Below are 52,804 nucleotides of genomic sequence, written 5' to 3' on the forward strand. Positions count from 1 at the left end.
CAAGACTGGTATCATTCATACCAGGAAGAGTTGTGTATTTCTCCAGTCTATCCAGTGAATTGTACTTCCAAGTATGGACTGTTGCTAAATCATATCACTTCCTATTAATCAACATTTAAACTTGCAATCAAGCTGCAGACAATCAGGTAACACTGAGAGTGAGAGTGCATGACTAATTGTCAGCCTATGCATTTCTTACCATTAGCTATTGACAATGAATTGCAAAAATGCAAAATTCCCTTTCCAATTTTTTTTTCTATGCTAACTAAAGCTGGCAGGCTCATAAAAACACTGCCCAGCTGTGAATCTATGCAAAGAAACAGAATGTAAACAGAAAACTACCCAAGGGGAAAAAAAACCCTGATCAAAGGGTAAACAAGGGCAAAACAAAGCCTGTCCTTGAAATCCCTGCAAGAAGCTCTTAATTATTTTAATGGCAACCCTATGCATTGCACTGCAACACTGAACTATTTGGGAAATGCATGCAGAATAGAGATGATACTGCAAATGGCAGTGACAAATATTTAGCAAATGACAGTGCAGACTACCCAGAAATAGAGGAAAGAGATGGGAGCAAAAGTAAAGGATTATGTTTTGACCCATTGAGGTGTTCCGTTTTTAGTCATAAACCGGAAAAGTTCTGAAGCACATACTCATCTTAAAAGATGTCAGTGTTCAATCACACATATTTAATTTGTGCATATAAAGTCATGTGTACACTTAAATGCTTTTCTAGACTGGATGCTCAGTACCTTCCAAAGTCAAGCTCTTTCCTGGATCTTGAATGTTAACATTTAATAAGGAGATTTATCATTTCTTAATGTCCTTTAATATTTTGTAGTAAAACTAAAATATACGAGTAACATACTAATGAAGAAATGTTGTATGAGAGAGAAATCAATCTTTTCAAAGAATGGGTTTAAAGTGGTGCTGTTCAATAGTAGGTAGTTTAATAACAATTGGTGTATCTTTTTATCTGCGAGTTGAAGAGGCTAACCTCCCTAGTAGTCCATTGCCCTCTGTCAGCAGAGGCTTCAGTGCTCCCAGATAGAGCGTGTCCAAAGGAACTCTTGATTTAGCATGACGAAGGGAAGCAAAAACCTCTGGCAGGGGAGGGAAATTCCTAAAATGGATCTGCCACTGACAGAACAGACTCATTCTGGAAATCTCTGCTCTCAGCTGCCAATTCCCATGCCCCAGCTGGAGATTCCCACTCTCCTGCTGCGTGACAAATGCCAAGTCAACTGTCATGGAGCCACTGTGACTGCATGGGTGGTGTCCCTAGCATGCAGCAGGACATCTTTCATACTGTCACTTTCATATCGATTATCATTTGTTCCTACAAGAAAATATGAATCGTCTTAGTTCAAAGTCTTTATGGGTTTCTCAGATAGTTAATTCCATGACATGTAAAGTCAAATGCTTACATTTATACAATGAAATGAAGGAATGGTACCACTGAACAGGGTGCTTATTTGCACTGTCCAGAAAACAACAACAAAATATTTCAGGCAGGCAGGTGTGTACACCTGACAGCTCAAAAAGAGTCTTCTACCTAAGGAGAGTCAACTTCACAAAAATCTGCCTCACCTCCCATCTTAGCAAATCTTGGCCCCAAATAATTCTCAAATGTCTTTTTTCCTTAAGGCTTCACACATTTCTCTGTGAATAGGGGAACGCTGCAGCTGCAGCTACCGCCACTGAGGCGCCTGCTGCCTGTGACTCATCACCCAGCTAAACTACTGTCCCTCTGCCCTGCTCACAGTGCCAGGCAGGGAGGAGAGGGAGGACAAGAGCAAAGCATCTCTTTTAGCTATCAATTGCCAGCTTCCTTGCAGGGTCACAGAGTGACTTCTCTCCAGGAGAAGTTGCAGCAAGGATTTTACTGAGCCGAGTGTTTAAAAAAACCTGAGGCTCTTACTGCTCCTCACCTTTTAGGCAGCTAAAAGTGAAAGAAAGACACAGATTGCTTTGCACAGTAGGAGCTTTCAGTCAGAGACAGAAAATATGTCCCACTGCAACCACAGCTCTGCTGTGCATTCAGTCTACCTGAAATTTCACAGAGCCTTCTCTACTTGGGCTAGGCTTCCTTTTATGGCACTATAAATGTATTTCATTTATGACTGAGAAAACAGCACTATGTTGTTATGCTTGGAAACAAGCTGTGGACCAATCCATCCTGGTACTGCATTTCTGTGTATGTTTGATGGGCCTCTGAAAATATGCGACATCGTGCTTACGGGAAAATCAAGAAGAAAGTAATCCAAAAGAGATATATTTATTAAAAGGCTGAGAAGCCATTTAAACCCTTCTCTTGCCCAGTACCTGCAGGAGTGATCTGAGTTACCAGCATTACCCGCGTTCGGCCAATGGCATTGACTGCTATGTACAAGAATTAGGCAGGGCAGTGCTGCGCTGGGAGCCGCAGGGCATTCACAAGGCACAGCATTTTCAAAATCGGGATCTGTAGCCAAGAATACTGCATCCTTTTTGCATACCTGCCCTGGGGAAAACGTTAAGAGATAGTAGCATCTATTAGCAAACCAAATAGAGTTCAGTTCCATTCATATCATTCCTGTATTATTTAAGTGTACTTAAAAGAAAAAAGCAACATCAGAGGCCAGACCTCGTATTTGAAAGAAAAAATCTTAAACTGCATTCAAAATAATACAAAGCCTGTCTAGAGACTTTTAAAAAAATATTGATCGTTCTTATAAGAAAGAAGGGTAGACTGAAATAAAAAGACGAGAAAATCGGTTTTCTGGTACTATGTAGAACCACTTACACGCACCGTTAAATTTTCAAGACATACTGGAGACGCTCTTTCAACAAAGCGAGCTGCTCCCGCGTGGCTGTGCGCGCAGCAGGATGCTTGCTGCCCGTGCCCATTTCTACTTCACTCTTACAGAGGCTGGGACTTCAGCTCCCGCAAACACCAGCTCTGGAGACCTGTGGGCAAGCGGCCGGCGGGGCTGGGGAGGGCCTGCGGCAGCCAGGAGTTCGCTCGCACCTTTCCCAGCGTTGCTTGGAGAGGATGAGAGAGGGTATAATTACCTTGTATCAAGAGGTGCTCTTTTCTGTATAAATACTTAAAATCACCACGAGCCCTGTGCTGCGGTGTGGAGATTTCCTTCCACCGCTAGCTGATACGCTGTGCCAGCTCCTGCTTCCACGAGTTACTAAAGTCGCTCCCTCTTGGGAGAAGCCGAAAGAGCTCGGGGGATGCAGGCTGGGTTGCTGCCACTTCGTCTGCGGTGGCTGGCTACAACCTCCCGCGGCTCCGCGGCCGGTGCTGCTGCGGGGGCCCGGCATCCCATCCCGGCACCAACAGCCGGCCAGCGCGGCCCGGGGACAGCCGCGGCCACCCCGCGACCAGGCCGGGCCGCCCTCGCCCCGGGCGGGAGAGCGTCGCGGAGGGGCGGCGCCGGCGCTGAGGGGAGGGCGCACGCCCCGCCGTCAGCCCCAGCCGGCCCCGGCTCCGGCCCCGGGGGCTGTGGCCGCTCATCCCGCCGCGGCGGGCACAGCCTCCCGCTGCCCGCCGGGCCTCCCCCCCCCCGCGCTGTGGGGCTGTCCTGAGGGGTGTGCGAGGCACGGGCGGGCGGGAGCGGGAGCCCCGCCCCCTCGCGCTCCGCAAGCCCCGCCCAGCGCCGCGCCGCGCCTTTAAGCGCGCGGCCAGGGGCTGACGGGCAGTGTCACGTGCGGCGGCGGGGCCGGAACCCGAGCTCGCGCCCGGCCGGCTGAGGAACGCGCTCGCGCGCGCCCCCGCCTTCGGCTTGGGAGCGCGCCCCGGCCCGGCCCTCCCGCTTCCGCCCGGTGTGCGCGCGGGAGCCGCGCGGCTGCGGAGCGGCGGGAGCGCTGCGCTCGCCCTGCCCGCCCGCCCTCCTCTCCCTCCCGGCGGCGGCGGGGATGGAGCTGTTCCAGGCCAAGGACCACTACATCCTGCAGCGCGGGGAGCGGGCGCTGTGGTGCAGCCGGAGGGACGGCAGCCTGCGGCTGAGAGCGGGTGAGACCCCGCCGCGCCCGTTGCCTCTGAGGGGAGGGGCGGGCCGGGACCCTCCAGCCCGGGGGTTGCCCTCGCCCAGGGTGAGGGGGGGGACGGCTGGCGATGGCCGGGCGGAGGGCGGCTGAGGGGAAGGGGCGGTGGCGGAGCTGCCCGCCGAGGCGGAGGGCGAAGCCCGGCTGCCGGGGCGGGGGGTCACGCGTGGCCCCGCCGGCATCGCCCCGGCTGCGGGGCTGTCTGATCCGGCGCGGTGCGTTGGTTTCTCCGCGGGATGAAGCCGGGCTTGCCCCTGCCGGCTCCCCGGGCGTAACCTGGGTGGTTTCGGAGGTGGAAACGCGTGTGGTCACCCGGACCGCGGCACCCCCGGAGAGGAGCGGGCCGTCTCGGGCCGGGGTCAGCCCTGCGTGAGGGATGCTCGCCGGTGGACGGTGACCGCGCCTTGGAGCAAGCGCCTTCCGTGGCTTGGAACCAGATGATCTGTAAGGTCGCTTCCGACTCTTACCATTCTATGGTTCTAACAAGTGTCTGCGCTTGTAAAGGGCTCTGAAATGTCTTCTGGTGACTTGAGGTAGCGTAAGTGACCGTTGCAGAGAGGGGCTGTGTGTGTTAGCCTCAGGACACAGGCCATGGGAACAGACATGGTAGACGGTGAGTTGTGTTTAACGGAAGTTTTGGAGCAGTGGTAATTCGAATATGCAGTCTGGGAGGTCAGTCAGTAAAGGCGTCTATAAAATGAAATACCATCCTTGGAAATGAGCTTGCTTTGAGGAATACATGTAGGTTAGATGTAAAGGACCATAACGTACCTGCTTGTAAGTTAAAAAATACTCTGCTCAGCTGGGTGTTTCACCAAGTGAGGGGCAGACTGCAGAGATGCTACTTGCAGCTTTCCAGAGTGGGGATCCATGTTAAAAAGCCACTTAAGTGTGCATATGAACTAGGATGGCTATCTGAGTACAGTTCCTGAGCTTTTTTTTTTTAAAAGGCTGGAAAAATGTTATGCGTAAACATCAAATACCATTGTTATCTGTGTTTATCCAAAGAACTGGTTTTTGTACTGGGCTTTCTTATATTTTCCTACTTCAGTCATGTCTCGTCAGTGCAATTTGGTTGCATCTCTTAGATAAAATTGCAGCCTATCTCAAATTAATGTGACTTGCTCTTGTACAGCAGCTTCACTTATGGTTGAAAGTCCAGTAATACTTTGATTTATAAATCAACTTATGAAATACTTGATGTTAAGCTGGCAACCAATACTGCTAGTCAATGAAATGCGTGTTTTCATGGGGAGGGGAGCCCCTCAGTTTTAGATTTGCAGTAGTTATAATCATCTGCACAGGCATAAAAGCTTACCTGACACAGAATAATAAAAACACAAAGTAGTGAACTGTAGTTCTGGAGGTTGGTGTTTGAAATCTTTAATTTTAAAAGCATCAATCACTTGTTTTCTTGCAACCATTGCTGTGATTCTTTTTTCTTTTTCTTTTTTTTTTTTTCTTTCCTTCCTTGAAGTCTGTTACTTCATGAAGGCTTTGCCAGTGCCCGGCCATTTGTCTGCCTGCCGTTCAGCCACATTTTGTCCTTAGCCTACCTTTAAATTTTCAGCCAGTATACATGTGATCCCTATTGTGTGTGACCTACAGATTAATGAAAGGTAATGCGATATTGGAGTCTCTTAGTCTGCCTGAAACTCTTGATTGAGTCATGCTTTCCCATTTCAATGTGTTTGTAGTTTTGTTTTTCCAACCCTGCCTGTGGATCGTCTCATTGAAAGTGGGCTGTAGGGCTGTGAAACCTCAGCATGTTGAAAATAAGCCCAAGAAAGAAATGATTCACTTGCAAGAAGTATTTTTTTGATCAATAGATCTTGCTTGTATTCAGAGAAAGCTGGATATCCTCAAGTTCACAATTTGATTACATTTGACCTTTTATAAACAAGGCTGCTGACCGGAAATGAGCAAATGGATTACTGTCTGATGAGTCACTGCCATGGTAAAAAACACAAAGTCTTAACCTGTGTTTGTTGACATATTTAATAGTCTGTCAAAAGGCTGTAATCTAACTATGTGTCTTTACTTGTTTTTTGGAGGCATTGGTTTTGTTCTGTCCCACAGAGGCTGCTCCGAATTAATCTTTATACATTCATGGACTGAAATAGATAATACTGGCAAACCTTGCCAACCATTGCTTTGTGTGATGGGTCTGAATCTGAAGAGCTGGTGCGTTTTATAATACTCTCCTCCCTCAACTATGAAGGCATGTTCAGATTTTTGTTAATCTTGAAAGCTGTATTTCTGACCTCTTTGAATCATGGAGAGAACAACTTGAATTAAAAAAGGCAGAAAAACTCGGTAAATATTTGCTGTAAGCAAAGACTGAGGTTGGCCCTAGTCTGAAGGATGTCTGCCTATGTTTATAAGATGTTTCTGGTGTTTTTTTTCTCTGAAGTGAAAGCACTAATGAGTCACCTGCATGAAATCCATGAATCACTTTGGCATCATAGATTTTGTTGGGAATTTAGCTCTCAACAGTGTACTTTTTTCAGTGTAGTGAAAATGTGTTGTTCAGCCATGCTTTAAATACCTTGCATTAGGTCTTGATCGGGATTTCACTGTTGTTTTACTCTATTTACGATCTGCTTGGCTGCTCCTGATTGGTAGTTCTACACAGATTACAAACATTGTTTTATTGCTGTTGTTGGTATAAATCATGTATTTATATATACGTGTATACACATGCAGAAAAGAGCAACAGTACTGAAGACACTGAATTTTTCTCACCATTTTCTTATCAGCAGAAAAAGGAATGAGACTATTTTGTGGGGTGAAACTTATATTATCATTGTGTTGGCCTTGGTAACACTCCGGGCATTAATGCCAGACTAAACAAGATTGGCAATAGTTATTACTGAAACTATTACTAGTAGTAATGCTGGTTCTTACCACCCTGGGAAAAAAAACCTACAAGGTGTTTTGAGTGATACACAGATTGGAATTATTGTAACACAACTTCTGGGGACTTCATGCTCAATGACTCCATCACCTCTGTTTATAAGTGTAAAGTGGTGTTAAGATATATTTTACCTCTGGAGCTTTAACTAGAGACAAATGAGCATTTGTTTGTTTTAAACACTTTAGGAAGTTAATGTTACAGTACTGATTTTCATCTGTTGAAAGTGGTTGTGAATCAGCAACTGACGCAGTGCCTCTTAAATATTTGTCCTTTAACAAGGGACATGTTACCAAACAGTATTTTCAGAGTATCAGGGGACAGATTTCAGGTTAGATGTCTTAGCCTGATGGTGTGAAATCTTCTCTGAATCGCAAATCATAAGGCCATCTCATATTCTAGGTATGTGTGCTTGCTCACTCCCCAGAGACATTACAGGAGTCATGTAGAAATCGCTTGTCAAAATCCCTGAGCTGTTCTTCATGGTTGTAGACTGGGAGAGGAATAGTTCCGTTGTTTGAAGTCTAATGCCTGTAAATGCTGAAGTGAAGGCCTTGATCTAATGAAACATGTAAGGAGCAATGCCACTGATACCAACAGTTTTATTAGTAGGTTGAAGGCTACAGAATATTCCTAGGCACAGCTCTGAGGAAATGGTGGCCCGAGTGTTAACTCATGCTACTGAATTAAGTATTTCATACAAAACTGACTTCCTGCATTTCAGTAGTATGTCTTGGAAACTGCCTATCTATTCTGCAAAATGAATTCCAGAGGAGGTAGTTGTAGCTTTAGATAAAATTCTCTCCATATTTGAAATTACTTCATAAGGAACCTCAGGCTGGTTTTTGACATTTTTTTTTAGCTGCAGTTGTTGCTGAACTGTTTCTCACCCTTGCCTGCTCATTCTGTTCCCTCTTCTCTGTACCTTTTCTTAGTTGTCAGCACAACATACTTGTGGCGTATGTGACAAACCAGATGTCAGAACTGAATTAGCTGCAACCCAGCAAGAATGTATGCTTAAAAAATCTTGAGCAGTTAGTTCCCTGTTGCTGCTTGCTACTCCTCACAAAAGAGAACAGAGAGGACTAGGGGAGAGGGGTGAGCTGCTGTATGTCCTTTGTCTGAGTGAATATTACATGCATTAATCAATTCTGTAGCTTCTGACTGTGAGGTGACATCTTCAGATGTATTTACCAGAGAGAAATTATTTTCTGCTTTCATTAAATAAGATCTTTGTAATTCTATCCATGATTCTTTTTACAGAGCATAGTAAACCTACAAATGAGACTTAAATGGGTTGATAGTATGCTACATCCTAACCTGGTGAGAATTAGATAAATCTTGAGTGAGATGTTTCTTGTTAGGTTTCCTGTTGAGTCTTAGTAGCAGATGACAAGATGAATATAACAAGGGTGCTTCTGTCTCTTTTCCACTTTTACTTATATGAAGAGATCTGGAAATGCCTAACTTGTTCTAGCTCAGGTGCATGGGTGTCTTGGTATTCTTGCCCACACTGAAATGAATTTAGGTTTTAAATAAATAAATACATGAAAAACTACAAATCGACTAAATACTGCCCTCAAACTGTGAGGCTTCGTAGATGGTGGTTTAAAATCTTCTTTTAGAAGCAAATTCTTCAGTGCAATATCAAACTGGTCTCAAATACAGCCTCATTAAATATTGAATGTGTGTTTCAGAAACTCATTCTTTTAGGCTTGTGTGTTGAGAGTCAGGGCCAGAGTTTGTCAGAGTGCACTTTTTTCCTCGGTGTCTCAAGGATGAAGACTACTGGCCAAAGCTGCTTTTTGTCAGTGTTTAAAGGTTTCAGGATTCATGTTCATTGTTATAGAGAACATGAATTGTTAATATACATAGAGGTTTTTAGAGAATGAGATACAAATTAGGTAACTCAAAATTTGATTGTCCTTAAGTGTTAAACTTGCTATAAACTTGTGATTTTTAAAAAGTGGTTCTATCCATTGAATGCTCTGGATTTATTACAAAATGCATATAGTTATTTTAACTGAGAGATTCGCATGCACAACTAAGTCTGTATTTGTTGAAAAACTACTATCCTGGTATGGTAATCTAACTTGATCTAGGATGGTTTAACTCTTCTCTTTTTTTAAACAAACAACAACAAAAATTTTCCAGTTTATTTTCAGCTGTAATTTAGCCATATCACTTACTCTTGCAAGAATCATTTGCAAAAATCTTAACCAGTAAATAACACTTGTTGCAAGATAGAATATGAGAACAGAGTCCACTGGGGAGGAGTGTGCCTGTGGGTGTGCGCAGGTGTTTCTTCTCCCTCTGTCTGTTTAAACCTTTTGTGAAGTGCTCTAGTTCCTGTCTGTGGAGTTAACACTTCTAGCTGATGGTCATCAGTTCTATCAGCTGATCATGTTCTAATTATATCCTTATTTGTTAAGATCATTGCATTTTGCATGCCTTCACAGGAAACGAAGTAATAGGAACCGAGTATCAAGAAGAGAAGGAATTGTTGGACAGACTTCTAGAGAAGGAGTTTGGAAATAGTAGAAAAAACATAATTTTTTTTTTTATGGGAGCTCTGCTTTAGTAAACAGAAATATTAATATCAGTGACTAGTTGTATATTCTTGTTTCAAACATCTCTTAATTCCTCCCCCAAAAATAACTGGGAGAGGATTTTTTTTTTTTCCTGAAAAGCCAAACTGAAGTGAATGGAATTCCACTTGAACACTTAGGTTTTCCTTTTAAGGAAGAAATCTTACTTGAATAGAAGCCCTGAAACAGTGTTCGTTGTGTCTTTGGAAAACTGAAAACAAGGCACTTGGACATACTTTGAGCTTGAAAGCTTATGCTCTATTTTGAGTAATATAGTACGTCTTTATCTGTGATATAATGTTAGGAATAGTAGGCAAGATCATACTGAGATGCTGAAGTAGATTGTGTAAGATGCCAGCATTATGCAAAACAGAATTTAGAGCCAAATTTGAAAGTGTGTGACCTTGCCCAAGAGGTAGTTGCAAAATGTAAATGGCAAATGTTCTGGTCTGTCGTTAATTGTTAACTTGCAGTTTGCTTTATCCTTGTCTGCTGCTCAGTTTAGGAAAACCAGCAACTTTCCCACATATGGCTGATGCTTAAGTTTTTCCTAACACTGACATGTCTTCTGGTAATGATTAAATGATATATTGCTTGTTGTCACTTGACAACATGGCCAATTTCTCCCGAACAGTTTAAAAAAAAACAAAAGAGTGTGTGTATGATGTGAAGTTTTTTACTTTCTGTTCCTGAAACACGTGCCAAATTTTTGAGTACAACTCCTTTATTTAGTGTTTGAAATGGTTGTTCCTAATCCATAATTATTTTTCTGCTGTGAGTTTGATTAGTTGGGCAGCCAGAGAGGAAAGTTAATTATGGAGTGGAAGAAAAGGTAACAGTGAGGGGAAAACCTTACCTTGCTTAGACTTAGCTCACCACAGCTATACCAGGATTTCTCTCATGGGTCTTAAGAAGCATTAACATAAGTCAGTTCAGTAATAAATAAACCACTATTTTTCATAATTGTGAAATCCTTCTGCTCAATTAATGTTTATATTTTAATCTTCTGAGGATGGGATAGCTTTCTTGCATTCTCTTTTGAGTATAGCTGTAACTGTTGAGCAAACTTTTCAAAACAGCATGTCTTCAGAATGAGTGAACGTAGTGTTTAAACTGTCAGTTTTGCGAGTAGGTTTGAATAAAATCTGTCTCCTGCCTTTCTGTTAATTCCGCTCTTACAAAGTAAATGGGATAAAAAATAAAATGCAGACAACCTACTGCTTTCCTAGCTTTAAGGATATACCCACAAAGAACTTGGGCTTCATTGAAATACCAGTGAAACTGGGAGTGTATGTTGGTCTGTAATAATATTAATTACTACACTGTTGTTAGTTTTGGAAGGATAAAATATATTATTTGCTCACCTGTATCACTTCAGAGAAAGTATGTGTTTACTAGCAGAGTTCAGCAGTGTAGCAGAAGAATAAAAGGAAATTCTAAAGTAAAATAAAAAACCCAAACCCCACAGGCTTCAGTGGCTTAGTGCCTATTCGCATTTCAAGAGAGTCACTGCTGGTCACTTATCTGAGTGATATTTACAGGTGTGTGGAGGGGGCGAGGAGGTGATTCCAGTTTCAAGCGGCTGAAACGCATCTAACAGGTTGTTGCATACATTTAGTCACCTACAGCAGTGGTCTCTAAAGTGGGGTGCACGCATCTCGGAGGTGCACAGGACAATCTGTTGGGAAGAAAAGATTTTGTACCATTTAATTTTTGTACCATTAATACAATAACTTAAAGACTATTTTTATATCATCCATTTAAAACTTCTATTTTTGTGTATGTTTTAGAATATATGTAATATTAGTAGAGTAGAAGATGTGTGTAACTTATAAGTAAATATACATGTATTTGGGCTGCATGCTGAAACATTGTTTACTGATGTGGTGTATGGTAAAAAAGTTTGGGGACCACTGATCTACAGGGCCAAATTCTGTTTGGAGGGAAGATGTTTGGCCTGGTAACAGCAGTTTGTTACCGCTTCTAGAACAGGAATTCCTTGTGCAATTACTTGTAATACTGGATACTCTCCAGACAACTGAACATTTTCCGTAGGTTTTTAAGTTTCCTGAGCAATGCCTGATGACTCGGGGGATTTTATAACTGCAACAGAGTACAAAGAAGTGTTCTCTATCAAAATGAGTGGCAAGGATTATTTTTTGTTAAATCCAGAACACAGCAGCTACTGGGAGGAAAATTAACTCTATCCCAACTCTATCTATAGTTCTCCATCTATAGATGGAGCTCTGTCTATTACTGGAGGATAAGTAGGCTTTCTAGCAAGGCTGTAAGATGTAGTAGCAATGAGAAGGCTAACTGGGATTTTTTTAAATCCTCCAAGTGTAGCCTAGCTGTAGGCTTCTGAAGGGAGGGGGAGTAGATTGGAAGTAGTGGTGATTTCATTACTCAAAGCAAAGCATTTCAATTCTGTGTAATTGAGGGCTCTCAAGACTATAACACAGACAGCGCAAGCTGTATAAATCATACAATGCTTTGGGTTGGAAGGGAACTTTAGAGGTCATCTAGCCCAACCCCCCTGCAGTGAGCAGGGACATCTTCAACTGGATCAGGTTGCTCAGAGCCCTGTCCAACCTGGCCTTGAATATTTCCATGGATGGGGCCTCCACTACCTCTCTGGGCAACCCGTTCCAGTGTATTGCCACCCTTATGGTGAAAAATTTCTTGCTTATATCCAGTCTAAATCTACCCTCCCTTAGTTTAAAGCCATTACCCCTTGTCCTATTGCAACAAGCCCTGCTGAAAGGATTTTCCCCATCTTTCCCGTAGGTCCCCTCTAAGTACTGGAAGGCTGCTATAAGGTCTCCCCACAGCCTTCCCTTCTTTAGGCTGAGCAAATTAATTATAAATTAAAGACAATTAAAACAAATGATTAGCTGAAGGGATAACTTGTTTAAAGTTCGGGGGAGAATAGGCAAGTAAATTAATACTTTGACAATTAAGAGCTTGTACTTGTAATATGAAATGTCTTAATACTCTTCCACCTTTCTGCAATTGTAGTATCTTAAATACAAGTTTAGAGATCTGTGCTGAAAGGAGAACTTAATTAGCCTAAGTTTGTTTGCATAAATAGTATTTTATTTCCTACAAGAGAAAGAAGTTCAGATTTATACTCTCAAATCTTCCCAGTTAATTTGTAATCTCTTAATCCTAGGTAATATTGCAGAACACTATTCAAGGATGAACTGGAACTTGGAAGCAGACTTTCTTTGAAAAACTGCAAGAAGTCATAAGGGTCTAATAGTGCTAATAATAACGTATTGTAGTTGTCTTTGATCTAAAGCAGACACGTTTAAAAAAATGAATCTCAAATGTATTTAAAAACAGTATTGAAGTTTTTTCCTGAAAGTTACCACTTCAGGTGTCAAAAGTTACATTAGCAGAGCTGAAAGATTTACTTTGGCTGTTTAGTGAGTTACTCAGCTCTTACTTTTTATAGATAAATGGCTGTTGTTTGTGTTGAATGGTGGAAATGACTGAGAATTGCTACTCTGTCAGGCTATGGAAAGAATTTTTGAGAAATAGCATGCATTTATGTCTGTTTATACACTTAAATATAAACTGAGCTTGAAATTCAGTGACGTTTTGTATGTTTTTCTGCTGAGTACATTGACAGGAAACACTTTCTAGCGGAGGTCCAGTCCTAAAAGCCAGCGAAGTTTGAGGAAGATAAAAGGAGAATGCTCCCTGAACTACAACGAGATTGGAAGATAAACAGTTATAGCTGTTTATGGTTTGAACCAGGCAGGAGCTCCATAGTAAGGGCTGTGTTAAGTGATTACCAATGAAATCTTTTTTTTTTCTCTCTGCCTTCTCCTCAAAGGAAGCGGCTAGCCTGCTTCCTTAAACTCTTCAGACTTGTGTAGAGTCATTCAGTAAGTGGCTTAGCCCAAAGTAGTGGTTTGTTTTCTTATCAGAATTTGTGCCTGACCTTGGATCAACTCTGCTGACAGTAGACTGGAGAAAGAGCTAGAAAGCAGTTTTGGTTTTTGATGCTCTTCCAATTTGCTTTTGTATTGCCTTTTTCAGGGTTACATTTGTGTAAACACAAAGAATTAAAGAAACTTTATCTGGTATTGCGTAGCCCTGTATCACTGCTGGTAAGCTCTGAGGGATGGTGGTGGAAGTAATCACACCAAAGCTATTTTTGTTCTGAATTTGTGATGGAAATTGTATTGTGCTGCAACTACAATGCTGATACAATCACTGTAAATGGTAAATACATGGTCAGTGAGTGTTAGTCTCTGACAGGAATCTGCAAAAAGAGGCAACGCTTATTTCAGTAGCTTGAATTAAGTTACTGGGATGAGGGAAAGAATGAGCAACTTTGAACTTGGGATGGAAACTTGGTAAGCAAGTACGCACCTCGGAGTATTAAGGCCTATCAAATTCTGACAAGTGTCTTAAAAACATATTGAGGACACCAGAGAACTCCCTGGGTCAGGTAAGCTCTTCCATGGGGCTCAGATCCCTACTCGTAGTGACTTCTGTACACAGCTTCCTACTTTCTGCTTTGAAGGGTGATTACTATTTTGAAAGTGCTTGTTATCCAGCACAATACTGTAAGAAGTCTGTTTCAACAACATTATGTTGCAGTTTCAGGTTGAGAAGTCTTTATTCCTGGCTATCGGAGTTTCAAGAGATCACTAGACAACTAGCATGACATCTATAGGAAGAGAAGTTTGTGTGAGGAAACGAGTAACTGCATTGATAAAATGTATTTCATGTTGTATCTCAAAACATTCAGTCTGTTTTGGGTGTAGAGGAATATCCAATGTTTCATTTGGTAGAGCCTTGTGGTAGTTAATTCTTATAGATAAGGCAATTTAATTAAAAATCAAACTTACCATGTGTTGTTTCAACCGTCAGAAATGTGGCCTCATGTCTGTTCTATCTGTTGTCTGAAAACTTTTAACTCAGGATTTTCAGTTTAGTTTTGTACGGTTACTTTCCCTCTTGGCTTTAAAAAGGTGTAGATACATTCTGCAGCATACATCACTGTCTACCTACTTATGCTGCCTCTTAAATTCTGCTGCAATTTACAGTTAAAGAATAGTCTCCTATAGGCTTGCAGTTAACTTTCTTGGATCTCTGTATATTTAAAATTAGTACATAAGCAAAGATTAAGTAGTTGTAACTCTCATAGATACAAGAAGGTGGCTGACGGTAGCTGCTCCCAGAATTGCCAGACAGACTGAATGACTGCAAGTGAACAGTCTTGAATAATTTTACAATATTAGACAAAAGTTGGAGGAGACAGCTTCTTCCAAAACCGAGCAAATAAGACTGCACTCAACACTGAAGACTATGTTCTTTGGGGATGGGTGGAGGAATGATAGTTAAACCTTTTAATTTGGTTCATCCACCTTGCTTTTCCAGGGTATACTCTTCAAGAGCAAGAGGTTCGTATCAGTGTTTTACTGTAGTGGTATGTATTCAGCACGACTGGGTGTTGGCTCTGAGTTGAGATACGGCTGTCATTCAGGAAACTGAGCTATAGCTAGTAACAAAGTTCTAATCAGGAAGGTCAGAAACAGATGTGTTTTATTTACTTAAAACAACTTGCTTGCTTCTGGCCTGTCACACATAATCCTATAGAAAGTTCTCTGCAAATAGTGTAAAGGAAAAAAAAAATCTTGTGATACTGCTGCCAAAGTCAGTGTGATTCCACTATTAGTTTTGGTTTTTTTTCACAGCCTACAGGCATTTCTTCTGTGAGACTTCTTCGTGTCTTGATTTTCTTGGGTGCTGAAAAAATGTTGATCTGCTCAGTTGTCACTAATATGTGTCCTTTTTTTTTTCCTATGCCCTGCCTTCCACATGGAAAATTTTCTTGAAATAGTCAGCCTTCACTATTAGCAGCTTGGTAGTCATGCTTATCTCAAAAGCCAGTGCTGCCCAGCTGGTGGATCCATACTTGCTGTCTTTAAACTCTTAAAGTGTAATGTGCATTTAACTCCAAATGCGTTCTCTTTTTTTTTTTTTTTCCAAAGGTCATCTATAATTTAAGTGAGCATAGGAGTCAGATTTTGGAGCTGGTTCTCATTGTGCCTCTGTACTAGGGAGAAATATTCCTGTAGAAGTCGTGGACATTGTGTATGATTATGTCTAAGGCTACATGTGTGAGTAACCCACAAAACTAGTAGAACAGCTCCATAAGATCCACTTGTCCTACGGTCCCTGATACCAGTTTCTTTATGTCCTTTTGCAGGCAAGTCTAAACTGTTATTTCCTTATATCTGTAATTAAAATTGTTTTCTCTCTTTTTTTTTTTTTTTTTTTTGTTAATCTCTTGTAAGCTACTGGGAGAAATGCTCACTGAATGTCTGGAGCTTTCCTACTAATATCTCTTGTCATAGCAGGAAATCAGTGGTTTAAAAAGACTGAGATGGTATTCTATATTACTAGGTTTGTAGTGGCTCTGGTAAACATTCAGTGGTTTGGTTCTTTAAATTCCTCCTGTGCCTAGCTTTTTTTGGCTGCTTGATGTATCTGTCTGGTTTTTAGCTCTCACAATGGAATATGAATGCGGAAGTCAATTGCAAAGATAGCAAAAAGTAGGTGAAGTCTGAGACAATATAGCCCTAGATAATTCCCAGGGCTGAAGACAAGACTGGAATTCTGTGGGTGAACTAGGAAAGAAGGTGGAAGATTCGGGAGTGAGGAAGGCTGCCTGTGTTCCCCTTTCCCATGAGTTTGGTAGTGCACATTTTCCACTCATCATACAGATGCTCTTGCATGTCGTTTGGACTGAAACTCTGAGCTCAGCCTGTCCTAGAACTTGTTTTATATGAGCACAAGTCTTTGGCATAGAGATATGAGATGAGTTTAGGTACTTTAGCAATGTTTGAGGGTAAATAAAACTGTCCACACTGTCATAGCCACTGTTGCTTATTTCCTGGTGCTCATCTGTCTATATTAGTTCCCTTACGTTTATTTCTGGCATGATTTATGCTAGGTTCTGTACAGACTAAGTAACTGTCTGTAGCACTCTCCCAGAGGAACAAGAAGAACCAGGAGTTTCTCTGCAGATACAGTCAGTTAAGTGATACTGCCTGGTTACACACATTAGTTGTAGCTCTGTACTGCCTCCTGCAAACATGGCTTTAAATTCTGCTACCATGTGCTCTTGGTTCTTGCTTGTGTGCGTAAAAGCATGTGTGACATATCCTATTTAAATGAGTAAAATGTAGATCTGCCCTGACTTCAACTATTTCTATTGTATCTCATGCAAATGCCTGTATTTAATGATGAAATTAGCAGAGTCCAATTTACTATTAAATGTTGTGCTGAAAGCTAGGAATAAGTGCACATTCTTGGAATAGCAAAGTCTCGATTACAAATGTTTCAAGGAGGATACAGTGTTTGAAAAGAAGTACGTAAGAAGCATCAGACTGATTATCAGTTGCCACCTGCAGATCTCAGACTTCCAAGAAGAAACTAAGGTCTTGTAAAAAAAAAAAAAAAAAGTATGTAAGTGGGTGATTTATACTCTTCTATGTCTGAAGATATTGTGTGAGTTTGTTCCTTCACATGTTCATCTGCTTACACTGGGAGCTAAGGTATTTAGTTTGTCTGAATGTTGAAACTAGAGAAACTCTTTGACCTTGGAAGAATTGAGTTTTTGGTAGATAATAACAAGCTTCTTGTCCTTCTTGGTATAGAGAAACAGCCTCTTCTAATTTGCCTTTGCAAGTTTGTTCTCTCTTACATAGATATTAATTGCTCTTGAGGATTTGTTTTCACTTAGAAGATCTGACTTACGAAATTTAGTCTTTGCCACAGCTTTGAGCTCTAGAACAGTTACTAAACCGCTATTAGAAACTCTTACAGAGCGTGAACAATGCACGTCTGTGATCACAGGATGCCCTTCATCTTTATACTGTCTTACCAACTTGCATCAAGTGATGGCTTGAATGCATGTTGAGAGGAGTACCTGTCACAGATCAGAAAGTTTATAGTGTTGCCTTCCTGCTTTCTCTTCTACTTCCTTTGTGATTCACTGGAATTTCTTAACAGGAGAACTAGAAACCTAAACCCTAACTTTGGGTACTTTGATATTCCATGTAGTTGTTGAGAGTGTTTTAACAGAAGAGGAAGTGTGTGTGTGCATGTATATAGAAATAGGATATGAAACTAATAGTAAGTGGATGGATATGGGAGACAGCTGGGGCTGAAAGTTAACATCTGCTAGGTTTTTGAAGCTACATCATTAACTTAATGACCTGTACTCAATTTCACTATAGCCATGTGAAATTTCAGTTAAGTTACAAATTCCGATGGATATTAGAAGAATTAAGCCTCTGTTAAACTGAATTACTGTAGCCCAAAACAATTATGTATTTTTTTAAATATCTGGAGTAGGGCTTTAGATTGGAAACTTAGTAATTTGGTTGTAGCTACTTGGTAACAAGCGAAAAATGAACAGCATGTGTCTCTTACCCTTGTTGCAGGAATCCTGGTGTATTTTCTACCCTTTAAGGTGGGGAAAGTGGAGAGAATCACCACTACTGCATTAATTGTCTTGTTGAGTTTACTTAAAAACAGGAGCTTTGTTCTTTTTTGCAGCCACTGATCTTCTTTTGGCTTGGAATCCCATTTGTTTGGGCCTGGTAGAGGGAGTCATTGGCAAAGTTCAGCTTCATACAGGTATGTGGTTGTCTGGGTTTTGTGTGTGTTCCCTCCCCCACCCCCCCATGCACATCGTTTTATAGTTAGTGATACTCCAAATAGTACTGTGTAGCTCAAATGGACTCATGTAGTGCTCTTTGCAACATAGGAGTACTTCCCAACTGTGTGAACTTGTCAAAGTGATTATATTATAGCTGTGGATGCAAATTCTCTCTACTTCCCAGTGTATGTATTTTGGTTTGTTGTTGTCTTGTAAAAATGGAGAACTGCATTCATGAAGAGTAGGAATTTGTGTTCAAAGTTCTATCTGAATCTCCATGTGAGATGCATAAAATTATTTCACGTTTTTGAATAATCCTTTGTTGTGGTTTAGCCCCAGCTGGCAACTAAGTACCACCCAGCTGCTCACTTGCTCCCCCCAGGAGGATGGGGAGAGAATGGGAAGAGTAAAAATGAGAATTCATGGGCTGAGATAAAGACAGTTTAATAGGTAAAGCAAAAGCCATGCAAGGAAAGCAAAACAAGGGATTCATTCACTACTTCCTATTGGTGGGCAGGTGTTCAGCCAGCTCCAGGAAAGCAGGGCTTTGTCATGTGTGATGGTTACTTGGGAAGACAAATGCCGTAACTCCAAACATCCCCTCCTTTCTTCTTCCTCCAGCTTTGTATGCTGGGCATGATGTCATATAGAGTGGGACATCCCTTGGGTCTTTTGGGGTCAGCAGTCCTAGCTGTGCCCCCTCCCTGCTTCTTATGCACCCCCAGCCTTTTTGCTGGTGGGGTGGGATAAGGAGCAGAAAAGGCCTTGGTGCTGTGTAAGCACTGTTTTCAGTGGTACCTAAAACATCCCTTTGCTATCAACACTGTTTTCAGCACAAATCCAGAATATAGTCCCATACTAGCTACTCTGAAGAAAATGAACTCTCCCTCGGCCAACACAAGCACATCCTTTTAAAGCATTTTTTTATTTTTCTCCTATGGTACAGTGTGAAACCCAATGATGGAAGCCTTAAAAAATATAAGGCTTGAATTCTTAATGCTATATGAAAACCTGAAAAGTAATTGCTACCTTGGTAGATGACTATTTGAAAATAAAAGGAACACTTAAACTTACTTGTAGTTAAATGTAAGACATTGCTATAAAGTGAAATCATGCTGCATTTTACACCTGCTTTAATGTTAAGCCTGTCTCGGATTGCTATAGCTTTTTCCTGTAAAATAAGGTCAGTGCTCTTTTAGTCTTAGTCAGCTGCAAATTCCTGTTGCTGTAAGAAGTATTTGTTTTGATATATACCAGCTTTGTCTAGAAAGGTTCTTCTGCCAGTAAAGCTGTGGATATGCGTTTACTGACAGGTAGGAAAGCTGGCCATAAACTCTGCTTCACTCGCTGTGCGCTGTTCTCTTTGCGAATGCTTAGACTCTGCATTTGAAGTATTGCCTGGCAAGATGATCAATACAGGTAAAGTTTCCAGTGTGTTCCAGGATAGCAGGATGGATTAAGTGCTGAAATGGATCAGATGTTTGTGGTCCCTTGAATAGAAACAGATTAGTCAAGAGGGCAGTGGTGTACTAGCAATTGGGGAAGAAGGAAATCAGGGACTGGCACACCACTGCACGAGTGTAGGACAGATCCAGTTCTAAGAAATGCGTGGCTCCATCACTGTAACCCCAAAGTCTCGTTTCTGAGAGTAGTTCAGAGCGCACCTCTCCATCAAATCTATGATCATGTCCTCTTTCCAATTGCAATGCTTCATCTTCTTTGAATTTCACCTGATATTTTTGTCCTCATTCTACAGATCTATCCAGCCATCCTTTTTCAGATCTGATGATACGAAGTGGTTCAGACTCTGCCATCTCACTTTCTCTTCTCATCCAGGTTGTCTGTGCTGTTCAGCATGTGCTGTTCGTGATGAATGATAGCTGAACTCCAGTAATGACCTCCTTCTGTTGTGGGGAAAGTGCTCAAAGATTATTTTCAGCATTTTTTTTATGTGTGTGTTATGGGTTTCTTTTGTGGGTTTTTTTGTTTGTAGGTTTTGGTTTTTTTTAAACCAAGCACTTAGGTACACAAAGCCCCCGCCCTCCCCAGGAAGTCTCATATAAAAGCCTTGGAGGGGGAAACCTTGTCAGATGCTTTCTGGAATGTGTAGTATGTTACGGCAACTGAAGATCCTTGCATGTGTGCTTATTGTGAGGCACTTCCTCTGCTTATGAAAGCTGAGTTGGAACTTTCCCCAGCATGTGACACTTCAACAGGTGCCGGCTTGCTGTTGTCAAGTAAATGAAGATGATCAGGTAAAGAGCCTGATATCTGGTCATCTTTCCATGTGTCCTATAGAGCTACTGAATCAATTATGCTCATCCAGGCACTCCATTCAGTTGCTGCTTAGGCTAGTGGAAGCATTTTGTTTCCTCTCTGCCTTGTTCAGATGACACCGTCGCAAACGGCTCATAGACGATCCTTGTTGTCGATATTCTGGTATTTAGTGATGCAACTGTCCTGTAAACAGACATTTATTTTTCTACCATTAAATGTCTGAAGAAAGATGCAATTTCCAGCTATTTATCCTTACTGTTCTGCTGAGTGTTGCTGCTCCCTGGAATTTGCTGACAGTTGTTGAGTGTCCACCATCAAGCTGCAGTCAAAACGAGAGCTCTGACTGAGATGTCTTGCATAGGTCTCTTGAAACCTGTTATTGTCAGTGGACTCTCACTTGATCGTGTTCAAGTGTAGTTTTATGTAATCCACTAGCTGAATTACCTAGCACTCTGTAACAGTAACCTGTCTTCATTGCTTATTCTTGTATCAATCTTTGTCAGTTGGAAACTTTATCAGCAGAAGTTGTATAAATATTTAACATTGCTGGACCATTATCTCCAGGCTTAGTAAGAGTACGGTGCTGTGGAAGCTGGGTGAAAGGCACTCCTTCCAGAGTTGATCTGGAACAGGAGGACTTGTTGCTCTGATTTCTTCTCCACTGCCCCCAGACTATAAGGGTCAGAAAACTTAATGTGAAGCTCTCTTGGCTAACTGGAATCCTCTGTGGGCTTGTCCTGCTCAGAGCCTTGTTATTAGCTATTGTTGGGAAGAAGTACTGGTGTGTTTCAAAAACATTTAGCACGTACTGACTAATATTGGAAACTTTAAATGCCTTTTGAAGTATTGAAGTTGCTACCAGTGCACTCTAAAGCTGTCACTAAGCCTATATGCACTTTAATGTCTTGGGCATAGATCCTTAATGTTCTTGAAAGATTTGCTTAATGCAAGAATGCTGGAGGAGTTCTAAAATGACCTTGAAAAGTCCCTGTAGTCAGTCTTGAGCTGTCCCTAATTTAGCATTGAAATACCCTTGCCAAATTGCTGTAACTAGGGATGGGATTTAATTTACTCTTAATCTTGCTGGTTTTATTGCTGGCCTAGTACAGAAGAATTTGTAGGAAAGCTTCTGTGGCAGGGAAGCGGTCTCACAGAAACCAGCTAGCCAATATTAAGTGGTTTGTTTTTAATTCTTTTTGAAGAATTTTTTTGCCATGAGGGGATTAGATGTACAATCTTGACATATCTGTACACTCACATTGGGGATGAAAGTCTACTTAAAGTATCATTTGGTTCTTCCCCAATGCTGAATTTTCTTAAACATTAAGATGGGAGGGCGGAAAAAACCCCAACCCAAACAACAAAACCTTAATTGAATATCAGAATGCAAGGATATGGTCTCTTTTTTCTGGCCCATCTGAAGGTGACTTGTAAGAAAAAGTGGAATAAAAATAGGAATGAAGGAAAAAGATTTTTGGGATGTGTGTGGAGATAAGTTTCTGAAACAGAACATGGCACACTTTCTTCGTACAGATGCACAATTAAAATTGTCTCTGCATGATCTTCCCATATAGAGGCAAGCACATCTCTTGCATAAACAGGGTCTCCTTTAAAGAATATTATTTTGTTTTTTGGTACATATGCACACTAACTGGACAAAATATTAATATAGCCACTCAGTTTCCTTTTGTCAAAATCCCAATGTAGAACGAGTAAAACGTTGTATTATTTTTTGTTAGAATAAAAAGTAGACACTTTAGTCTACTAAAATGGTAATGGTAGCCTGAGCTGAGATATACTGATCTGCTTTAACAACATTAATTTTTCTTCACTTTGTAGAAGGACTCTGGCTCCTGATTATTGAAGTCACTGCTGGTAGTACAGTTTGCTAGTTCATACATGTTTTTTAATGGTGTAAGTTCTCATTCAGAAGCTTTTGATCAGAGACTACTGAGCAAGGTGATCAAGCATTGTAGTGCTACAATATGCTCAGAGTTAATATTGTGTATCTAACTACAACCAAAGCTGGATTCCATAACTAGTTCCAGCAACTTCCACTTAACTCCTTCATTGCCACCACATGTTTTTCTGCTACTTGGTCAAAGCACACTCCTATGTGATTTAATGACTGTACTTGTACCAATTTGGTGTGCTCCTCCAGTGCTGGTTAATTAAAGAACCAACCTAAATACTGCTGGCAAGGTTCCATAGGCTCAGTAAACAGAAGGGGAGTTCCTTCTCCTTATCACCAGCAAAGGAAAGCTTTCTTTTGTTAGTGTGCCTCTGAATCTCCACAGAAACAATGAATGTTTCAACATCTGAAATATCTTTAATGAGATGTAACTGCTGCCACTTCTAACTTCATCCTGTCAACAACTTAAAACATTCTTTTGCATGCAACTAATTTTTAAGTTATTTGAGTAACAAGAAATAAGAAAGTGGTAGCATGGAATTTCTTGGCTAAAATAAAAATACTTGCAAAAAGCAGCATTTATAGTAAGCTTATGCACCGTTTAAGAAAAGTTATTGCAAATGCACTTGGAGAAACTGTATGCTAGGTTGTTTGGGAAGCGTTAGAGAAGGTAAATGGCAGTGGTGTGCTGACAGTGTTGTAGCAAAAGAGGAGCTAAATTCCTGTTTTAGTGAGGAATGGGAGGTAATAGCTTATTTTAGATATAGTACTTTAAATTAGTTGTTGCCATCTCCTCTCCTATAGTTCATAAAACACCACAAATGAACATTGGAGATGGATGATTTAAAACATGCACTCTTCTGGAATGACATGCAGCTGTAGTGTTCTTCTGTACACACCATACCTCCCACATTGAATAGACAATAACTATTTTTTCTTAAAGCTATTCTATGGAACTGCTTTTTTTTAACTGCAGAAGCAAGTACTCTGGGGATTCAGTTATTTAGATATTGCTGGCAATTTATAATACGCTGCTTCTGTGGCTATTGAAGCTTTACTGTAGGGCATACTTTATCTGCATAATTACTTCCTGACCATTTTCTTTTTATCTGCTAGGGAATTCCTGTTTTTTGTCAATGTTCTGTGGCTCTGGCTATAATACAAACAGTTTGAAATGTACACCAAGATGAATTTGAGTACATTTTTAGGAATGATAAAAGGATACAGAACTCGGCTGTATTAAAATCTTAAGTTCTTGTTTACTGCTACCAGGATTTGTTAATATGGGGTAAACTGAAGAGCAGCCAGAGACTTTTTCTTTTTCAGTTTTCACTAAGGTGTATTTCCTTAGAAATGCCTTTATATTGTGCTTTTCCCCAATGGAATCATATTGATTATTTTGCTGGAGCTCTAGATGGTATCCTTTCTAAAGAGTCTATGTTTTCTGTGTTGACATACACTGGTGATCACAGAATCACAGAATGGTAGGGGTTGGAAGGGACCCCTGTGGGTCATCTAGTCCAACCCTCCTGCTGAAGCAGGGTCACCTACAGTAGGCTGTAGAGGACCTTGTCCAGGTGGGTCTTCAATATCTGCAGAGAAGGAGACTCCACAACCTCCCTGGGCAGCCTGTGCCAGTGCTCCGTCACCCTCAGAGGGAAGAAATTCTTCCTCATGTTCAGATGGAACTTCCTGTGCTTCAGTTTGTGCCCATTGCCCCTTGTCCTGTCTCTGGGCACCACTGAAAAGAGTCTGGCCCCGTCCTCCTGACACCCACCCTTGAGATATTTATAAGCATTTATAAGGTCCCCTGGCAGCCTTCTCTTCTTCAGGCTGAACAAGCCCAGCTCCCTCAGCCTCTCCTCGTAGGAGAGATATTCCAGTCCCCTCACCATCCTCGTAGCCCTCTGCTGGACTCTCTCCAGTAGCTCTTCATCTTTCTTGTACTGGGGAGCCCAGAACTGGACACAGTACTCCAGATGAGGCCTCCCTAGGGCAGTGTAGAGGGGAAGGAGAACCTCTCTCGACCTGCTTGCCACACTCTTCTTGATGCATCCCAGGATCCCATTAGCTTTCTTGGCAGCCAGGGCACACTGCTGGCTCATGGTCAACCTGTTGTCCACCAGCACTCCCAGGTCCCTCTCCGCAGAACTGCTCTCCAGCAGGTCCACACCAAGCCTGTACTGATGCATGGAGTTGTTCCTCCCCAGGTGCAGGACCCTGCATTTGCTTTTGTTGAACCTCATCAGGTTCCTCTCTGCCCAACTTTCCAGCCTGTCCAGGTCACACCGAATGGCAGCACAGCCTTCTGGTGTATCTATCACACCTCCCAGTTTTGTGTCATCAGCAAACATGCTGAGGGTACATTCTAACTCTTCATCCAGGTTGTTGATGAAGAAGCTGAACAAGGCTGGGCCCAGTACTGACCCCTGAAGGACACCACTAGTTACCAGCCTCCAACTAGACTCAGCGCCGCTGATGACAACCCTCTGAGTTCTGCCATTCAGCCAGATCTCAATCCACTTCACCGACCACTTATGCAGCCCGCACTTCCTCAGCTTCCCTAGGAGGATGTCATGGGAGACTGTGTCGAAAGCCTTGCTGAAGTCCGGGTAGACAACATCCACTGCTCTCCCCTCATCTACCCAGCCAGTCATGTCATCGTAGAAAGCTATCAGATTGTTCAAGCTTGATTTCCCCTTGGTGAATCCATGCTGACTACTCCTGATAACCTTCTTTTCTTCCACTTGCTTCATGATGGCCTCCAGGATAAGCTGCTCCATCACCTTTCCCGGGATGGAGGTGAGGCTGACCAGACTGTAGCTCCCTGGGTCCTCCTCCTTGCCCTTTTTGAAGATTGGAGTGACATTTGCCTTTCTCCAGTCCTCGGGCACCTCTCCTGTCCTCCAGGACCTCTCAAAAATGATGGAGAGTGGCTCAGCAATGACATCTGCCAGCTCCCTCAGCACTCGTGGGTGCATTCCATCGGGGCCCATGGATTTGTGGACATCCAGATCGCTTAAGTGATCCCTCACACAGTTGTCCTCGACCAAGGGAAAGCCGTCCTCTCTGTAGGCTTCTTCTCTTACCTCCGGGGCCTGGGATTCCTGAGGGCCAGTCTTAGCACTGAAGACTGAAGCAAAGAAGGCATTCAGTAGCTCTGCCTTCTCCGCATCCTCCATCACCAGGACACCCGCCTCATTCAGCAGCGGCCCCACATTGTCCCTAGCCTTCCTTTTGCTGCTGATGTAGTTGAAGAAGCCCTTCTTGTTGTTTTTGACATCCCTTGCCAATTTCAATTCCAGGTGGGCTTTGGCCTTCCTCTTCACATCCCTGCACACTCTGACCACATTCCTGTACTCTTCCCAAGTGGCCTGCCCCTCTTTCCACATTCCATGGACCTTTCTCTTCCACCTGATCTCCGCTAGAAGCTCCTCGTTTAACCATGCAGGTCTTCTGCCTCCTTTGCTAGATTTCTTTCTCAGGGGGATGCACCGCTCCTGAGCATGGAGGAAGTGATGTTTAAACAGCGACCAGCACTCTTGGACCCCCCTGCCTTCGAGAGCCTTGGCCCACGGGATTCCTCCCAGTAGCTCCTTGAAGAGGGCAAAGTCAGCCCTCCTGAGGTCCAAGGTTTTGATCCTGCTTATCGCCCTGCTTCCTCCACGCAGGATCCTGAACTCGACCATTTCATGGTCACTGCAGCCGAGTCTACCTCCAACCTTCGCATCCTCCACCTCCTTGTTTGTTAACACAAGGTCCAGCAGAGCGCCTTTCCTTGTTGGTTCCTCCACCACTTGCATCAGAAAGTTATCATCGATGCTCTGTAGGAACCTCCTGGATTGCGCCTGCCTAGCTGTATGGTCTTCCCAGCTGATGTCAGGGTGGTTGAAGTCCCCCATGAGAACCAGGGCCTGTGATTGTGAGGCTGCTTGCAGCTGCCTGTAGAAGGCCTCATCAACCTCCTCCTCCTGGTCAGGTGGCCTGTAGTACACACCCACCATAATGTCACCCTTATGAGCCTGTCCCTGAATTCTAACCCACAAGCTTTCAACTCGTTCCTCATTTGCCCCCAGGCCAAGCTCAATGCATTCCAGTTGCTCCCTCACATATAGAGCAACTCCCCCACCTCTCCTTGTTGGTCTGTCTTTCCTAAAGAGTCTGTAGCCATCCATGACAGCATGCCAGTCATGCGAGTTGTCCCACCACGTTTCTGTGATGGCGACCAAGTCGTAGCCGTCCTGCTGTATAATGGCTTCCAGCTCCTCCTGTTTATTGCCCATGCTACGTGCATTGGTGTAAACACACTTGCGCTGGGCTGTCAGTCTCACCCCTGACTCTGGCACACCAAGCCTAGGCTCATCCCTAGTGAGGTGGTCCATGACCCCTTCCCCCTTCGAACCTAGTTTAAAGCCCTCTCAATGAGCCCTGCCAGCTCGTGGCCAAGAATCCTTTTTCCCCTTTGAGATAGCTGCGATCCACCTGTCGCCAGCAGGCCCGGTGCTGTGTACACCTCCCCATGATCAAAGAAGCCAAAATTTGACCGATGGCACCAGTCCCTGAGCCACCTGTTAACCAGGTGAGTTTTCCTGCCCCTTTCAGTGCTGCTCCCTGCCACTGATGGGATGGAGGAAAACACCACGTGCGCCCCTGATCCCTCAACCAGTTGCCCCAGGGCCCTGACGTCCCTTTTGATGGCCTTGGGACTTCTTTCTGCTATCTCCTCCCCGCCAACCTGCATTACCAAGAGGGGGTATGATCTCCTCATAGGAGTCAGCTGTGTGGCTAACCTTCTCTAGGTGGGAGTAGATGCTGTATATTGTGTTCAAAGGCATAATGCATGACACGATCTACTGTCACAAGTGTGGAAGTGTAGTTAAGTCTGCCATGGCAGGCTTTTAATGTCTGTATACGACCTCTTCAGTCAAAGTCAGTTGGCTGCTTCTCAGTTGGGTGAAATGGTGAGTGTATATGTGTGTGTCCGAGACCTGCTGTGCCAGTTCCGTCTCTCAACAGAACTTTCACTTTTGACTCATAAAAGCCCAGCATACTACGAGCATGCTACTGATCTAACCGAGGGGTTAAAATTGAGGAAGCTGGTGTCTGGCCACTATTCAGCAGTCAGTGGGAATGTTTGTTGTTCTGTTTCCCTGTCTCTCTAAAGTATTGAAGCTATAATTGCAAATGTTGTAGATGGAATGTGTGCATGGAATGCACCTGTTACCAAGATCTTCATTAATCTTTGCCTCGTGAGTTTCTACACCACTTAGCTGCATAGACTTCAGGAATGATGTTGTGAAGCTTTAAACTTACATGAGCTGCTTTAGGATGCAGTCTGTGTTTGCTCACCAGATTTCTTTACTCATGAATCTTGTATTCAGATGTTACCCATGTCTGTCTTAAGTGCTGTTTTATATGCAACAAAAGGTACAAAGAGAAAAAAGCTTAGCTTGCTGTCTCGGCTCCAGCTATTCTTCTCAGATTGTACTGCCATTAGTGACACTGGTGGGAATGTGCACCATAGCCTAATTGCTGTATCTGAAGCAATGGTAACTTTACCTCTACTGGATAAGTCTATGAAATAACCTCCTTCTTATATTAAGAGATGGAATAAGTATTGGTTTTTAGAGTGTTTTTTTTAATTGCAATGCATAATAACAAAACATAGCAATAGTGAATCATAATTCACTGGAGTCTTCTAGTCAAATGGTTCCTGGCAGGGGTTTTACACTGGGGAGAAGCTTCCAGCGGACTAATCAAAGTAAATGCCTGACAGACAAATCAAAGCATCTACTAATCTTTCTCCAGATTTACCGTGGTGGCTACTTTTAATTCGCCAGAAAGCATTGATTGGCAAACTTCCAGGAGACCATGAGGTTTACAAAATAACAAAAATTGCAGTGATTCCACTTTCTGAAACAGAACCTCAGGATCTGGAATTAGAGGTATGACTGTCTTCAATGAATTCTGACTTTGCCCCCTCTGCTTCAGTGAAATTTAAATGTGAAATGTAGTTAAACACATGCCTCGCCTCTTTTTGCTGGTGTATGCAGACATATTGAACATTTTGTGCTTTTTACATGTGTTTGATTAATTTTTTTTTAATGGAAATCACAAGTTATGCTCAGCAGGTAAATGACAACAAAACTATACCCAAGTTTCATAAAGATCCTTGAAAATATCACACGAGTGAAATTTTCTTAGTGTAACTGAGCAACAGATCATTTGAGAACAGACCTGAAGCCACTGGAATCATCTAAATGGACAAATGTGTAGACTAGGACAGGAACCTTGGGGTTTTTTTGCAAAAAAAAAAAAAAAAACCACAAACCAACTCTCCTGATTACCTCCTGATGACTAGAATGGTAAGACGTTAGTAAATCCTGGTACTCCAAGATGATGTACACTGTCGTTAGTAGACTTTTGGGAGAACAATTCTGTCTTCAGGCTTCTTTTTTGAGTGTGTGTGGCAGAGGGGATGATGATGGGGGGACAGAATGACTTGTGGTAGTCTCTGTGGTGCCTGTATGACAGCATGAGAGTCCTTCACTGAAGAGGGAAAGAGTAACATGGAATCTCCAAAGCTTTGGTGGGACTCTGGGAGCATGAAGAGCTGCTGAAGAACTGCTTCAGATTCTAGGCATTAGAAACTCCCAGGGTCTGGGATACAAGAATATGACTGGAAATCTAGATGTAATAGCTTCCTGTTCTTAATTGTGTAGATGACAACATGGCTCATCTGCTAGGTGCTTCTGTGCCTAGAAGCCTGTACAAGAGCTCAGATGTGCAATGCCCCCTCCTGAGTACTTCGGCTCTTTTACTCCTGAGGTTATCCCTGAATATCTCTGATAGGGCTTCATGTGTGTCGTTTGGGGAAGAAGCTGTCGTATCTTTGCCCTCTGAATCAGGAGAGAGTATATTTTTTAATGGTTGCTCTTGCTTGCATCCTGTTTTGGAATCTTAAATGTATAACTTGGCTTCAAGGGAAACCCTTACCTTAAATGTTCCTGAATTTTTTCCGAAAGAGAATGGATAATGAAAAAACAGTGCAAGTGAGTAATACTAACTTACACTGTAGTTTGGGTGGGAAGTTGAGGTGGGTCTGGATGCTCAGGTCATGTCAAATTGAGGCAGACATTCTCACAATCGGAGGAGAAAATGCCTTTTATAAAAAAGAGGGAGAATTATGCTGTAGATGGAAACCTGCATGTTCCCCCTGTATTTCGGAGTGTCTCCCCTAGATTAGTGGACACTGCATTCTTGCTTTTGTAGACTTTAATTAAAATTTCCTTGAACTTTTTAAAGAGTATTTAAGTATTGTCTTTAATTCACTATCATTATTTAGCTTTGTAAAAAGCATCATTTTGGGATAAATAAGCCAGAGAAGATTACACAGTCCCCAGATGACACCAAATTTCTGCTGAAGACCCTTACTCAAATTAAATCAAATGTGTCTGCTCCAAATAAAAAGAAGGTAAAGCTTACTACTGTTCTCTTGTTTTTTTTCCAAAATGTTTAGTTAATAATTCCAAGGTTGTGGTGGATGATCAAAGGGAGTACTAAGACTTAAAAAGAACTGGTGAAAAACTGCAGAATGTGCAACTACTCTGTCTTGAAGTTCCCTTTAGTTTTTAGTTATTTAACTGTGGCTCTTCTATGATTTTTCATTCTGTAATTATATAATTATATATAATATATATATTATATATATATAATGGCAGAATTACTAATAGAGTGCCTTTAGCTTCTAGTGGGATTCTAAACTACAAATTGCTCTGCATAAGCATCTCTTATAATATAGAATTGGAGACAAAATTTGGTGCACAGTTCCTCAGAGAACACCATACAATCTTATAAAAATGCTTTTAACACAGTAATGGCTTGGATTAGAAAGTCCAAACAATATTTATTAAAATTGGAGCATATAGGTGCAATATTTCTTAGAAACTGTTGAGATTGAAACATACTACTTGAACGGAAGCTCCGAAAGTTTCAGTCTGACTGCTTTGAATGCCCTTACCGTTAAAAGTAATATTAGAAATTTTTGAGGATGCTGGACCTTCTGTTCATCTCTGCTAGGAATTTTAAGATCTTGCTACTCAGTGGCAAAATGTTTGTCCTACAAGGTTAGAAATGGCACTTAGCTAATATGGATGGAATCTTTTTCAATCAGAGAAAGACATAAGAAAGCCATTACTTTTCTTTCAGATTAAAGAAAGCAAAGAGAAAGAGAAACTGGAGAAGAGATTATTGGAGGAGTTGTTCAAAATGTTCATGGATTCAGACTCCTTTTACTACAGCCTGACCTATGACCTAACAAATTCTGTGCAGAGGCAGAGTGCGTGTGAGAAAACTAACTTACCACTGTGGCGAAAAGTAAGTGTGGGGTTGTTTTTTTTGGGGGGTGGGGTGTGCTGTTCAGTAGTGTAGGTGGTCCAAACTTGGCTGGTCCCATTCCCTGCTGGTGTAATCTACAGCGACTGAAGGTCTTGCCCTGTAGCCACCTTCAGTGCAAGGAAATGAACAAAAGTCTCCAGCAGCATATCTTGTACTGAGCTGTTATATTCAAAAGCAGTCAACAGTAGACTTGTATGTACAGTTGTAGTAAATAACACCGGTGTCTTTACCAAAGATACTGCCAAACCTTAATTAAAATATTGCAAAAACTGCCCTTTTTGTTTTAAACAGGTTGATGACAGATTCTTTTGGAACAAACACATGATTGAAGATCTCCTCAGCGCTGATGTGAGTCTTATTTGTAACAATAACATAAATTAAGAGAACTGTTCTTTAGTTTTAGTTGAAATGTTTACTTAAGGCCTCATAGCAGTTTACTTAAAAACCTGCTTGGCAGACAGGTCAGGATCAGGGCCGTGCCTTTTGAAGCTGAGCAGCTGGCGTTACCAACTTCTTCCAGCAGACTTCTAGTTAGCCTGTGACCATTGTTAGTGAATGCACATCAACTGAATTTAGAATTTTGTTACAATAAAACAATGCAGAATAATGTGATATGTGATGTTTGTGCTGATTTCTGAAGGTAAACTTCAGATGTACTCATCTGAGAAATGGTTTTATCCCTGGTCAGAGCTGAACTTGATAAGGAGGAGGAGCCAGAAAAGAAGGAAACTCCGAATTCCAAAATTTTCTGGAGAGAAGATTTTTGTCTTCCTAAATGGAGAATACTGTTTTTCTTCCTGAACAGAGTAGCTGTTCAATGTAACAATAGTGTAGAACAAGCTATTCTGAACAGCTATTCAGAACAGATAAAGCATTTACCTGGCTAATTAGCATATAAACATAGAACGACCACTCTTTTTCTTCAGTCTATCATCTCACTTCATTTTTAAATGAACCTCGTAGACAAAGGACTGAGTTACTAACCACTATACGCCAGTTTAGGCCAAGTCTTAGGTTCTTTTAAAGATGAGAGCAGACATCTTACATTATGCTCTGTGTCTGTTTCGTTAATAATTGTATGTACTCTAGTGGTTATAGTCAGAGCTGGGTAAACCTAGATGCTCTGTGAAAAGTTGTGTATAATGCAGGAGTTTAACTGGTTATATTTTTCAGGTTCTAAGATATAAATGGATAACCTTGATTTAATAGGGAATTGGATCTCAATTCTGTTTGAGAAGTTGAGGTTTTAGGATGACAAAGTACTAATGTGCAGGGCCCTGAACCAGTTGGCTTGGGTACTAAGTTGGCCCATATAAAGCTTAAGCTAATATGTTTTGCTGAAAACAGGCTAACACCACTACACACACCACTACACTTCAAAATTTTTAACTGTCTACCTGTATAAACGTAATATGGTATATGTCCACATAGAGACTGTAAAACTACCTTAAAGCAGAAACTAGGTAACAAGGTACTTCTATTTCCTGCTGTATCTGACCTGACTATCCTTGTCTTTGACTTGAGAAGTCACTACTTTAAGCTTCTAATGTGCTTAAACATCAGATGTAACATTGTATTGAAAACATTGGGGAAACTGGAAAAGAAGCTTTCCAATATTGTAGGGTTTTCTTCTGTCCCTAGGTAGCTGGGAGTAGAGGAGGGCTTTTTGCTTTGCCTTGATTCAGCTTGCTTCATCCCCATAGAAAAATCTTTGGTTGCTTTCTCTTTCTCTTCCTGATTTAAAAGCCTTATGACTAATGGAGGAAAAACGCTGATACCTCTTACAGAAACAACAAGGATGTGGCAAAAATGTCTTAAAACCTGAAAAGCATGTGAAGCAATTGTTTATAAACATGAGAAATGGCAGAAATAATTGTAGGTAATGTAGAACAAACAGGAATGTAAATGTTTTTTGTAACCTTCAGAATGCTGAAGTGGACTTCTGGATTGTACCCATCATACAAGGATTTGTGCAAATTGAAGAGCTTGTAGTAAACTATAGTGAATCTTCTGATGATGATAAGAGCAGTCCTGAAACTCCTCCTCAGGAATCAACTTGTATAGATGACATTCATCCAACATTTCTGGTGGCACTTATTTCACGCCGGAGTCGGCACAGAGCTGGTAGGCAAACATAGTTCAAGGTATTGGGATTGTTCCTGAACACTGGAGAGGGATGTAGAAGGTGAAACTTGAGTGCTATGTTGTTCAGCAGATGATCAGCTCTTGTCAAAGTATGTGCTGCAGCCTCTTCTGCTTTTAGGAGGAAAAGAAAAGGCTATAGTGCATACAGCACTACAGAGCTGTTACTTAGTGGTTGTTAATGAGCTTCATTAATCTCTTGAGCACTGAATGCATCTTTGGAGGTCACAGTTCTGAGATAAAGGTCCATCTTTGCAGAGAACACCTTCGTCAGGACCTTGCATACAGCTCTGTCCTGATATATTTCATTAGGCCTGGGTGGGAGTTAAATATTCAAAGGTATTTGAAAAAACCTTCAAAGGGCTTTGGCAGCAGCTGAATAGGGACTTGAAAAGGCACGTGTGTGTGCATGCTTGCATCCCAAGTAATGTTAATGTAGGGCCAAAGTGTGAAATAAGAACCCTGCTTTCATCTTGCACCTTATTTTACTTATTCTAATAGTAGCAAGGTGAACAAAAATTATTCCCTGTCCTTAGGAGCACAGAAAGAAAAGTGGACACTTTACACTTCAGTAGGTCCTGTTCAACTCTAAGCCCTTTCAGTCTATCCGATTTTTTTTTTTAAGGTATTCTCCGCCATGTCCAACTCGTTTCCTACACGGTTGGGTTTTAATGTGTCAAAAAATAAAAATAAAAAAAAATGGGCTTACCATTGATATGGGACTGGCCTTTGTACGACAGCTTGCTTCAATGCATTTAATTGTGTTCCCAGGAAAATTATTTGTCAGAACAACTTGGAGTAAATACTTGAGGGTTTCAGGGTCGTTTCTAGTTTGCAGTATACCTTTTACTCAATTGTTCTACAGATACAGAAACTGAATCGCAGAGGGCAAATTTCTTCTTGATTCTGTCTTACTATTAATGACACTGTGCTCATCGAATTGCTAGTCCAGAGTATAAACTGTGTAGAACTTTCTCCCTTGACACAAAAAGATTGTTTCAGTAAACTGATGGAATGTTTTGAAGAATAACTATAATTATATAACTATATACTACATTATATAACTGTAATTCATTCTGCCTACGTAACTTTAGCCAAGAGTTCAAAGTGGTTTCATTTCTGAAGTTCTGTAGTTTAAAAATCCTAACGTCTGAAAAAAAACAGAGGAAACATTGATTCAAAAGCCTAAGATACTTCTACGTTAAAAACTGATCCTTTATTTGTCAGGCAGCTTGTTTGTGATTTTAAAAACAAACAAAACCAAACCCAAAAGCCCCCACTGCACTAAGTTATCAACATGACGAAGACCTTAAAGAAAGGTATCGCGAGATAAAGGAAGACAGCTGTTCTTAAGCTTAAGAGAGTAAGAGCCTAGTGCCTGAGAAAGTTTGGATATCCAAAGTAAGGGAACCGAAGCTTCCTGTGTGATGATTTAGTTTGGGTTTTGGTGTAAGAGCCGCTATTGGTGGCAGCCGTAAGTAAAGGGTGTATGATGCTTTAGTCTAAAAGCCCCTGCCTGATGAAAGGCTATAATACTGCTTTGACATTTAGTGACCCTATAAAGGTCTCTATGACAGGTATTTTACATTCCTTCCCCTTCCCTATTTCTAACCTCTTCTGTTCTCTCCCATAGTCCTTAGCTAGTGCTGTTGAGGTTCAGTTTGAAAGTCTGATCCAGTGCTACTTGAGGACTTGGAACAGAGTTGTTCAGAGTCTGTGGAACTGAATTTCGGTGCTATAAACCATGACCTTGAATCTTTATCCAGCCCTTTTTACTTATTCATTCCCTGCCCCTTGCTACGACCTGCCCCTTGCTACAACCTGCATCCTTTCTGAAATAGTAATGTACTCTCCTTTGAGCAAAGGATATGCAAACACTTACCTATTCTGTTTTAATGATCAGATCAGAGATGGCTAGGCAAAAAACTGTGTAGTCGGAAGAGCAGTATCTGTTGTTAATGTACAGAATTAGTTATACAGGTTAAAATGGGGGGGAAGTCTTCTGTTTTGTGGAACATGCAAATCTTCTTGGGCTCCTTGTGAGATCTCTCATTGTGAGAAGTGGAACATCTGTCAGTAAGAGGGGCCTTTAAGTTCATGGAAAACACCGAGTGTTAAAATAACACTTTCTGCTAAACTTGACAGAACAAGAAGTAATATATCCTTTAGGGTGGACTAGATCTGTTTGACTTCATAGTGCCAGTAGACTGCCTTGGCCTGTCAACTTACTTTCTGCTACTTGTTGTGTATCAGTGAATAAACTTTATTCATATAGGCAATGTAACTTTTGGGGATTAGACTAGGATAGGAGTGACTTCTACCACTGATCATAGATTTTGGCTTGTGTTACTGTTGTCAGAAACAGTAATGGAACTTATTAATGTTTAAGACTAATACTTAAATATGAATTGACCATTCTCATTCCTCCTAGGAATGCGGTATAAGCGAAGAGGTGTTGATAAAAATGGAAATGTGGCAAACTATGTTGAGACGGAGCAACTGATTCATGTTCATAATCATACTCTTTCATTTATACAAACCAGAGGCTCTGTGCCTGTTTTCTGGAGCCAAGTTGGATACAGATATAACCCACGGCCCCGACTGGACAAGAGTAAGTATTTGACTGGAGTACCTAAAGATCAGGGTTCCCTTAGAAATAGGTTCATTGGACCGTTGCCTTACCACTAGTCTTTCAGTGGCACTTTTTAGAAGCCAGGAATAACAATAATGACTTGACTCCAGTTAACTACTACACTAATTGCAACTATGCAGAGCTCTGACTTCTTGTCCATTGTAAATTCCAACAGGTCTCGAATTTCAGTATCTAATGAAGTACCTGTTTTATGTCTAGTCTTATTTGTTCCAGTGTTTTCTGGTCTGGGAAGGGAGACAATTTGGTTTTCTCTTTTGAGAATATTCAATATGGGCTACTCTTTCAGAGGGGGCTCTGATGCTGGAAGGTTATAGGAATGTGTTTGCCTCTGTCTTCATTAGGACCTAGTAAAATGGGCCTTCAACTTGCTGAGGAACTTGGGCAAGGCACAAAATATCGAGTTGACAAGCAGTTACTAGCATTGCAAGCTTAAGGAAGATACATCAACAGATTTGGGTTTCTTGTGGTTTTATACCAAATAGCCTGGAGATTACTGCAGAGGGGTGGAAACAGAAATTCAGATAAATTCACAGAGTGGGGAAAACCAAAATAAAACATCTCCCAGTCCCTGTCCCCCGCTGATATTTGGAAGCAGCACTTCATTAGTTCCAGTGGAGAGCTTGTGCTGTGACATCTCCTTATAGAGCTGAGCAGTACTCTTCTGTTCATCACTTTTTTCCCTTTTAAAACTTTTTTCTTTTCTAATAGGATTAGTCTCAAAAATAATTCAGGAATTGCATTTAATTTAATAGATTTTTAAAAGTAGGAATTGAGACTTCGAGCAATCAGTGGTGCCTTGAATTAACTGGATAGTGTTTTTGGTTACAAGTAGTTTTGTGCTCCAGGAGAACTGGATAACACTTTCAGTATTATCCCCTGTCCTGCATATCCCCCTCTGCGATTTGCAAACTTTTCTTGTACTTCAGCTTGCTTTATCAAAAGATGCAAAACAAATATAAGCACTGCTTTTCCGGGGGAGGTGTTTATGTGGGTGTGTGGTGCATAGGTGGAAGGATTAAACAAGCTTGTTAAAAGTTCAATTTTTGTCCAGTCTGTGCCACACAAAAAGCAAAATAACGCAAAATTTAAGAATGGCGTTTCCTGTATGCTGTAGTAGTGGAACAGTGTTGAAGTTGAGCAAATTGATGAAAGACCTTTGAAAGTGATTCCATACAATGTTTTATGTTGTGTGTCTGAGTACTTTAAGCGAAGCTATCTTGGTTTTTTAGAGTGTAGGTTTGGGCATGATTTAATACTTCAAACAGGACTTGTTGCTGAACAGGCTGTTTCTGTCTAACACTGCTCTGCTTTGTAGGTGAAAATGAAACAGTGTCCTGTTTTCGTGCACATTTTGAAGAACAGCTGAAGAATTACAAAAAGCAGGCAAGTGCTGCATGATAAAATCTTACGAAAATGTAGGGGCTGAAAGTTAATGTTTTTAGTTTTTCTTTTTGGTGATGTGGGCTGTGGCTTTTTGGAAGCTCAGTGACAATTGGAAGGGTGGTACATAAGCAGAATTTTACTAAGTTTTTCAAGTATTCTTGTAAGTAGCCTCTAAAAACCAGCAGCAACTGAGAAATGTGTAAGCACCACTTCTGTATACAAGTCTTGTGAATTCATAGCTTCTGTGTATTAAAATTCAGGTAGGCAGGTAACTGTTGGAGCTTATTTGATCTTGGGTACAACCTAGCAAAGATTGCAACTTCAGCAAGATTACCTACAAATCTTTCTTTTAACTCTTTGTCTATTTGTTATTCCATGGTGTATATCTAAAAGTTGTGTAGCAGATGACAAGTGTCAAATAATTAAACTTTTGAACAGGTTATTATTAATTTGGTGGATCAGACAGGCAGAGAGAAGATTATCGGAGATGCTTACCTTAAACAAGTTCTTCTGTACAACAATGCAAATCTGACTTACGTTTCGTTTGACTTCCATGAGCACTGGTAAGAAACTTTTTAAAAAGTCACTTTACATGTGTTTTTTTACTAGTATGAAAAGAGAGTAGAAGGGAGAGGAAAAGCCATTACTGTTTCTGCTTCTGCATTAAACACTTTTCTTTACAAAATGTATGCTTCCTATTTAAAACTGAAGCACTGTAAGAGTTCAAGTTTGGATAACAAGCGCTGCTGGCTGTTGATCTTGTGTCCCTGACCTGTTAAATATGCAGTTAGTTATTAGGCAAAGCCTAGAAGTTGTTAATGTATTTTAAGCAAGAGAGTTTCCTTCAGCATGCTGTGAATGTAAAGCTGTGGCTGACCTGCTTTTCAAACTATGTAGCATTCTGGTCTTGATTCTTTGCTTTGAAGATGGTCATGGTGATGTTTCCCTTGCTTGTTTCTATAAACATACAGTGGATTCTTTCAGAACCCTGATGCTGCTGTTCCATTATAAAATACACTGAATTTTATTTTAATCCAGTATAAATAGTTGCTGTTTTCATGACTCCACTCTGATGGTGGCATGGTCTAGTCTGGTGTTCACAGGCCCAAGCATGTGATCTGTTGCACAGGCGTGTATTTCTCATGCTTCCCTCAGGCAGACTGCATTTGTGTACAAATATGGGATCCCAAAACTCTGGTTTAATCTTCGTTTCCTGACTTAATCTTGGGATTGCATCTGGCCTGGAAAAGCATTACTGGCTGAATAAGTGTGTCATGAGTGGATATTGTCTGTGGGTGGGGGAAGGGAAAAAAAACCATCAAAATAATAATGGCCTGTAAGAGACTTCTTTTCTGTAGGACTGTTGACATCCTGAACTTACTCTTGATACTTACTCTTTTGTTTAAATGAGCTTTCACTTTTGTTTGTTTGCTTTTCTGCTGAGAAATGCTGTAGTGACCAGGACTGTTTCTTTTTGCCCTGTGAGCATGAGTGAATAGGGAATGATACTGGAAACGACCTGGCGGGGTGGAGGGAGGAGGGAATGATGTGTCCGTAAGTGCTTTTTCTGTAAAATGACTGGTAAAGCAGGTCAGGCCATCCCAATTTCAAATCTATGGTGGCTACTTTTGTTGAGACTTCAGGCATGTGTAACATTCTGTTCTCATTTTAGGCATAGCTGCACGCTTGTTTTTCCTTATAGAAGCAACATTCAAGAATGCACATTCTCAAGAATTTAAAGACCTGAATCTCTTGCTGAACTGTACTTTAAAATAGTTCTGAATATTGTCTGCTGTTTAAAGTTTGTTGCAGGACAGAATGTCTGTCTCTCCCACTTAGCCAGAACACATCTTTGTTAACATTACAAATAATATAAAATAATTAAATAAAGAAAAATAACTCTTGTAGTTCAAACTAACTTCTGTGAAATTCTGTATTTTAGCCGAGGAATGAAGTTTGAAAATGTGCAAACACTGACTGATGCCATTCATGATATTATTCTTGACATGAAGTGGTGCTGGTAGGTACTTAACTGTTTTTAGACTGTTATGAAATGTTTGGAGAGGAAAAAAACAAAACAGACACCAAAAAAAACCCAGTACATACCCAGAGGCCTTGATTTTGTCACAACTGGTATGCTTTATGTTCCTCTCTTGATGCTCAGCCTTGTCTGTCAGTTTTTGTGTTCTGAAGTGTTGGTATTCTACATGGGTAACAGCAAAAATTCTCTGATGCTGTTTTCTGCCTGAGGCTCACTGCAATTAACACTCTTAGGGTTTCTTACATTTTATGTGAAACACTTCGTAGCTGACCCACAAACCCTAGAACACCAACGTCACTACTGAAAACAGCAGGCGTGTTTGGCCTTTGGTTCGTACTGAGTAGAGTTCACGCATTTTGGTAGTGAGTATGACTACAGTCTTCAATCAATTACTGCATATTGTTCAATGTATTTTGTGAGATGTTGCTGTCATTATTGTTTGTTTTATGTTTTTGAAATTAAATGTATTTTCTCTTGAAAGCTTGTATTATATATGTATGAATTGAATTCAACATCTGATTACATATCAAGTTTATGGCCCTGGTAGGATGCGTGTTGGATATCTAGCCTAGGCTGAAGAGGAGGATAGGTGGGAACAAGAGGAGTTAATTCTGAGTGTGGTGTGGCTGGTGTGAGGAGTGCAACTATAAATAGTACTCCATGTGTAAAGTTTTCTACTGTTTGTAGAAGCTGATACATTGCACTGGATTTTAAGTGTCTCAGTATGCTTTTGACTCTCTTCTTCTGTTGAAAGGGTTGACCAAGCTGGTGTGATTTGTAAACAGGAAGGAATTTTTCGAGTTAACTGCATGGACTGTCTGGATCGTACCAATGTTGTGCAGGCTGCTATTGCAAGAGTGGTCATGGAACAGCAGGCATGTAAAACTAATGGTTTTTTTTCATGTACTGAGTACTTCAGAACTGAATTGTTATTCACAGGGAAAGTTGCGTGTTTGAAAAATGCTTAACTAACCTCTACTTAAAAGGATCTCTGCAACCTACCTGGAGAGCCATGAAGCTGAAAGTAATATGTACAACTAAAACTGAAATCTTTCTGAAACAGTGATGCCTAGTCTCCTCCTTCAGAGAGGAAATGATGGTCTGCTCACATCTTGGAGAGTGTTCTCTCATTTTGATTTGGTCACTTTAAGTTTTGCAGTAATATAAAGGTTAAAAAACCAAACCCCTCAAAACCCAAACCAAACCCAAAACCCAAATCTTTTTTTTCCAATTTTTTATTGGTTGCAAATTGAGGTTTGCGTGTGTTTTAGTCCAGGTTATCCCTGCAGTTGGCCTAATGTTTAGTGACTACATTGCAGTTACGTATGGTAGTGTTGACTTCAGAATGGGAAACTGTACTGCTTTACCAAGTTAGTGTGCGTAAAAGGACTTGTTTATATTTTACCCAAGGTTTATCTTGGGAAAAACTTAAGTACTACTTGTTCTGAAGGGTAAGATATCTTACTTTCAGTATCAGTGTTAAACAGTAACTGTCCAAAACGCCCTAGCATTAATAATAAACACAACATATGAAGTTGTTGTAAGGTTTGATTTTTGGGGGAGGAGTAAGTTTGAAAATGGACCCACTATATTTGCTGTAGTGTCTGGAAGCAAAAGATTAAGAATGTGGTATGCTGCTGCTTGGAACTGGAAAGAGATTCCATTTCTTTATTTTCAGACCTTTGAGGTCATGAGTGCCTTTGTAATAGAAGACATTAACTTGTGTATTCATGTTAAAAGTTCTGTGATGTCTGTTCTTTTGATAGTTCTCCACAGAAAATAGATACATTTCCTGTACCCTGAGTAATCTAGAGTAACTTGTTTTCCTTCAGCTAATTTTTTTTGCAGCTAGACTCCTACATCCGTAATTAATGTATTTCTGCTGCATCCAGTGATTGGATATTTAACAATGAATTAGTGATTCATTGCTAACATTAAATTAACTTGACAAACGAGCAGCATGGGTTCCTTTTTCAGTTCATATAAAACTTAACAATTAAATGCTTGGCAAGTGTTCCCATTTTCTTTATCAAGCTCTGACATTGAAAACTGTTGAACCTTATATTAACATGTATGTCAAATTCCAGCTCAAAAAACTGGGTGTGATGCCACCAGAACAGCCTTTGCCAGTGAAATGCAATAGAATCTACCAGATAATATGGGCAAACAATGGAGATGCCATAAGCCGGCAGTATGCTGGCACAGCAGCCTTAAAGGTAAAGGGGGAAAAGCGTTAATTGTTCCGGTGATGAGTAGTGTGTTATGTTACAGGTTTTGTGTCCAGTGGAGAGCTCCTGTATATATAACAAAGTTAACCAAATACGCTGCATGTTTTTGTCTTGAAGAGATCTGAGGCCTTTCGACAGAAGAGTATTTTGTATCATACTTGGGGTGAATTAGAGAGGACCTGAGTGTCCAGGTGTCCTGTGGCAGTGCTGGCTGTATTTTAATTTTATCCTGTTAGTTTCACATCTAGACACAAAGCATAGCTGAGTTAAGAGTTTAAGGTCTAGATTAAGCATTACTTCTATTTAAGCATGGTTATAGTACTTTTAAGCAGTTATAGTACTTCAAAAAACTACTCTGCAGAACTGAAGATCAGGGTGTGTAGGTAGTAGGGGGATATTAGTTAGTTATATTATTTTTCTAAAGACTCTTCTGTATTTATTGTAATGCAGTCTGTCTTCCAAGATCAGAAATCAGGCATGAGACTCCTTACTGTCACTCCTGCTGCTTTGAAAAGTTGTAGAATTTGAGCTGCTTTCTGTGTGTATAGTCACTGGTGGAACCATTTTTAGTATTTGTGGTGTTTAGCATTGGAAAAACCTTTACAGTGGAAATGCTTAACTCTTAAATATCTCTAATGAACTTTAATTAGTCTATTACATTAATCTTTTATTTAAAAAAATAAAAACCAGCCTGACCTGCTTGTCTTGATTGTGAATATTTAACTTTAAATCTGAAGCGCAGAATTCGATTTATAGATCTAAATTTTCAGGCATTCTGCTTGAAGATTTCTGTACTTGTCATTGAGGTTTGTGGATTGAACAAGTCACTGCTCTGTGCCAATGTTCAAAGTGTCTCTGAAAAAAGAATCCTGTCATGATGTGTAACTAGCAAAACTGCTTTTTATTCAAATTCTAAGCCTTCCATGGCCTAGAAACTGTCTTTTGTTTCTGAGCTTGTGAGAATACGTACTATTTGCCTTCAGCATGTTACGCTTGTTTTGTTTTGGTAGCAGAAGCAGGGAAGATGAAAACTCTTTTTCAGTAAGCTCCAGCCTTCCCCATCGTTCCAGTAGTGTTCATTTTACACTAAAGGCCAAAAAATAAGGGGCATTTTTTGAGGTATTTGAGCATCCCAGTGACTGATGTCTTGAAAGTTCTGCTTTAATGTTAGCTGGCATATACATCCAGATTGCTGTTTTCCATTAGGACTTCATATAGAATCATAAGTCTGTCAAAAGCAGAAGACTCTCTGCAGAGTCAAACAATGCCATGGGAAGTAGATGCTCTTTGAAAATCATTATTTTCAACTTTATGAAATAGTTACTTGGCCATAATTTCTGAGTTGCCATCTATTCAGTTCTGAATTTCAGAATGCCAAAGCTCTTGCGCTGAGCCTGCCGCTTCAAAGTTGCGCGTGTGCATGATTCGCGTGTTCTGTGTAACAGGGTGACTTCACAAGGACTGGTGAAAGAAAGCTGGCAGGGGTAATGAAGGATGGCGTTAATTCTGCAAACAGATACTACTTGAATCGTTTCAGGGATGCTTACAGGCAAGCAGTCATAGGTAAGAATACAATTTCAACTAAGCTGAGCTATGGTATTTAGAAAAGTTTATTAAAATAGTCTTGGCTTTATCTTTCTGATTGATCTGTTTTTCTGAAGCTTAAAAGCACTTTGGGTGTATCTACTCTTCTTGTCTACGTAGTGGACATCGTATGGAATAGTCATTCTCCATTTGGAGATTAAACAATACTTAATTCAGAGGGATAACATGCAGTGTAACTCATTGTAGAACTTGCTTTTAACTTCATTGTAGCATTAGCATGTCTCTTTTAGACAAAGAGTTTGTGCAGTAAGTGTTTCTTAAAATGGCGAGTTAACTCTTGCTTTTCACTGAGGGAAAACAGTGTTACGCCTGCTGAGTTTCCAGTTTCAGGCAACGTTCTATTCAGAAAGAGTAACTAACCATTTTTCCAGAGTATCTTCAAATATGAAACATTTGGAAGGAATTTATGAAGTAATCAACAGACTATTGCTGTATATCACTTCTAACTGTTGGTTTCTTGTTTGGTGTTTTGTGGGTTTTATTTAGATTTGATGCAGGGTATCCCAGTAACAGAAGACCTTTACTCCATATTTACAAAAGAGAAAGAGCATGAGGCCCTGCACAAGGAGAACCTGAGAAGCCATCAGGAGCTGATCAGCCAGCTGTTGCAGAGCTACATGAAACTGCTCTTACCAGATGATGAGAAATTCCATGGAGGATGGGCACTTATTGACTGTGATCCAAGGTTTTTTGAATAAAGTCATAATTTATCAGCTGCTACTATGACACCTCTGTTGGCTGCTGCTGCTGCTAATTACTGCTGATGTTAAATGATTTTGATAGCTGATGTGTTAACAGAATGCAAGTGGACAGTTTGGTAGAATGACAAGAGTCCTTGAAGGATTGGATATTTGTAATTGTAAAAGGAAAGGTCCTCTTAAACATGTGCTTTTCCCAGAGTGCCATAAAAATGGTGCATGCTGGAGTTGCCTTTGAGGCATCACCTGGAAATGCATGCATTGGGTTAATATTGGCAAAATGTGGTAGGCACCATGAAGAGAACTTCTAACCACCCTTAGTTCTGGAAGGGGCTGTCTGAGGAGCAGTTGTTCCTTATGGCTTTATAGGGAAAGTCTAACTTGACTTCAAAGCCAGAGCTGATCAGATGAAATTCTTGTGTGATGAGTCAGTAGCAGGAAAGCCTAAATTTCTTTTCAGGAAAAGTAGTGAGCATAAACTAACATCACTGATAAGTCTCCTTATCAAGTTCAGAGTTCGCTAACTTGTAGAAGAAAAATAGTTGTTAGATCTTCTGCAGGTTAAACTTGAGCATCTGAAAATAGCAAAGCAGGATGTTATAGCTATTCAAAGCACAGACTCGTCACCTTAACTGAGTCTGATATTTTTCCATTTCTTTGTTAGCATTTTTAGCACCTTGTGGGTTTTCTGTTTATTTTTGGACTTGCTGCTGGCCTGTTTGAGCTATTTGGTAACTCAAGGTTTAAGAGGGAGAGTGTTGCTTACGTGGCTCCACTTACTGTGTGGTAAGTCTAAGGACACATCACATTTTGGCTTGTGAAGTGTCTTGCCTATCTTGATTTTTTTTCAGTGGCTGTGAGGAGGTAGCAGCATCACACAAGATAACACTCCATGATTGAAACCTCTCGTTTTAATTTGCCTTTGGTTGTTAAAGAGTGTCCCTAAAATACACAGGGAATGGGTTACAGCTGTGCAAGTAAAACCTGCTCCCCCATATTCACTCTTCTTCTTCCCCTTCCTTAGTCTCATTGATGCCACTCATAAGGACGTGGATGTTCTGCTGTTACTTTCTAATTCTGCCTACTACGTGGCCTAGTAAGTTACTGCTTTCTCTTACTATGTGTAGTTTATTTCTGGTAGCTTTGTTTTAGGTTAGTAGGAAGCACTAAATTCTGATTATTTTTTTCCTAGTTACGATGATGAAATCGACAAGGTGAATCAGTACCAAAGGTTAAGTCTTGAAGCTCTGGAAAAAATAGAAATAGGTAAGAATGTAGTCACCATATATCTTTCCTGAGTACTCTTAGCACCAGGCAGAGCACGTACCAAAGCATCCTATAAATGTAATGAAACGGTAAGCCTCAATACACTGCATATACCCTGCGTAGTCCACCGTGGCTAGAAACGTCCTTTCTTGCTGATAACAAGGGCCAGAGTTGCGTCTGTGTTCTCTCGCAGTCCCGTCTTTTGCAACTGCTTGAAGGGGAAACTTTGGTCGCCGGGAGGGTTCTAAAATTTTCCTTCTGTCAAACTCTTGAAGAAACATGGATTAATCAGAACAAATTTAATTACTTCTCAGTTGGCAGTAACAATTTGATCAGCTTCTCTAACGAATCACAGGTTTGTGCATTCAATGCACTCTTTCTTTGATCCAAATAGAGCAGCTGGTTCTGAATTGTACTTTAGATCTTTCATAGCTTTTTTTGAAACTCTTGTTTCTCAGGGTCTGATAGGAAACATGCTATTACGAGATCACGTTGGTATGCTGATTAACTTATTTACTGACTAAAGAATGTAACATCTGCAGACTAAATCCAGCACTTTCACCTGAAAGTATTAAAGATGCGACTTGACTTTTTTAGATGAAAAAGGTGTTGAAGTAAAGGGAGGAAGATTTTTGTGGCCCACCAGTGTGTGCCGTCCTCCCCCTAGTAGACTTTAATCCTCCATTACACAATGCATAGTGACTTCATCTCCTTACTGTCACTTTCACTACCTTTGCACAATTTCTAGGAGTTCAGTGGGAAGGTCTCTCTCACTTCTGTATTGCGGAGATCCATAATACATCCCGAGGTACAGAATTCAGTTGAAACATCTAAACCAAATACCTGACAAGAACAAAAAAAGCCTCTTTAATGGTATAGTTATGATGCAGTGCATTGAAGAGTTGAAGTATTTGGTCTAAATCTTGAGACTTACATTGCTTCATCTTGGTAAAACTATTGGCTTTCTGTTTAATCCTTGTAGAAGCATACCCTAAAGCACAGGATGTAGTGGGCGTAGAATTTGCCGCTTTCTGTTTGAAAGGGTGATGTATAATAAACAATCAGGCTGGATTATAATAGACATACACAGAGAGTTTAATTGCTTTTAGTGAGTAATTGGTTGTTTAGTTATTGTGAAAGTCTTTCATTTAAAATGTCTGTCCTACTCTAAAGAAAACATGAAGCTTTTATGCTGAAAGACTGTCAACTTACATATGCTTAGTTACAGCCTTCGCAATATCTCTTTCGGTGTTTGGTTAAAGAAGATTTCTGATCTCCTGGTTTATTTCTCAGGGCCTGAGCCTACTCTCTTTGGCAAACCCAAGTTCTCTTGCATGAGGCTGCATTACAAGTACAAAGAAATGAGTGGGTATTTTCACACTCTTAGAGCTGTGGTACGCAACCCAGAAGAAGATGGAAAAGGTTTGTTCCATGTGTAAAAATTCTACATGTAAAAGTATATTCAGTTTACCAGTGTTTCTCTAGGAAATGTTTTTTTCCATTGCTCTCGCAATAACTTCTGAAGAAGGATAAATTTTAATATAATCCAGTTGTGCGGGGTGAGGAACAAACAAAAAACCTTGTATGTGGCTTCCTGTGTGAACACTAGAATGTTACTGTTTTAATACAAAGAAAAATAAGTTTTATATATAGCTTTAAAGCAACATCTCTCTCTAGGATTGAGACACTTCCATGTCTGGATCTTTACTTCTACAAAACCTGATAAAATGAACTTAAAATTAACTCCTAAAGAGCAGAAGAAATTGGTTTATTTAGTGAAATCAATGTCTAGAAAGTTCTTGCTTGTTATTTAACTAAATTAAAGAAACACTACTCAGGGGAAAAAATGTCAGTTCTTACCTGGAGCACTGAGTTTTGTCAGCAAGGATTAGAATAAATATAATTGCTTCTCTTTCTGCCACGAATGAATTGTGGCAGTGATAGGTTTACACCCAATATTTATTTAGGGCTTAAGGAGACTCAGTTCTTTAAGCTTATTTTGTAAGCTTTAAATCAGAATTGCAACTTGTAGGATGCAGCTGTTCTGTAAGGTGAAAGATAAAACCAATCAACAAACCCAAACAAACTTAATTACGTTAAAATTAGACTTATTTCATTATAGATTTTGGAATATGGGATTTTAAGGGGTTTTTGTAGGGTCTGACAGGCTGTTGCTTGGATTTCAGACACTCTTCAGTGCATTGCAGAAATGCTGAGGATCACAAAGCAAGCCATGGGACTAGATGTGCCCATTATTGAGAAAAAGCTAGAGAGGTGAGTACTTGAACCGTGTGAACCTTCCATGTCCCACTTTTGCTCTCTTCTCAGCGGCTAACGGTACATAGGTCATATATGCGATGCCTAAAAGCAATGTCTGTACCTAGTTGCTGTGCTAGCATTTAATTTGTCTGTGTGCTGCCTCTAATAATAACTGTCTGCAGGCACTCATCCAAAAGTATAAGCAAGAATATTTATTTATACATGTGTGCTTATAGACAATATAGTAAATAGCATACTGCAAATCGGATGGTTCATGATTAGTTTGGCAAGTTTAATTTTTCCTGTCTGAACTTAATGTCTGTAGTAAGATGGCAACCTGTGAGGTGTAAATCTGGCTTGGATTCCACACCAACAAATCTGGATAACGTTACAGGTCTTGTGTGAAGAAATGGCTGAAGTGAAACTTCTGAACTCCTAAGCGTTAGTCAGGATGGCACAGAAGTCTTTTGCAAGCCCATTAAGAGAAGAGGGCATGTGAAAACATAGCTGACAATTGAAAGTACTTACTAGAATTTTTTAGTTAGTTTTCTCTAAGTCAATCGTCTACAATTACACAGAAGTAACCTTTATCTACCAATATTGGTGAGGTGTTAACAGTGAGGAAATCGTTTGCAAAGGACGATGGAGTAGAAATAAGAGGATGGCTAGCTGAAAGCGAGCAAGTTTTTTCAAGCTTGATCTGTTGCGTTGTCTTGGACCCTTCCAGTTCAGACAGTATGAACCACTAGAAAATGCGTTGTGTAGCACAACTGTAAATTGTCAAGCGGAAACTATTGGGGCACGTATTCCAATACCATTCTTCTGCATTTGATTGCAGGGCTGCTATTTCAGCTGCTTGTCCCAGCTGTGTAGCAAGAAAATATTGCTCCTTTGCACAGGTGCTGAAGACTGAGTATTTGCAAAATCTGGCTACTGAGTACAGCATACACAAAGTTGGGGCTACAGATACTGAGAATTCAAATCCGGTTTCATCTAAAATTAAAAATACCTGCAGAAGCTTGCTTTTCCCACTGTTTGGCTACCGTCTGTATCAACCTTCCTTTGTTTTTGCTGTTTTGAATTTGATTAGCTTATACGGATACAGTTCCGTAAGGAAAGGATAACTTCTTCACTAAAGTGATGGCGATAGGCTGGAAGATGGTAGATACTCAGTGTTTATAAATGAGACTGCCTTGATGGTACCTTAGAGATTGTTTTCTTTTTCTTCCAGGAAGAGCAGTAAACCTCACGAAGACATCATTGGCATTCGGTCTCAGAACAGAGGGTCCCTGGCCCAAGGGAAGAATTACTTGCTGAGCAAGTTCTCGTCTCTCAATCAAAAAGTGAAACAAACCAAATCCAATGTAAACATTAGCAATCTTCGGAAGTTAGGCAGCTTTACCAAACCTGAAGTGAAAGTCAATTTTTTAAAACCAAATTTGAAAGTGAATCTTTGGAAATCAGATAGTAGCCTTGAAACTTTAGAGAATCCAGTGGCAGACACTAAAGTCCATGCTGAATCTGACACGGAAGTATCAGATAATGATTCATTCCACTCCGATGACTTCCTGACTAATTCTAAATCCGATGAGGACAACCAGCTGACTGACTCCCTAGAGAACATAGGGCAGGCGGACTATGTGCTGCCGAGCTGCGGTATCATTGCCTCGGCTCCACGGCTGGGCAGTCGGTCCCAGTCGATCAGCAGCGCTGACATGAACATCAGCATTCACGTTCCGTCTGAGGTCCATGTCCCCCAGGCTAGCCAGCCTGACTGTGAAGACACCTCCCTGCCTTCTGCTGACAATGTGGAGATGGAGTTTGCTAAACCTATTGATGTGTACTGCCAGAGGTTTGTGCACGATGCTCAAAATAAGATGTCGGATGTCTTGGAGGCTGAGGCTGCTTCTCAAGAGCCTCATCGCACCGTAAATCAAACCAGCAGTCACACATCTAAGAAGGCAGAGACCGAGGCCGAAGCTGTTGGAGACATTCCTTCCAGGCCGTCTAAGCTGGATGTACAGTCTGCTGAGCCAGACCCTCAGCTCTTGGCTGTTGGCGGGACTGACTTCACTAAATCTTTTAAAAGCCCAGGATCTGTGCCTGGCAGCCTTGAGACGGGACTCCACATGACCCCTTCTCCAGCCGACGGCGGCAGCAGCAGAGCTGTGTCTCCTTTTGCTAAAATTCGCAGTTCCATGGTGCAGGTTGCCAACATCACGCAAGCAGGATTGACTCAAGGGATTAACTTTGCTGTGGCAAAGGTCCAGAAGAGCCCTGCAGACCCAGAAGCTATAAATGAAATCAAACAAAAAGAACTGAAAGAAATGTTTACGCAATGCCAGACGCGAATAATTCAAATCTAGTTGCTGATTTAAGGAAGTGTTCTTCTGGCTGTGGCTTTTAATACAATACTTAAAAAAAAAAATAAAAATTACATCAGAACTGCGTGTGGCATGAACTGCTACTGAATGCTGGGATCAATACTACAGAGAGCTTGTTTACAGGGAGAGAGGTGCAAATGAATTTGGTTCTGACCAAGCTTCAGAATTCCCGCTGGCAGCTGAGACGGAAGAACGATGAACTGTATTTAAACAGGTAGCTTAGACACTGGGATTTAGTAAGCATGCTGTCTGTCTTCAGTGTGTTGCACAGTTATTTTTGGAGACTAATTTTGTAGCTCTTCTGACTTCTGTAGAAAGTATTTATACTAAAAAGGTGATACTACACTTCTGTGACCTTACTTACCTTGCACTGCACCAGCAAAATAACTTACCGGTAAATTACACTTTATTTATTTTTGGACTAGTATTTTTACTTGTTTCCATTGACGTTTTAGATGCAGCTTTCTATGAATTGTGCCTCTACAATGGGAATTGAGGGGTTTTGTTGAATTTAATTGTTAACCACAAATTAAGATTTCTTTTTGCTGTCGTTTTCTTTCCACACATCCTGGGACACTTTCAGTAAAGATAAAGCTTATAGAGCCAGTCTGAAATATCCACGATCCTGCAGTGCACATTTAGGTTGTAGATTTCTTTCTTTTTTTTTTTCTCACTTGTTTTGAGGTGAGGGGAAATGGAGCAAATGTCCTCTGGTTGTCCTGGCCACGCTAAAGCTGTTCCTGTTTCCTTTTTTCTGAATCCCGAACACTGGCGATTTGCTCTAATTTTGTTTGTGTAAAGCAAGACAAGGCAGGTACCTGACCTTCAGGCATCGCGTTCCTCTGTGCTATGATGTTTTGTTTTTTTTTTTAAACTATAATCTAACTGTCCAGATGCAGACGTAGAAATAACTCCTAAAACAGAAGGCAAGTGTACTGTTTCATAAAATTGGTGTTGCATTAGAGCATAGTTGTCAGCATCTAATCAAAACCAAATTCATTACCAACTCAAGCTCTGCATACTTGCAGGATAAGGCTAAGCATCCACTCATGCTGCGAATGGGATTAAAAAAAACCCCTTATCTATGTGTGTCAAAAGATTAAATCCATCTAAGTTACTCTTTCCCAGAAATGCCTTGCCATGCCGCTGTGGTGTAGGACGTCACCCAAAAGCGACTGTAAAGCAGGACCTTACTCTGCCGTGGTTCCTAACTCCAGCCACCCTCACAGACTCAGTGCCTCTCTGTTCCAGTCCGTGTACTGTAGGTAGGCTGCACGTGGTGTTCCGAGAAATAGTGTCATAGGGGTAGGGTCGTGCTGTGTCTTAGGCCTTCCAGTGTGTCTGAAATGGTTAGCGTCGAACCCCCGTGGTCTGAAACTTCTATAAACAAATCTCGTTTATTTATTTGTTTTGTTAGTGATGTAGGTTTGGGTTTTTTGAGTGTCTATACTTGTGGTTATATTTAAAATTGAACTACTACTGTATTTTAATGTGAGCAATATATATATGAAATATTTTAATAAAAAAAGTGGAATCAAAAGATGTTTTTTTTAGCGCATGATGTTAAGGGATATGATACGCCAGGGCTGGGGGGTTTTAAGTCTCAAAGATGAGTGAGTTGTGTTGACTTCCTCTGGCTGAAAAGTCACAGAATCACAGGCTGGTTGAGGGTGGAGGGGACTGCTGGAGGTCATCTGCTCCAGCCCCCCTGCTCAGGCCGGGCCCCCTGGAGCTGGCTGCCCAGGACTGTGTCCAGATGGCTTTGGAGTATCTCCAAGGACAGAGAGACTCAGCACCCCTCTGGGCAGCCTCTGCCAGTGCTCAGCCACCCTTATGGGGTCAGAGGGAGCCTCCTGCGCTCCCGTTTGTGCCTGTGGCCTCTTGTCCCGGCCCTGGGCACCCCTGGGAGGAGCGGGGCTCTGTCCCTGCAGCCTCCCTCCAGGCAGTCACAGACCTCCACCAGGTCTCCTGCCAGTCCAAGGGCACACACACACGACCGAAGTCCTCTGTCCTTTGCTTCTAGCAGTGCACTGCTACAGCCCTCAGGGGAAGGGGAAAAAAGGTCATAGGCACATTTATGAGGACAGTCCTTAAAAATTGCCTAAGCCTTGTAAAGGGTCTGGAGGAGGCAGAGGGAATTCCAAATACTTTGCTGTTATTTTAGTAGGAGAAACTGATCTGTACAAATACTTCCATAGTGACTCCTACTGTCTGAGAGAGTCCTGGATGGCAAGGGTACCGACAGCTATAAAGTCACTCATATTTAAAAAAAAAAAAAAAAGTGGCTTAGTCAACAGTCTGGGGCATGTCTTCCTGGAAACCAGTTCCTGATCTGCTCTGCTGGTTCATCATTTTCTGCTTATGAACTGTCCAGTACTTACAAAATAGTGGAGATGGTCTCAAATAATCCATGGCAGTATGCAGCACCGAGAGAAAATCTTAAAATCGGCTATGCTTTCCAGCCAGGCTGCCTTCTGAGGAGAGACTTCGTTTTCTTCTGTTTGTTCACTTGCTTAGCTTTGTGTTAACATAGCACAAGTCAGATGAAACCACGGCTATTCACTTCAGCATTCAAAAAAAGAAATAAGCTGTGATTTGAAAAGGCATCAAACCTAGCTCAAGTTTAAGATAAACAATTGTGTATCGTAATAAATGCTCAAATTATTATTAGTGTGCAGCAATGAAAAGGATGGTTTCAGATTGTTTTTCGCTGCACAACCAATGTCATGTTTAGAATAGGAAAGACACAGGGGAAACGGGGGGGGTGTGTGTGTGTTTCCTGTTCAGACAATCTCCATTACAAGAAAGCACCAATTAAGGGTGGTATCGGTTAAATGTAAATTTCTTGCTCAGAAAAGGATTAATTGAACCAAAATCTGGCATTACCTCCATCACTGCCTCTTGTAAGCTGGCTCCACAAGGACAGCCCTACTTACTACTCCCCAGTCTTTCTGGAGTATTCGGACTCCATACTGGTTTCACTGCTTAAACCACCCTTGTTAAACCAGTTCAGCAAGCCATGCTAGGGGCAGCGTGTCCTCTGAACACCAGCTCGAAGCATACAGCGTAAGGTACGGAGAGACCATTCTTCATGCTTAACTGATATTATTCAAACTAAACACACTGCATTACTGGTAATGTAGATAGTAAGATACATTCTGTGGGAGTACATGAGTACCACCAATTCTCCAGTCAAGGCTTTTTTTTTTTTTTCTTTCAAAAAGTTGTGCCAGAATAAAGCTCATTAGAGAGGTCTTCTTGAAGTACAAGATGTATTTCACACTGCAACCTTGTCATGGATAAGATCAAATCACTTCTCTATATGACACAGTA

The 52,804-nt window shown here is 41.1% G+C and overlaps 1 protein-coding gene across 3 annotated transcripts; it reads left to right on the forward strand.

The window, feature by feature from the left end:
* The first annotated feature begins 3,804 nt into the window (after positions 1-3,804).
* INPP5F (inositol polyphosphate-5-phosphatase F) lies at positions 3,805-51,011 on the forward strand. 3 transcript variants are annotated; one of them, XM_075423838.1, is made up of 20 exons: positions 3,805-4,003; positions 18,124-18,204; positions 28,224-28,360; positions 29,761-29,889; positions 30,624-30,791; positions 31,104-31,160; positions 32,738-32,936; positions 35,386-35,565; positions 36,923-36,990; positions 37,429-37,553; positions 38,933-39,010; positions 39,786-39,906; positions 41,119-41,247; positions 42,705-42,822; positions 43,351-43,549; positions 44,587-44,658; positions 44,755-44,828; positions 46,122-46,250; positions 47,015-47,102; positions 48,319-51,011. In XM_075423838.1, exons 1-20 carry the CDS (start codon positions 3,907-3,909, stop codon positions 49,451-49,453), a joined length of 3,384 nt encoding a protein of 1,127 aa, XP_075279953.1. In that variant the 5' UTR covers positions 3,805-3,906; the 3' UTR covers positions 49,454-51,011. The 3 variants fall into 3 exon arrangements, with proteins under 3 accessions (XP_075279953.1, XP_075279955.1, XP_075279954.1); XM_075423840.1 differs by lacking the exon at positions 47,015-47,102 and having other exon boundaries at positions 48,319-48,499; XM_075423839.1 differs by lacking the exons at positions 39,786-39,906; positions 41,119-41,247; positions 42,705-42,822; ... (4 more) ...; positions 47,015-47,102; positions 48,319-51,011 and having other exon boundaries at positions 38,663-39,021.
* Positions 51,012-52,804: the final 1,793 nt, after the last annotated feature.

The sequence above is a fragment of the Opisthocomus hoazin genome, chromosome 6 (assembly GCF_030867145.1).
Source record: "Opisthocomus hoazin isolate bOpiHoa1 chromosome 6, bOpiHoa1.hap1, whole genome shotgun sequence".
In the NCBI taxonomy this organism is placed as follows: domain Eukaryota; kingdom Metazoa; phylum Chordata; class Aves; order Opisthocomiformes; family Opisthocomidae; genus Opisthocomus; species Opisthocomus hoazin.

Excerpts from the sequence above, each read along its gene's own strand:
- INPP5F (XM_075423838.1), top strand. The coding sequence starts at position 3,907 with ATGGAGCTGTTCCAGGCCAAGGACCACTACATCCTGCAGCGCGGGGAG. Across the intron at positions 4,004-18,123 it reads CAGCCTGCGGCTGAGAGCGG|CCACTGATCTTCTTTTGGCT; the intron begins GTGAGACCCCGC and ends TCTTTTTTGCAG. Across the intron at positions 28,361-29,760 it reads CTCAGGATCTGGAATTAGAG|CTTTGTAAAAAGCATCATTT; the intron begins GTATGACTGTCT and ends ATCATTATTTAG.